The sequence below is a fragment of the Podarcis bocagei genome (genome assembly GCF_964188305.1).
Source record: "Podarcis bocagei genome assembly, chromosome: 1".
In the NCBI taxonomy this organism is placed as follows: Eukaryota; Metazoa; Chordata; class Lepidosauria; order Squamata; family Lacertidae; genus Podarcis; species Podarcis bocagei.
In genome coordinates this window covers 67043533-67114733 of record NC_138125.1, presented here as the reverse complement: position 1 = coordinate 67114733, position 71201 = coordinate 67043533, and the positions used below count along the sequence as shown (strand labels likewise).

Below are 71201 nucleotides of genomic sequence, written 5' to 3'. Positions count from 1 at the left end.
GTCTCAGCATATCTAAGCAGAACTTGATTTCATTTAAAAAAGAAAAATCCTCCATGATTTTCAGATATTAGCACTCAGCAATAAACTGCTTGCGGTTTGAACAGCAATCTGAGAAGGTTGCATGACTCACAGGAATGCCTTTGAATTAGTGCTTCTCTTGGGGCTATCCTCAAGGTGGGGCAGTTTAGCATTTAAGAAAGGTATTTGGATCATAGTGGTTTGTAATCGTATGATGGATGCCACAAAACAAACAAGGGGTGTTTGGGTTTTTCCACCAAGCCCCATTTTATATTCTGCTCTGATCTTCATTTAAATAAGCTTATCTTTCCGGGTCACTAACTATTTTGGATTTCAGACACTTCAAAATGTGTTTTCTTATCAACCTCCTTATCGTCACATGAAGCTTTACACATCTTTCACAAGCCTGTTAAGCCAAGTACTTGAATCCAAGGCATTGGAAACCCCTTAAGTCTTGGATGCAAAGCTTCAACTTAAACCCAGTTATGATGACTTGAAGTATTTGTGGGTTTCCATTTTCAGTTTTAACCTGCCACACTTACTGTATGGAAAGTTCAATAAAACAATAGTTGAGTCCAGATCAACATCTGGAGGCCTCCAAGCCAAATCTACCTCAGCACCTCTCAACTGCAAACTTAAGGTGAATCTGCGGCATAAGGACAGTAGGAACAAGGGGATAGTCCTAAGGTGGTAAAATGGGCTGTACCATTTCAAACAATAATTGAGGAAGTGTATGCTTAATGTTCCTGCCAACCTAGCAGTTCAAAAGCACGTCAAAGTGCAAGTAGATAAATAGGTACCATTCCGGCGGGAAGGTAAATGGTGTTTCCGTACGCTGCTCTGGTTCGCCAGAAGCGACTTAGTCATGCTGGCCACATGACCCAGAAGCTGTACGCCGGCTCCCTCAGCCAATAAAGTGAGATGAGTGCCGCAAGCCCAGAGTCGGTCACGACTGGACCTAATGGTCAGGGTCCCTTTACCTTTACCTTATGCTTAATGTACACACTTGGTTTTTTAAGCTGGAAACTTCCTCCCTGAGCTAATTTGCCATTTGCAGAGAATATTATACCTGGGAAGAATCATTCCAAAATGTTGCCTTCTACTCAAAATATGAAGTGGTATGGTCCACTCTTCCCCTTTATTCAGCTGAGTTACATGCCTATGATTGGGTTAGGGATCCTGATTAACTTTTAGTGATTATTAACATGGAACTATGGGACGTTAGTTATTCCAGATGAATTTATATACAGCATGAGTGTGTGTACTTAAGAATTTTGTGGTATTGTGTTCTTGGCCACTTGAAGGCAAGAAGTGAATGCTCTGTGCTTAGGTCCTCAGCTCCCCAAGAGAAAAATAGGAATATTCTGTTGTAAAGCACTTTGCACACTAAAAAATGCAATGTGAATTGCATTTGAAGGTGACATTATCTCAAATTTGCCCCACAGGAAAAATGTAGAACAAATTTCAGCTTCATTTCTGAAGTCTCACATACAAGGAACAAACGGAGATATTTAAATGCATCAGAACTCTCAGTGGTTATGATTGCCAGGTATTGCCACATATTCTGTGTCTTCATTTAAGAACATTATACAATCACAGCACAATTCTGGACAGGTACTTTTTGCTCAAATATACTGCAAAATCAAGATGAAAAAAATCTGCAAAAAATCAGTACTGCAAAATCAGTGAATCATTTGACTGGATGTTGTCAATTAATTCTACTTTCAAAGCAGCAAAAACAACAACACCTTAATGCTCTGTTGTAGATGTAGCAATGTCATTAAAGAATTATATATATCAAAAGAAGTTTATACTTTCTGTCATTCGGCTATGCTGAATTTCTCTCTGCACACCAGAATTTCTAGTGAACCCTAACAGTGGGAAGCCTGAACTACCTATTGAGGAGAGAGAAACAACTTGATTGGGCTGGCCCTGGGTCAATGTGTGGCCTGTGGAAAGGGGGCTGCCAGTCAGAGACCACTTCTCTTTCACATCCCCCCTGGACCAGAGATGGGCTGGCTTTGCCTACAAAACAAATAGAAGATACTTCAAAATTGTACATGGCTCTCAGTTTCAATGCTAGGAGAGGGATGACAGGAAAAAAGGGAAAGTAGCTAGGGCTCCTTGATGCCCACAATGCACTTTAGAAAAGTTATGCCTGTTGTTGTTTGTATTTTACTTTATTTGTTTTACTGTACACACCATATTCATCTCTTGACCAGCTCAGAGGGGCTTTTGAATGGTTCACAAGTTGGTCAGACTTCTTCAGAGGCAGAATTGCATTATGAGTCTTTTTGTGGGTCTGAGAAATGGGAGGGCAGACTAACAGCTCAGAGTCTCCTTGCTTTGCAATGATTCATTAGATGAAGGTGACATCTTCTCTTGTAAAATGGCCATACACCTGTTGAAAAAAATGCCTGAAAACTTGTGCCAGCATAAATTTGATCGAGACTTTCAGTTGGCTCAGAACCCATGGGTAGTTTTCCTGCAACTGACTAACAGAGGTAGCATCCTAGAATGTTGCACTTGTTGCTATTAATTAGTCCTTCCATTCAAACAAGACTATATTTTTTCATAACATATTTCATAACATAATACTTTGGGCCAGAGATGAAACCTTTGTCTTTCAGATGTTGTTGGTCTACAACTCCCATCATCCCTGACCATTGACCATGCTAGCTGGGGCTGGTTGGAGTTAAGAGTGTTGGGATCTGATGCTGATGGGGAACCTACCTGGAAGAGGGGGGACTCAGACAAGAGAAAAGTTTTGTCCCCTGTCCTTTTCAACCCCTTTTGCTTTTTCAATCCCTCTGCAATTCCTCAAATACAATCCAATGACAAAACCAATAGAACACAGAGGAGAGCAGCAGATAAACCAACAATAAAAAGAGAGCCATTACAGTATATAATTCTGCAGGAACTGGTCAAGTCATGAGTATGCTGGAACAATGAAGTTTTCAATTTCAAAATGCCATTGCAGAAGGGGGTTGGGCAATTTTTCAAGGTTAGGGCTTCTATTCTGTTGCCTGGGCACCATGCCCCCTGAAGGCTGTTCCCCATTTCCCTGCCAACCAGACCTCAGACAGTGGCAGGATATGAAGGAAGGACTCCTCTGATGGCCTGCATTGGGTGGCCAAGATCCTATGAGATCATAACAGTCCTTTAAATATCCTGGCAACTCGGGCTGTGCACACACCATACCTCAGTTTCCCACTAAATTCCTAGCACCATTAAACTACAATTCCCATTATTCTTTGGGGAAGGGCACAGGTTTTAAATGTATGGTTTGTATGCAGCCCAGGTCCCAAGCTGTTCAGGGCTTTGCACCTTCCAACCTTGCTGTATTCATGACAGGGGCAGGCCTCCATCTGAAGAAATGTATCTGCACCAATTGCATTAATTGGCCCATAATGTAATGTGAGAAGTTTCTCTTAGGCTAACTGCCTGATCTGTAGTCCTTTATTGGCTCCAGACAGGATGCTGAAAAAAGGAAAAGCAGATGTATGAATGTCAGTTTGAGTGTGAGAATATTCCAGTTTGCTCTTAACAGGCTCGTAACATATTTCATGACCTATAACACTTCTGTCTCTCACAGGCTAAGTTGGGCTAGCGGTGGTACATCTGTCTGGCCCTGCTTACTTTTTCAGTTGCAGAATAAATGTCACAGTTCATTGGGATATTCGCCATGGAAGAAATCTGGATTGTGCTCAAGTAAATAGAAAAAAACTTTCACAGATTTCAGTGAGGTCAGGATCACCCTCTGAATTGGTTTGCAATGCTGGCACAACAACACTAGTTGTCGTGGTAATTAATTGCATCCCATTCCAACTGCTTCTTTGCTGGTTCAAGTGACCCTTCAGTTAACCAGCACTGGATTTCCCTCTTCAGACTGCAACTTTTATCCAGAAAGGCACTTTCAGAAGAAAATGAGCTAATGTTTTTAAGACCACACTCCAAAATAGCTGGCTGGCAAGTTTTGCATTTCTTTTTTTCACCTCCGCACTTTTAAAGCGCCATCTACACTTGAAACAACCAAAGTTGGAAAATACACCCTTGATTCCATTTTGGGGCAAAAATGGAAAGAAGTCCCAGCAAAGGAAGAATGGATATAAAAACTTATGGAATATGCAGAAATAGTGAAACTTACTGGAATAATAAGAAATCAAGATAACAAACTTTTTAATAAAAAGAATGGAAATGGTTTATTGAATATTCACAGATAAATTGTAAACAGATAAAAACATTGGCAAGATTATTGTAATAGCCTGCAGTTTCATAGGAGTATATATTTAAAGAAGATGAATAAATGAGCAAATTAAGTTAATTTGGATATACAGAATATATTAAAAATAAATCTAAGGAACTGCTGAAAGAGGGGAAAGTTTCGAAATGTCAAAATGATTGTAAAATCTGAAAAGTATAAATACAAATTTTAAAAATAAATAAATAAAAAAAACACACCCTTGAATTACGGTACTCTTGATTTTGACAGGACTAGCTGAGGGTGATTAATCTGCATTAAACTTATCTTGAATAGGTGCCCCAGAACAGGTTTTGTTTTCAGGTTCACAGAACCACACCGGATTTATGACTTCCTACCTTTTGTGTATATGCATAGTTTGCCCAAAGAAAGAATAAGCAGTAATAACTACCAAAAGAGTTTTTAGGAAGACTTGTAAATCTCCATTTATTAAAAACACACAAACACATGCTTATGGCACTTGATATGTAGCTATTCCACATCTGAAATATATAATCACTGTGATCACTTTCACATAACAAAATAGGCTGTCCTGGATAGATAAATGATAGATAGATAGATGATAGATAGATAGATAGAGAGAGAGAGAGAGAGAGAGAGAGAGAGAGAGATGATAGATAGATGATAGATAGATAGATAGATGAGAGAGAGAGAGAGAGAGAGAGAGAGAGAGAGAGAGAGAGAGATAGCTCTGGAAGTTCAGATTGCTTGAGTTGATCAAGAAACCTATTCCCTAGGAAGGACGTTCTACTGATTTCAGTACAATTTATTTGAGGAGAATACTGGAGCTTTATGCAAAATTAAACATACTTATGTAAGAACTTGTCATTATAATAAATCACAGTGGATGCAATCCTATCACTCTTAAGTGATCCAGCACTTAAAAAAAACTCGGTCGTATACATGCTTACTCAGATGTAAATCCCATAGAGTTCAGTGGGGCTTATTCCCTGATACGTGGGTATAGGATTGTAGCATAGGTCCCATTGACTTCAATGGGTGGCGTAAACATAACTCTTTTTCTCTCTCTCTCTTTCTCTGTCATTAAAATATGCAGGACCCATATGTAGCTGCATTGTGATCTGTATTATATTTGATAATTCTGTATTATTCTGTGAACTGCCCTGAGACCTGCAAGTATAGGGCGGTATATAAATTCAGTAAATAAAATCATCATCATCATGCTGGTTAACAGCCACCTGCAGCAGCTGACACCAAACAATCTAGGCCTTAATGTACACCAGAGCTCAGCCCAAGAACCTGTTTCTATAGTCTGTGCTTGGCCCTGGAATTTGTGAATACTTAATAGAGAATGCATCTGAACATGGACAGAATGCATCCCCCTCTCTCTCTGCTGAATATCTAAGTCCACATATATGGAGGAATGAAGCAGGGCTTCCGGATTTGAAAGTGTGGTTTCTTCCAGGCAGGGCTGAATAGCTGTGCTGCCTTACTTTGGACATGAAGCACTCCCGCCCTGGAGTCTCTTCCTTTTTTTCTTTGTCACCCAGAAACCAGAGAAAAGTTGGAAGGTTGCAATAAAAATCATATTCGCTGAAGATCCTGTCACGGAATGGCTGCATGTGGCAGAATGCAGGAGAGGCCAGCGGTTCTGAATCCACATCCTTGACAATAAGTTCCATTGAGCCCAGTGGGGCATACTTCCAAGTGAATGTGTTTGGAAGTGGAAGAAGAGACAAGGAGAGAGCTGTGTCTCTGGGTAAGTGAGCAGATATGTTTGCATTATCCTCCTGGCACATTAGTTAACACATACAATCGCTTGTCACTCCTGTTTATTACCTTCTCTTTTGTGGCTCCGTGAGGATTGCACACAAGGCAAGGGCAGTCTTGTAGTTTCAGCTAAACTGCCTTCAGTGTAGATTTCACCTCTGAGGGGGGTGGGGAGCTATTGTGGAGTGGGGGGGAGAGAGAGAGGTTTGGAATGAAAAGAAGATTTCCCACTTAGTTCCATAACAAGGTTAGGCCAAGGTCTTTGGGGTTTAAGGCAAACTTGAATGAGATTCGTAGTGATGTAGCCTGGTTTAGCTGACGAGGGTATTTGCAAGTGGAGGAAAGAATGTCCAACTGACAGAGATCTTTTATTTTCCCTCTGTCTGTGAGAGAGTCATGGATACAATACAAGCTCAACTTCTTCGTTAGACCAGTTAGGGTATATCTGGGGCCCCAAGGTTTCTCTGGTTCATCTCCCCATCTTTGCAACTGGGATATTTGTAACCCACTTCAAGGGGTCGTTTTGAGGGCGGCAGCATAAAGCACATCTGAATGATATAAATCAGAGATGGGGAAGCTCCAGCTCTCCAGATGTTGGACTCCATCTCCCAGCAGCCCCAGCCAGCATGGCCAAGGGTTAAGGCTGATGGGAGTTGTACTCTAGGTGTGTGGGGCATGTTTTAACACTGTTGTGGTCAAAGGAGGTCTGGAAGAGAACCTCTTCTGAATGCACTCAGAGCCCTCAGGCCCAGAGGAAATTTCCCCCCTGAGATAGTGACAATATACAAAAGGTGTCATCTAAACATGTGTAGAGTGCTGTTCTCTCAGCCCAGGCCAACCCTAGCTGCAAGGAATAAAGCCTTGAAAGTGAGATGGGCAGCACCGCTTAGTGGTTACAGCGCTGGAGGAAAGCAAAGGGAGACCAGGCTTCAAATCTGCACGGGGCCATAAAGCCCCCTGGAAGGCCTTAGGCCAGGCACAGTCTCTCAGCCTAACCTAGCTTACAGGGTTGTTGTGAGGATACCATGGGACAAGAGGAGGAAGAGGAAGAGGAGCGCCACAGAGGCCACCTTTAGCTTCTTGAAGGGAAGGCGGGGGAGAAATGTAATAATAAATAAATAACTTTCGGGCATCCTCAAGCCGGTTCCCCCCGCAGGGCACCTGCAGAGGGCATGGCCCCGAGTGCAGCGCCTCTCCCCTCCACCTGGAGACGCCCAGAGTTCAGTCAACTGGACGGAGATGCCACTGCTTGGGGCTGCAGAAGGAGAGGGTGGTGGTGGGGATGGTGAAGAACAGGTGACTCCCTTAAACCGGACTCCCCGCCGCCCCCGCCCTGCTCTGGTTCCTCGCGTGTCTCTGATTCAGGGATTCTTTCCGCCCCTCCCTCCCCAGATTAAGCACAATGACTGCTTTTAATCACCAGCCATAATTCTGATCTCTTGCCCAAACCTGCTCGAAATACTTCCATCTACATACAAGGCAATGTGGAAATTTTGGAAGGAACAGAGGCGCGGGGGGGGGAGCGGGGGGGGGAGCAAAAGACTTTGAACTGATGAAAGAAGGGGGAGATAATAAAGGGGGGTTAACGACCTCTGCGTATTTATTTATTTTGTTCAATGTCTTTGTCCGTTGAACCAGAAGTAGATTTTATAAACCTCTTGGTACACCCAAACTTTTTTTTTAAAAAAATCTCCTGATTCCCCCTCATCCGCACCCAAGCAAAGAGCGAACCAGGCTGGTTTGAAGTGTGAATTGATCATTAACAGCCCGGACTATCACCCTTTGGGCTGGAACGGGATCCGACACCTCAGTCCTCTGCAGCCGGAAATGTGTAGCTATCCGTATCAATGGACCCGATTCTCCAGCTACTCCATATTACAACATAATACCCCCTTTCCCCTTTGTTTTAGCAAGATTAAACGTTATCTTACAACAGTAAAGGATTCAGTAAAGGAATATGATGTTTAATGGATTTATAGTGTGTGCTGTCTCAATACACAAAACTCCAATAGGATCGGTGGCTCAAAAACAACCAATTCCAGCCGCGCTTCCCAAACCCCGACCCACGACGCTGTTCAGCCGAGGGGCGTCCAAATTAAGAGCCCTCCTGATCGCAGATTCAGAACGAAGCGGGAGTTGGTTCCATAGAATCATTGAAACAGGGCTGACTCCCTTTTGCCCAGCCCCGCGGCAGGGAATAATCCCCCGCACCCCAGTTTGATTCCACTAAAAGTAACCCGTGGGGGGAGTCATTCTGACTTTAGGATCGGAAGTATTCTTTCTTTCCCAAGCAGATGAGGCTGGTGGAAATGGGAGCGCGCGCACAGAGAGAGAGGCAGACACACACACACACACGAAACTCTGCGGCATTCGCTTCGCATCTGATGCAGAAAAGGAATTTCGAAATACAAATTAATACAGAAAATCCCGGGGAAGGCGCCTGGGAGAGCTTCTGTCTCGGATTCTCTAGTGTTGGGAAATTAACAAGAGTGTTGCCGCCGTCGCCATGGTCTCTCTCTCTCTCGCCCCCACCCCCTTTATTTAAAAAAAGATTATTATTAAAAATTAATTTCTTGATTTTGTCGGAGGGCCCCAGCCTTGGGTCACGTGCCCCGCTGCCGCGCTCCCTCCCGCTCCTCCTGGTCTTTGAGTTATGCCGTCAAGCTAATATATTGTGACTGCTCTTCTCTCTTGTGACAAACCCTCGCAGCTGCCTCCGAATCAATAGATGTCAAAGAAATATGAAAACAATCATGACAGAGAACTTAAATCCTGGCGAGAGTCTGCATAATAAAAATAATTTCTAAAATGTGCTTCTGTTCTCAGGGCAGAAGATTAAAAAAGGGGGTGGCGATCCCAAAGTTTAGTCCGTTTTATATTCCGGTATCTTCTCCCCATACACACATATATACACATACACACAATCCCAGCAGATACATCTACATCTGTTGAATTTGTAATGTAATTTGTAATTACTGCCCTTCATGTGGTCCAATGCCTTGAACCATCTTTAATTAAAAGCATAATTAAGGGAAGATCTAAAGAAAGACAATTATCAGATGGTCTTTCTTTTTTTTTTTAAAGTCTGTTGAAGGATGTATAGTGGTCCTTCTCTAATTTGGATTAAGAGACACGTTGCCCGCAACATGCAATGGGGGTGTGTGAGGGTGTGGGTGTTTTGCATTCACGCCATGAGAAAATAAACCTCATTCCTCTTTCCCCGCCCTTAATGCAAAGATTTGTGTATGATCGATAGTCTAATGAGGAAGGACTAGGTGGACTTTTTTATATGGAACAGATTAAATTAAATAAGATGGGGACGACGTTTTAATTTCTTAGACACCCTCCCCCCCAATAAAAAATATAGCCTCAGAGTTCAAGACCTTTTGAACTTTGCGCTGAACTAAATGTTGACTAAGTCTTCCCAAAAGAGCGATCAAAACAAAACGTGCGTCTCCGGAACTGCGATTCCAAACAAATTTACTTGAAATGAAAGAGTCCTTTCTATCTTTCTCTGTATATGTAGACTTTCTTTTTTTAAATCAAAATAAAGAGCGCAGGTCTTTCCATTAGAAAGGGAATCGAGCTGCAGGTGTGCCAGATAAATTCAGTGTGAAAGTACTTATTCTAGAGGCAGTTGATATGGATTTCTAGACCCGGCTCAAATTTATTATGGAATTTATGGAAGGGAAACCCTTAAATAAGCCTTTTCAGGTGGGGAATGCGGTCTTCTCGCCGCTTATTCGGCTCACAATCAGTTCTGCTAGAATATTCTGCTTTTGAAGCTATTCGGTGGTAAGGCGCTGCCCTGACTATTTCAAGCAAGTTATTGTTCTATTAACTGTTAAGAACAGTTTTTTATGTATAAAAGAAGATCCCTTTACTTCAACCAAGATCAAAACGAAGCTGTTTTTTAAAAAATAATATTTTGGGTGGGGATGCAAGAAGTTTGGGGGGAGAGGTTAAACATTTGTTTTCTTTTTCATATAAATATATGTGTGTGTCTCTGATCAGAAGCTGATTTGCTCCAGTCGCTGTGCATCCCCCCCCCCCTTGAAGTTTCCGAGGAGGCCATTTACTGGGAAAGGAAAGGCAGAGAAAATATTACCCCCAAAATATGAATAATGCAACGAAGTACAGAATTATGTATTATCACAAAATTTTCTAGGGGAAGCTGGGCATAAAAGGAGAGCCTGAACAATGCTGTAATGCAAATTAAATTTTGGCTGTATTACTAAGATTTCATTATTTGACTGCTGATATTCAAAGTAATGCTGCAGCAATGAATTGTAATCATTTCAATTATCTTCAAGATAGTTTCTTTAGGACACAAGTTGTCAAAGAATTTTTGTTTAATGGGAAAAATAAAATAAAAAGTACATTCTTGCTGCTCCGTAGGTCCATTTTCCAGACGGTTTGTCCTTCTTGCTGCATGATTTAGTTCGAGGCTCTCCCCCCCCCCCTTGTTCTTTTCTCTGCATATATGGCTTCTTTTACATTTACTCCAACGAAAGCCTTTCGCCTGCGTCTTCTTCTAATGCAGATCGACAAAATTGGTGTCGAGTTCATCAGTGGCCATTGCGCTCTGACGCCTTAGTCGAGACTTTTTTCTGTTGGGGGGGTTGGGGGGACGGAGGAGTATTTTGTTTTTGTTTTTTTGTTTTTTGTTTGTTTCTGCTGTTTGCTGAACTTAGACAGCGTGTCTTATTTTTAATTTATGCTTTACTTTTTTATTATCCCCGCTTCCTTTGGGCACGATTCAGAGAGCGTCAGGAACTTTTCAGCCGCATTAATCCCAATAGGAAATATTTCAGGATGTTCTTAAAACTCTTCTCATGATGAGGGGAGAGCGCTTGTTAATCAGTTTTCAAAAGTAGGGAACCCAATGGAAGAAGAGATGATGAATATTCCAAAGTTACCTTTTAAATTAAAAAAAATAAAGAAATCCCTGTACACAAACTACATAAATTTATCCGCAGAAGGAGCTTCTGCTTTACTCTGAAGTCTCCCCAACATGCCTTCTTGCTAGGAGCTGATTTGTAAATTATATCTCTGTTCCTCTGCAACAATACTACTCTTTGCATAGTCCCACTTCATTTCCTTGGGGCTTGCGCAAGAGAACTTCCCAGACTCCTAATACCTTTCCTAATAACTGCAAGAACTACCAAAAGCATCACGTTCCTCTCTAGCGTGATTTCCTGAAGTACCTTTACTTCGAATGCAGGTACTGTTGCTCATTATTAGTTCCTTTCAGCAATTATTTATTTCTATCTTTTTAAAAAAATTAATAAGCCCTATTTTATTGTGTCGATTTTCTCTTTTCATTCAGAGAGCCCATTCTTGAGGTTTAAAAGGCTCCCTGTTTAAAACTCGTGCTGTTTTGACGGACTTTCAGATCTTTTCCCCACCCCTCACTTCTCCTTTTTTCCCAAACCACCCGAAAGACTCAAATTCACCATCCAAAGATATTATATTTGTGAAATGTCCCCCTTTGTTGGAGCTTTTAACACCTTCTTATAACGAATCATTTGTTCTTTTCTCTTTAATTTTGATAGACAATTAGCCATCAAATATACACCAGTTGACTGTAGCCGAGCATTAAACTCGCCTTTATTTAACGCTAATTTAGCATAGCTGCTTTGTTTAACTTTGCCTCATAAGAACCAGGTTTTGTAGCAAAAGGGGGGGAAATAGGTGTAATTTTATGTGGGGCTCCGTTTCTTTTGGCCCTCTCCACAGCAAGCGCTTCCCCCCTTTGTAAGCCGTTGCGCTGGGCAGGCGCACCATCCCCTTCTTTCCCGGCACCTGGAGTCTAGGGGGGAGAAATTAGCATTGATATAGATTTAGTTGCAATGTAATCTCTTAAATCTGTCCAAGATTCGGGGAGATAATTACACTTTCACTGAATTGCCAGGGGTCAGCGTCTCTGTGGACCTGAGGAGTTGATTTACTAACAATAGTGTTACATAAAAAATGGTGTTTGAGATTATAATGCTAATAGATGCAGTCACTGGGGAGAGCAGGCGGACTAAAACTAATTCGATGGAACTTCGGTTTTGTCCCTCTCTTGTTTTGCTTTTTTATTTTTTATTTTTTCGCCTCCTTCCCCTCCACCCCCTTCCCTTACTTTACCAGAATTCAAATCACTTTCAGCACTTTAATTTCTAGGAATGAGCTTGGTAGCAATTACAGAGAACTGGAAAGGTCAATTTATGCTGTTTGGGGATAGGGTGAATCTCATAGCTTGTCTTTTTCCATGATAGGTAAGCAGCCAGAAATATGCACCAAATATATTTCTTTTATGCTTTATAAACTAAAATTAGATTGATTTGAGTGAGAGGGTGATAAGACAGTATTTTTAAAGAGAGGGGCATGATTTTCCCCAGCTGAACCATTCTGGCTCTTGACAAAGGACAGATCCTAACTAGGCCTACAGAAGGACTGCTTCCTATGTTGTCGGATACCTGGAGTCCTTTGGCTGGATTTGACCTTTTTGTGATCATTGACCAATGTCATTTCCCACTGAGGGGTGCGGTGGCTAGAGAATCCCTCCATTTAGCTGCATTCCTTATCCCCATCCCACCCGCTCCTGACAAGAAAGTTCACTTCCAAGTAGCTGCTTTCAAGCAAACTGGGCTGCAGATTTATCTCCTTAGTCTTTGCTGGAAAGAATACAAAATCAAGAAATCCAGCCAAGTGGATCTATAGTGAATAAAATAAGAAACAGACTTCCAAAACCCAAATATTTAGTGATCCCAGTAGTCCAACCTGCCTCCATCTGCAGCCCATCAGATCATCCAGCCCGGCCAGTGACCAAGGATGATGGATGGGTTGTGATCCAACATATCTGGAGGGCACCAGGAAGGATGCAATCAAATGACATGCCTCGAGACCATAAAGTGAGCTAGGTGTCATTAGCACTGGCTCCTTCACACATGTATGTCCATTAGATGGAGGCATCCAGTAATTTTGACTAGGTAAATGCACCACCACATATCTAACCCCGAGAGCAGGACTTTCTCCTATCACCCAGTGTTGGGGCCTGGCTATTTTGCAAGGTTAATTACTTACACACACACTAAAAAAATCGTTAACCTTAATTTTCAAAAGCAGAGGTCATGTAGAAATGATAATATTCGTCAAAATATAAAATAAACTGCAATGCGCTCTACGTGGGGCTACCTTTGAAGGTGACCCAGAAACTACAACTAATCCAGAACGCGGCAGCTAGACTGGTGACTGGGAGCGGCCGCAGAGACCACATAACACCGGTCTTGAAAGACCTATATTGGCTCCCACTACGTTTCCGAGCACAATTCAAAGTGTTGGTGCTGACCTTTAAAGCCCTAAACGGCCTTGGTCCAGTATATCTGAAGGAGCGTCTCCCCCATCGTTCTACCTGAGGTCCAGCACCGAGGGCCTTCTGGCGGTTCCCTCACTGCGAGAAGCCAAGTTACAGGGAACCAGGCAGAGGGCCTTCTCGGTAGTGGCGCCTTCCCTGTGGAACACCCTCCCACCAGATGTCAAAGAGAACAACAACTACCAGGCTTTTAGAAGACATCTGAAGGCAGCCCTGTTTCGGGAAGCTTTTAATGTTTGATGTATTATAGTATTTTAATATTCTTTTGGAAGCCGCCCAGAGTGGCTGGGGAAGCCCAGCCAGATGGGCGGGGTACAAATAATTATTATTATTATTATTATTATTATTATTATTAAAGCAAAATATTTCCAAAAATGTATAAGGTCTAACAAAATCTAATCTGCATAAAACTGTGTCTCTCAAAGGCCTGTATTGCACCCCTCTGAGGCCTATGCCCTAGGCAGCTGCCAATATGGCCTAATGATGGCAGCGGCCTTGATATCCAGTCCAGTGCCGATCAAGGTTGAGCCAAATATAGAGAAGTCAACTTATTTACATGCATGTTTGAAATTGTCCCAGTGTTGTGGGCAGGCTTCCAAACAGCACAGCAGAAAGCAGTGGGTGTCATTAGCTGGCCAAGGGGTCATATATTTGTCCACTCTGTGTATATGCTTATAGAATCATGGACTGATGGAACCGTAGAGCTGCAAGGGCCCAAGGGTCATGTAGCCCAACCCCTGCAATGTAGGAATCTCAACTAGATCATACATGACGGATGGCCATCCAGCCTCTGCTTAAAAACCTCCAAGGAAGGAGAGTCCACCAACTCTTATGGGAGTCTGTTCCACTGTCGAACAGCTCTTGCTGTCAGAAAGTTCTTCCTGATGTTGAGTCAGAATCTCCTTCCTTGTAATCTGAAGCCATTGGTCCATTATTTTCCCCTCGGACATCAAACCAATAGGCCTCAGAGCGATTTACTGCCCAGGACACCACAAAAATGAGTCCCATGAATTTCAGCTGAACCTACTTCCTAATGGAAATCAGCATCAGTTTCATCCCCTTCACAGTAACTGCAGCCACTAAAACGCTTCTCCACCACATAGCTCAAACTAATTCTTCCTTCTACCATAGGCCACAAAAGCACCCAGTTTACCCTGCTGCTGGTCTCTTTTTGCTGCCCTCTTCCACCGACAACCTCTGCAGGACTCCCCATTTCACTCGACTGTGATGTGGGCTGCTCTGTTTAGCATTGAATTGTAACCTCGTAGCCCACACCATAGAAGAGCAGGAGGTGAAGTCTGGCATTACCTTTCTAGGATCCGTAAAGTCCATTCCTGTTTCATTCAGGGAAGAAAGGGCATTTTGTACTTAAAATAAAGGGGGAGAGCTCCTGCCTAGTTATTGGCTAGAGGTGCAATGTCATGCACGTTGCTATTTAATTGGACCATTAATGTCTCCCTTTTCCATACCAGTGTCACTTGGCTCAAGTGTGTGTGTGTGTGTGTGTGTGTGTGTGTGTGTGTGTGTAACACAAAACAAACAGAACTTTGTAGGCTGAGGGAAAGGCCATGAAGATTTAGAACCACAAAGATCCATTTACATATTAATGCACTCATTTGGAGTTACTCATCAGAAGCTATCAAATCTCGAGCCTCCAGCGCAGAAGGACTACAGGAAGCACCAATCACCACTTTGGGAATGGAAAGGTGCCTGAACACTGCAGAACAATAAGCCAAATACATTAAGGCGTAGGAGACTCAGCATTGCTCCAAAAACAAAGCCCCTCCCCCAAAAAAAGTAAATTATCATTTCCTTTTTCAATGGCACTTGCATAGAAGGATGCAAGCCTTAACCCATTACATTACTTGGGTTTAACTGGCTTGTGGATTGGGTTATTGGAGACCCTTTGCTGTATGCAGTTACACCAGAGAGAGGAAGAGTGTTGTGTTTTGATGAAAATATGTTCTCTTCCAGACAGAACAGAAGATTTGGCGGAGAGATCGTATAAACTGAAGAAACAACTCAAAGCCTTCAGGCAGTGATAAAACTGTGATTTAAACTGATGTAGGCTCTCTAAATGGGGTGGCCAACTTCACTCGGCCAAGTGTGCCCAGTGATAAGTTTTAATATGGAACAGTAACTTATACTAAGCTTAATCAAGATCATAGGAACCTATAACAGACAGTGGCTCATCTAGCTCAGCACTGCTTACACGGGCTGGCAGCGGCTCCGCAGGCTTTTCCAGACAAGGCGCCATTCCCAACCTTATCTGGAGATGCATCCCGGGCCTTATGCATGCAACGCAGATGCTCTGCCACCGGAGCCACGACCCTTCGCTGCCACTGTGCGTTAGCAGGCCGCAGGGAAAAAAGCATCAGTGAGCTGGCGAGGGGAGTTTAAAAGTATCCGTCTCAGACGACCGATTAAAAGCTTTGCACCGTTTCTAATCGCACGCCGCTGCCAAGGTGCAAAGCAAGAGACTCTGGCTCAGGGGACTAGAGGTTGCAGTTCCAAGAGACAAGGGGAGATCTGGGCGCAGTCAGATGCGTCTCCTATGCTCTTGTAAACAAAAGAGCCACTTTATGGGCCCGGCTAAAAACCGCACCTTCGGTTTCCCGCACTGCAGGCGAGTAAAGCAAGATCAGGGTGATGTTAAGAATCGCGAATAGCTTGCAGGAAGAGGGCTTATGGCCGGAGAAGCCGACGTGGCACCCTTCGGACGCTGGCGAACTACAATTCCCACCAGCCCAGCCAGCAAGGCCAATGCTCAGGTATCATGGGAGTTGTAGTCCCTTGGTATGGCGTCGTTTGAAATAAGGACCACTTGTTGGACTGGTGAAGGGCGAGAGTAGGATTCCCTCTGGCGTTTGGGAGGCAGAAATTAGGAGACACCCAGGAAGGAGGAAGTGACCCCCCGGGTGGCTGTAAGAGGCCGCCTAACTGAGCAGGAAGGCGAATGGCTTTGTGCCTGACCCCGAAATTCACCGCGCGATAGCGGGGCTTCAACTCGGTTCTGGATGCTGCTTTCAGGACCAGGCCTCAGCCCTGGGCTGCCGCTTTAGCCACGAGGAGCTCTTCGGCGCCTCCATTTCCCAATCGGTTCCCCGCCGCGAAATCGGCGCCACTTCGCTTCTGCCGGCGAGCAGGAACCCCGATCTTTCTCACGAACTTGCGGCCCGCGAGCGGCTCGCTGTGGGCGCGGCGGGCCTGAGCCCGGAGAGGAGAAGCAGCAGCGCCCTTTCCTTCCCGCCTCCAGGACTCGGCGGGGCCTTTCGCTTGAACTCGGCCTGGTCCTGCGGAGAGAGGGGACCTTGGGGGCTCCTCCAGGCGCCTCCCTTCCCCGTGGCTGGCCTGCGCCTTCTCCCCACCCCAGCAGCGCCAGGGCCCCGTTGCTGCCTCGGGGAAATGCCCCGCCGCCGCCCAGCCCACGGAAGCGAAGGAGGAGCGACTTTTCGGCCGCCTCTGCTTCCTCCGACGCGCGCAGGAAGGAGCCATGTTGGAGACCAGGCTCTCCGCGCTCCGAGACTTTCCTCGGCGGCTTGCTCCGCGCGTGGTAACTTTTGGAAGCCCTCCTCTCTCTTGCCCGAGCAATCTATATGTTAATGGGCAAACTTTGGGGAGGGGGGTCGATTTAAGGAGGTTGTGACAAGGGATCATTTGCCCTGTCAGCGGCTGGCCTCGCTGGCCTGAGCTCTCCTGCACAACGTGCCCGCTCCGCTCTGGGCTGTCAGCGAACAGCTTGCCAGCCACGCTGCCTCTTCTCCTCTTATGGCACGGAAATGACAAACGCGCCGTTTTTATCCATACAATTTGTTTCATTATTGTTGCCAGCACGAAGCATCACAATCAATCATAAGGAAGCCCAGTTGGCAGGTGTCAATCTTGGTCTGTTTTTGTACGTCTCAGTCTATATTTAATCCAATTACAAGGGTCAGGGAGTAAGTGCAAATCCCCTTGTTACAACTCACATCTTATTCAAGATTTAAAGTAAAAAAGTCAACTGGATCACATGGGCGCTTTGGGGAAGCTCGGATACGCTTGTGGAGGGCGGGGATCCTGGACACCCCCACTTTTTCTTTCAATGTGTTTCCTTTATGCAGCAAGAGCTATTATTATTATTATTATTATTATTATTATTATTATTATTATCGAGGGTCGAGGTGTCGTCTTCTGTCTTTATTTTTATTTTTTTTAAAGGGAGTGTTTGTGTGCAAATGAAGTATCTTGTTATTTCGCTAAAGGAGAGGAGAAGCTTTAATGATGGGAGATCTTTCCGCTCGTTGCCCTTTCAAATACAATTGTAGATCGAACTCAGCCTTGTCACGTCGAGGAAAAGTGAATTTCTAACATCCAGGACGTGCCTGTCGACTTTCAGCGAGCTGCATCCAATCACCCCCAGGGAATTCAGCTAATGTCTCAGTCGGGGGAGAAAAAAGGAAAGGGGGGGGGGAGCTCGGGGATGAGGGGCAGAAAAACAAATCATACAACATTGGCCAGCATCACGCTTATTATGAGAATGTTTTAAAGGAGGGGGGAAGGGGGGGGCAAATAATATAAGACAAGCCGGGATCATGTTGGAGCCAAATTAATACCATTAAGAATCCTGAAGGGGGCAGGGGAGAGGGAAGGAAAACCCAGCTTAGGGGAGTCGGATTCATCTCCCCCTCCCCCATATTATTTTCCTTACCTTCCCCTCCTCAGACTATCTTAAATTAAGGCTGTACTTTTACTCCTGAACTCCGTAGGCTCGCACTATGCCTCTTAGGAACTTTTTTCCCTTTCTTATTTTCAAACCTTACACGGAATTTCCCAGGATCTATCTAGCTACCTTCCTTCCTTTCCTAGGAGCGCCTGACAAACTAGAGAGGGAAAATCAGGGCGCTGCAAACCTTCCGTCCTTGTCAGAATGACAGCGTTGCGTGTAACTTTTGGATCTTTCTGTTCTGCAAAACTTGGGCGCAATGGCACAAGCCTCCTGGCAATGCTTGAGATTCTGCCTGTGGCTCGCAACAGTCGAAGCCCCCTGAAAAATCTCGCCTCCCGACTGGAAAGTCTGGTCATCCAATTCCAAGGGGGTTGCTTTCATTTGCAGAGGGAACCAACCTGGGCATGTTTACTCAGAAGCAAGTCCCAATGAGTTCAACGGGACATGCTCCCCAGGAAAGGTGCCTGTTAGACCTTGCAGCCCTTTTACCGCCTGATCTGCAAAACATTATTTGAGAGCCGGTCCGGCAGATATCAAAGGGGCTGGACTTGCCTTCCCATCATGCGTTGAGGACAGGGGTGTCGGGCAATACTGTGATTTGCAAGTACTGAAAAATGCTAGGCGATGTTTTCGGAGGGTATGAGGAGAGAGAGCTGGTTAACAAGGTATCATGAGACCCAGGAAGAGAATTATTTCTCAACTTGCCTAGCCAGGCTTGCCGCCGGATTCTTGATGTCACCTAGACCTACCCTGACCAGGTGCAGTCAAGGAGGGCTTTTGTTATCGATTTGAATCCGAGCTGGATCCCACGTCAACACGGGCAAGCCCACCTAGGCATGATCTATCCGATGACAACTCATTTCTCTTGTTGCAGACACAGCTTTGCTTTACATCGGTTTAAATCATCCTAAAAGTTAGCCTGAAAGGCAGGTAGGCAGGTAGGTAAGGGACAGATAAAAAACAACAAGACATCCATATCTGAAATGGAAATGTGTGCGAGAAAAACTAAAGACCAGGAGACAGCAGGGAGGGGGTTTGAGGTGTCCCCCCCCTTTCTGAAATCAAAGTCCAAGGAGACCCAAGGAAAAGCATTTACTAAGTAATCGACTTATTTTAAAAAACACATACCTTGAGCAAGGGCACCAGATCCCTTCTACCGAAGCATTTCCCCCTTTTGCCTTCGATTCAAGCCACTTTTCTGCTCGCAATATTTTCCCCTCCTCTGTGGAATTTAGGTTCGTCCCTGGCTTGTTTTATTTAATTTTTTTCCTCCCCCTCTTTTTTTAAAAAATAAAAAAACAAACAATAAACACCCTTTTCTAGCAGCTAGTCCTCCTCGGACCTTATTTTGCCGTCTGTGCGATGCCACAGTAAACAAATTGTTCTGATGTGCTTATTATTATTGCTCAAGTTCTGCTTGGGTAGAGAATTAAACCTCATTATTACAGCGCGTGTGTGTGTGTGCCCGTGTGTGTGTGTCTGTGTGTGTGGGTTGCGAATTGCTCCATCTAAGCGAACACACGGGGGTTTGGGGCATCCTTGTAGAGAGAGAGAGAGAGAGGCTTCCTATCGCTGTGTAAATCAAATATGTATAATGCTTATAAATTTGTAACACATTATTGTTGCCTCTTGCCTGCATCCCATTCAAAGCGGCTTCACAGCTTTCGAGCCTCCTGCCCATCAGAAAGGCTGAGCGACAAAACGCCTCCATTGAAGGCAGGTCTCCGCTCCTTGCCAGCTCAGCGCCCTCATTAGCGCCTTATCTACCTCGACGGCATGTTAATTTCCCCTTAATGTTACTCTGAGAGAGAAAAGGGAAGTTCCCGTCCGCGTTTACACGGCGCCAGCTTTTTAGATCCTTGGAGGACGATTCCAGCACGGTGAAAGACCTGCGAAGCGGGGAGAGAGGGGCGATCTCTCTCTCTCTACACAAACACACACACGTATTCCAGACCCAAACATTACCAGTTCAGGTGATGTTTATGCTCACTTTGAAGTTTGTGGGATTTCTTCCTCTTTCTCTTTCCCGAATAAGTTAGGAAATGATGACGGGGATTTCAGATCTCTCTCCCTCTCTCAAAAACACACACCTCTTAGTCACAGATGCACCTCTTTGTTTACTCCTGTTTTAATTTAGAAGGGGCTTAAGGGGCTACCCAACAGGAGCCTGGAGGGAACGGAGGGGAGGGGGTGGCAGAGGGTCTCCTCCCAAAGCCATGTCACTCCACGCCGCAGAGATGCGGAGTGACTGAGATTATGCTCGCCTGAAAATTTGTTCGAGGGGGGAAAGAGCGAGGAAAAGGCAAGCGTGTAATTAAACTGCCATCTGATCCGATGGAGGTGGCTGCGCTGTCCGAAAGATGGGGGGGTGGCTTTCGCGCGCGCGCCCCAGCCCACCGACTGGTTTCCCTTTTCAAATCCGGATCGGATCCGGATCATCAAGCTACGCCGCAGCATTTATCACCCGGTGTGTGTGCGCGCGCTTGTGTGTCCTGACTGCCTTTTTCTGTTTAATTCTCCCTCTCTCATACACACACACACACACACACACACACACACACACACACACTCGCCGCCCCCCGGAGCTCGGAAGGCAACCCGGGCAGCACTCGGGCGTTGGCCGGGGGACTGTTTGTCTGCTCGCTCCGAAGGCCTGGCCAAGCAGACTTGGCTTCACGCCTGATCAGTTTCTGAAGAGCCGCGCCGGTTGGAGAGAAGGCAAGGCAGCACCTGGCCCTGCTTTTCGGAGCCATCTCCTTTTATTGACAGCCAGATAAGCAGGCGGGAGCCGTGGCGTTTCCAGCGCTTCCTTGGAGAACCCTGCTGGGTTGCAGGGAGCCCGGCTCCCTTAATGGCAGCAACTCCAAACAATCAGGCAAACACACTTTCTCGCCTGACAAGCCCTTGGCCACGGCTCCCTCCCTCCCTCTCTCCCTCCCTCCCTCCCTCTCTCCCTCCCTCCCTGCCTGCCTGCCTGCCCGCGTCGGCTCAAGAGACAGGGCGGCGGCGGCGACGCTGCTGCTCCTCCTAGGCCAACCTGACCTGCCGCAGGGCCGTCGGGGAGAGCCTTGGCTTTCTGGGGGGGGGGGGAGGAGAAGAGGAGGCCGGAATAAGAGGCAGGGAGCGGGTCATGGGGGGTGAGAAGGGAAGAAGATGCAGGACCTTCCTCCTAACCGCCTCCCCGCCCCAGAGTAGCCCGCCCAGAGGACGCTCTGTCTCCACTCTTACTCGGGAACATCTCTCTCTTCGGCGAATTGAACTCCACTGAGACCCGCAGGCGTTTCCACGTGCGCGCCTTTTGAAGACTGGGGAGAGAGGAGAGGTTCAGGCAGTTCCCCTTAGTCCCCAGAAGGGCTTCGTGGGCCTTTGTCCTAACTATAGGATCGCCCTCTTAGCCTGATCCCGAAACAGAAGCGCCACTACCAGGCTGGCCTTCCGTGCGCCTGACGGGTTGGCTTTCTATTCGGCCGCATTTGCCTTGAAGCTGCAGCCTGGTTTGGACTAGATGACCCGTGGGGTCATTTCCAACTGAGCGTGCACCTACACCGGTCCTAAATCGAAGCGCATTCATCAAATGAACTTTCGCCCAACCCACACGCGAACTTCCTTCCGGTCCCAACATGATCTATACAGTATGTCCAAGGGTCCCAGCAATATGTGATCAACCCGGGATGCGAGGGATTGATCCTGGCGGCCCATGGGCTGCCTGTACCACTGAGCCCAGCTTCCACGCCGGCCTTTATACTAGGACAGAAACCCCCACCAGCTCGGCAGGATTGGCCCCCAAACAAAGATTCTTAGGATGGCACCTTCCACCACTCCCCGCAGCCCAAAAAGCACAAGGGAAAAGGTGCATTGGACATCACAGGGCGCTGGCAGGAAGGCCTAAGGGTTCGCCGCTGGCCAATTCGAAGTCCCCTGCAGCTGCGATCCGATTCTGAAGCGCATTGCATTCGGAACAGATTGCTGGTGCTTTGGCTGGATCGGCTGCGTGTCCTTTCTTCATTCCTTTTTCTGGTCTGGAAATCTTTATGTAACACTGGGGGATAGACTTCCTTACAAGGAGCCCGACTAATCCCTAACAGAAAACCCCAAAGGAGTGTCACAAAGCTCTGAAGCAGTTTAGAGCGTCAGGCATAAGTTCTAGGTCAGGGGTGGGTGCGCGCGTGCACGCGCATATACATGCACACACACACACACGTATGCATATATGTATACGCACCAGGGAGCACAACGAAGCTGTGGGATGCGGGTGGTAGACAGCCCTCCCTCGCCTCGCCTGTTAGATCAAGATCTGGTTTGCATCCCGATCCTCCATTTATTCATTCAGAAGTTAAATGGGTTTTAGCGGGACCTGTTCCTGGGTAAGAGTGCTGGGGATCGCAGCCGTAAGTGAACCAACGGGGAGACGGTCCCTAAGAAGGAGAAGTGGGGAGCAAGGCAGCTACTGAAAACCACGTAGAAAGAGAAGCTACCCTTTCTCGGCAGTGGGCGGTCTCCCCGACGGGTATTTCTAGATGTGTGGGTGCATCAAGGACGACTTCTTCCCCACGCCCCCCTTTTCAGAGATCCGCCGCAAACAAAGCCCAGAGAAACCTTTGCCAGCTCCCGAGAGACGGACGCGCGGTTCAATCAAAGCTACAGCGACTTTCCGGCGTGCGCGCTTCTTTCCTGACAAACAAAAGTATTCACTCCGAAAAGTGTGTTCCCCCACCCCACCCGCCCTGGTGTTTTTGCCTTTAAGGGAACAGGATGAAGGTGCCGAGGGGAGACCCACAAGTGTGTGTGGGGGGGGGGGTGTTACTATGCGACTAAAACTATTCTGATCCTCCCCCCGCAATCCCAGACCACGTTACCTGCTTGACGTTGCCTGCAGAGAGAATTCTGCCCCGGTTTCAAAGGAAAGAAGATCTCCACCGTTTTCCCCATCACTTAAATCTCGTGGGTTTCTTCGGAACATAACTCACCTTCCCAACCCCCACTGTTTACTCAGGAGAACTATCCAGTGGATTGTGTCCTCAAAAGTGTGAGCAGGGGGTAGCTTCCTTGCCCTTCAGAAAACATTGCTGGACGAGGGAACACTATTAGGTGCGTAGAGAAAACTTCGTTTTCTCCAGAACTTTGAGGAAAAGGGGACATGTTCGGTGTCGTTGTAAGAAAGGGGCCTTAAAGCAAGATGTTGATGATTATTCTAACACCACCCTCTGGGCCAAAAAGTGCGATGCGGCCTGGTCTCTGTGTAAAGGTTGTGTCAGCCCTCTGAAATGAAAAGCAGCGCTATGGTCTTCTAGGTCCAATTCATTTCTGTGGGAAGGAGAGATGAGCGAGGGCGCCATTCTTCCATTGAAATAAGCGGCACTTAACTTGGGGCTTAACTTTAAAACGAACGCCCTTCGTTTTAAAAATTGATTAGAGAAAGGTGGGGAGGGGAGAAGAGAGATATAGAAAGGATCCGCTGGTCCTCTTTTGAATCGCGGTTGGAAGAAAACCTCCACAAAATATCAACTCACCTCTTACACCTCGGTGTTTGAGGTGTTCAGTGATTCGAAGTGAAAGTCCACGCGCAGTTTGAATTTCTCTTCCAATTTGTTTTAATGATCGACTTTTAATAACTGGACAGCTTTACACACTTATAAAATAAAATAAAATTTAGATCCAGACCCCTCTGAAGGCAGCATCGGTTGCTTGGGTGCGAATATACAGTATAAGCCTCCTCTTCGCCAGTGCTACAAACCAGGTAGCCATCCAAAAGTACAAATTGGATTTTCCCCCTGACTGGAGCCCTTCCATAAACAGAAACCTAGGAACCAAGTGATAAAGGTTGATTTTTATTGATAACTGAGCCGTGGGCAGAGTGGGGGTTTTGTGCGTGTGATCTGGAGCCTCAGGTAGAAAGACCCAGGCTTCGACTTTGGACGGTCACTGAGAGTCGGCGGCTCTGCTACACCTGGTAGCTCTTCTCCAGAACTTCACACACACACACACACACACACACACACACACACACACACACAAGTCCAGGGACATCTCTGCGTCCGCCGTGCCGAAGATGCTGCGTCATAATTAAACCTGCGGATTTTCCTGTATACACAGAAGGAAAGAAAAAGGAGAAAAGATCTTCCTTTTGTGCGGGTGAAAGACCGGGGGGAAGGGAAGGGCAGTCGTAGTATGAGGATCCAAGAGGAAGACAGAGGCAAAAGAACACTCAGAATCACAAATCATCGCTGTGATGTTTTTTTTAAGCATTGTTGTTGTTGTTGTTGTTGTTGTTGTTGTTGTTGTTGTTGTTGTTGTTGTTGCAAGGGCCGTCCTCTGGACAACACTCCACAGACCACATATTATGGTAGAGTCGCTTCTATGGATCAGCCAGGAGGACCTTGTTTGGTAGTGGGATCTGACTATAATGAAACATATTTCTTTTTCTTTTTTGGATGGATGGATAGAGGTAGGCAGGCAGGCAGGAGCGAACAAGCCAGCATGGCTGGCCCACGTCCACGTGCGCCTCGCCTCTCAGCCCCTCCAGTGGTCACGGGAAGGTGAATTATCTCCCGGCCCCGGTGAGCTTCTTGTTGTCTAAAATTTCTTATGAGCTCAGCTCTAACTACTGTCCGCCGTGACGTCACCGGGGCAGCCCAGCCAATAGGAGAGGCGCTGGCGCTGATATTAAGGGAAAGTTAGTGCAAAGCCAGGCACCCTCTTTTTTATTGTCGTTGACATTTAAACTGTGTGGCAGATTCTTATGTAGAAATTGGCGATCAAACCTGCCACTTAGCGACTCTCAGAGGCGCAATTGGGAACCCGCGGATCATGAGCCTCTGCCTGCCCTCTCTCTAACAGGTAAACATTTGATGCTCTTTATCCAGGCGTCGGGGGGAGTTGCCGGATTCCTCCTGAAACAATTGCGGCTGCGTTTGTTTCTCCCCTTCTCTGCCTCGTCTAGATTTCTTCCTTCCTTCCTTTCCCGTTCTTTCTCTCTCTCTAACCTCCTCGTTTCCATTACCAAGCCCATGATTTATTTATTTATTTTTTTAAACTCTTATTTCCGCCCCCCTCCCATCTCTCCCAGCCTTGTGCGGAGTGTTAATTACAAGCGGCATAAAAGGGGGTCACGCTGGCTCGTGACCAAGTGCCAGGTTCGACGGGGCGCGCACAGAAAGCGCAGTGCCAACAGGTGGGAGGAAGGAAGCGGGCGCGGGGCAGAGAGTTGGGCTTTGGCGTGGCTAGGCAGACGTGAGGCTTGGAGCAGCCCTGACCTCTCCCCGCTTGGGCAACCGAGGCGCCTTGTATGGAAACACCGGCTCATGTGCTCGCTGCCACCGGTTTGGGGATGTGTGGGGAGAGGCATGGGGTGGGTGCGCGGGGGGGGGGGTTGAGAGAGGAGGAAGAAGTTGTTCCTTGACCTCGCCCACGGCCTCCAGCCCTCGCTAGGGCGCTCCCGAAGTTCAGGCAAGGGAACGAAAGAATGCGGCTCGCATACTTGGGTAGCATTTTCAATCCCCAGACCGTGTGATTTGAGCTTTCCTTGGGAAGACCTAATAATTAACGATTTCCACTGAGGTAGAACGAAAAGGGGCTTCGGATTACGCACGCCCGGCTCGCCTTGAGCTTCTGGGCACTTCAGAAGGGACTCTGCAACGCAGAGACGTCGGGGGCGTTTGGCGCAGACAGATCCTCGGGTCCGGTGGATCTTTCGGGGTTTTGCGAAGTTTGGGGCTGGTTTTTTGTTTTCTCCTTCCCCCAGTCTGACCTGGAGTCCTGCTCCACTCCACTCTCCGGTCAGTTCACTCACGTGCCTGGTAACCACTTGCCAACTGGGGTCTGTTTGTGAACCGGCGCATATCCACACCCCTCTCTCCCCATCCTGGATGGCTCTGCTCGCGGCGACTTCTGCGCTTAGGCGAGCCGGGAGGGGCTGTCCGTTGGGGCACCCAACAACTCTGGGGCGTCCCCACGTTTCCAGCAAGGTAATGTCTCGGCTAGATCATTGTTCCCAGACTGAAGCTGTACCAAGGAAAGAGTGAGCGGGAGGGGGTAAACAATCCTTTACTAAGGCAACCTGCGAAGCGCGCTTTTTCGCGCCCGATCCACAAACCACTTCAGCCGAAATCGACACGTCTTCCGTTGGAGTTAAAACTGACGTTCCTTTCTAAGCACAGGTAAATCGGCCCAGTAAGACTTACTCCGGAGTAAAGGAGCTTTGGGGCCTTAGCCGGAAACGTCGGTGTTTTCAAGGCAGTCCCTTAGAAATCCATAGGATTTGTTTCCAGGTGATGTGTTTAATGCTAGGCTGTATGTAAAAGTATACTGCTAAGTATTCATGGTCTGCATAAAATGCAGTCGGTGTATTATAAGAGGTGGAGAGAGAGAGAGAGAGAAGAGATTGCTGTTTTTCTGTTGCGCCTGTCATCTGTTGCCGTCAGGTTAACTGTCTCTAAAACTTTCTGCTTTGGGAACTGCTTCCTGGATCCGCGCGTTTAACTTCCTTTGAGGTTGCGGCGTGGTGATGGTTTTCTTTTCCATTAGGTTGCTCGAACGTCTGAAAAGGTGTGCAGAAATACCCTGGTTGGTGCCTGGTGGAGCCTCTCGTTGTGCTTTTGTTTTTGCTTAACTCTGGATGGTTGGTTTGTTAGTGGAAGAGAAAGCAAGGGGAATTGTACGGTGCATTTAAGTTCAGAAACGCAACTTCAGCCGCACAATCGAGACTCCAATCTTAGGCACCCATTATTTGTAAGGAAAAGTTCTGTTTCAACAGATTGGACTTACTCGTGAGTAAACAGAGCTTGAGCTGCGCCGGGAGAAGTCCGCACCGCACTTCCTGAGAAGTAAAACTCGGTATCCTACGCGCACGGTTGCTTGGGAGTAAATTCAAGCAGCTGGAAATAGAAGGGCGCTTAGGATTGCAGCCCAAGGCAGGTAAATTGTGTTTTAGATTCTTCCTTCTCCTTCTTCTTCTTTGTACTTAATTAGAAAAAAGGGATTAGTAGGATAATGGCTCTCCCCTCCCTCCCTCTCTCTTTCTCTCTTTTCCATTCACTCTCCTGGATCAAGCTGTAAGATTTCGCCTTCCCAGCCCCTCAGCTCCTACACCAAATCCCTTAAGGTGCTTTGGCACCAAAAAAAAAAAGGGGGGGAGTCCACTTTAATCTCCACCGGTAAATGGACATTCTGGGTGAGTAATAAATCAGACACCCAGCCTCGCAGGTCCTCCTCCCTAATTAGAGATGTTTATTGGAGATTGTGTTTATCCAGCTGTCACGACGAGAAAAAGCTGTGACATAATTACCTCTGACCACATAGTCTTTTATACGCATATCTCGTTGACATCCAGCACCATCGGTTCGCATTAAAAATGACAAGATCCAAATGTTGATTTTCGCAGACGGGATAATATTTCTCCACCTTTACCTTAATTGAAACTCAGCTCGAGGGGAGGGACGGGCTTGAGCGTCGGGCCAGTCCATTAAAAAAAAAGAACCCCCCCCCCATTCAACTTTTCCCCTTCAGGATAATTTTAAAAAATAAAATAAAATATTTTTTAATTAAAAAAAATCTGAGTGAGGTGGTGTTGAGGAACATACCAAATTCTTTCCGCCCGTTTTGATTGCAAACCCACTCCAAAGTTCTTCGTTCGCAAACAGGCACAGGAGGGGGGGGGGAGAGAAAAGTGAGGAAGGAAAGGATGGTCTAAATTGGCATAGGCTTTTCAGGTGCTGCCTTCCACTCTCTCTCGAATTCCGGTGGTAAATAGAAAGGCAGCGGGGGAGACAGAGAGAAATAACTACACTGGTTTCGCTTTGAGGTGAGCCAGTGCTCCTTTCTAGGCGCGCAGTGCCGGGCTGGGTCCGGCGTGGGGTTCTCGGAGGCTGCAGTTCTGAGGGTCTCGCTGCCTTTGCTGCAGTTGTTTCTCTGGCAGCGTTTGTGAAACCATCTGCGTGTTTCTGTTAGGCGGCGATGATAAGCTAAGAATTGCTCTGTAATTGAAAATATATTTTTTGGGGGGGAGTCTGGCTTGACAAATATCAAGGGGGCGAGTCTTTTGATCCTTTCTGCCGCTGTGTTCTCTAGTCGCTAATAAAACTCGCATTGAGCTCCTTAGCGCCTTGATTAACAGGCAGATTAACTGTTACTGGGGTTTGGAACAGCTTGTCCCAATCAATAGTGTTTAAAAAGCCCGTCAGGATGCGCTTTGCTGGCGAGTCCCCGCTCCCCTTCCGCTTTTCTTTTGAAGGGGGGAGACTTTTCCAGCAAGTCCCTTCGAAAAATCTACCAGACCAAGATAAATATCAAACCTTTCCTGGATGAAGGAGGGGGGGAAACATGGATGTTGCCTTTTCTTTCAGAGTCCATAAATTGAGTCCTTTTCTTGTCCCCTCCCCTTCGCCTTTATTTTTTTTTTAATCCTTCGACACAAAAGGTTGCGCCTTCTTGCAAAACGCCCGACGTAAAAGAGGTTAAATCGATTCCAAACTTTTTGCAGATTGCTCCTAAACTCGCCAAAGCTCCATTTAACTCAATGTCCGGCGCATTAGAGGTTTCAAGCGCTCTTTCTCCATATCCGACTCGGCATTCGGTGTCCGGGAGGCAAACGCATTGTAGTCTAACACGTCAGGGTTTGTGTATCTCTTCAGTGGGAGACTGAAGTGGACAAGAGGACTTTAAGCATTTTTCTGGGTATTAAAAAAAGGAGGTTCGCGAGCCAGATATTAATACAACAAGACGATCCAGGAGCACTGAACTGAGCGACTCCTGTTCCTAAGGAAGCGGAGAAGGGTAGAATTTTTTTATTATTATTTGTCCCTGACAAATAAATACCTACTTCTGCAATCAATGGCAGTATCGGGAGAATGAATCTAATTTAGTCACATTTCCTTGATATGTTTGCTTTCTGCGAGAAAGTAGTAGAGATGTTAGCTGTTTCTTTTAAGGGGGTGTAAGGGTTTTTTTGGGGGGGTTAAATTGCAAAGGATTATAATTTTTCAGTTGTAATTCTCTCATCTTAATATTAACTTTCCGAGTGATTTTGAATCCACTTACTGAACACCTGTGCCCTTCACACACACACACACACACACACACACACACACACACAATTCAAGGCAAAGATAAGTTTAATCCAAAGGCAGAGTGACTAATGCACCTGACACTGGTACATAAGGCGAAGGAGAATTAATCATATTCTCCCCATTCCATCCGTCCCCCCCAAAAAAGAAAAAGGAAAGATATAAACCAGAATCCCTAGAGTTATTTCCCACCGCAGGAGTATTCGTAACTGCTCAAGACATTTCTGATCAATCCACTCTGAATCCACCAGACGCTCAGAAGAATGAGCCAGACTCTGTTGTAGTAAAAACAGGAAGTGGCACCTTCGAAATAAAGCCTAACAGACGGACCGCGGCATAAGCTTTGGTGGTGCAGATCCCTCTTCCTCAGAGGCAGGAAGTGTTATCCTCAGTTAGCACTCAGTTTACAGACAAACACGTCGTGCATCAGACTCCGTTGGCTCCCCTCCACACAGAGCTTATGCCACAATAAATCTGTTTGGCTTTCAGGTGCCACAAGACTCTTCGTTGCTGTTGCTGCCCGTCTGGTGTTCGTTCTTGCCAAATTAGAAAAGGCGCAAGCTGCCATCCTAGGTGCGCGTCTTTGGGGAGTAAATAAGCTTCCCCCCGCCCCATCCATCCACGATGACATTTCCGAATCTACGTGGAGTGCACGTGTCTACTTAGAAATCCACTTGGGATCCGGACCCTTGCTTCTCAAGTCCTCTGGTTGCGGCGGTCCCTCCAGGTCTGGTGGGCAAGGTGCTAAGGTGCCAACCTGGTGAGCATCAAATGTATTTGATTCTCCGTTCAGCGCTTATTTTCCCTCTTGTGGTCAAGAGAAATCCCTGGAGAAAAGGGCCATTTCTTTCCCCCGCAGCCAATCTACCCTGGCGCGCTCATTCCTCATTTCCACTTCACATGCAAAACTGGTGGGGGTAATCATCCCTTACCCCGCAAGAAGGACGCTTGAGTTTGCCACCCCACTCGCGACCATTTCCACGGCCTCATCCCTCCTTGCTCCATCGTGTGCCTGCCACTTTAAGCAAGTTAATTCTCAAGTTCAAAGCTGCTGACAAAAGACTAAAAAAAAAAGGAACAGGGCAAAGGAGTTTGGGGTTTCTCGTGTTTTATTCTGTTTTTGTTTTGTTTTGTTTACACCTGTATATACCTGGGGGAATCCAGAACGTGCCTTTTTAAAAAAAAAACTTGTGTTGTTGTTTAAAAACAAAACAAAACAGAGCAACCCAGAGTTAAAATGGCGCCCTTCGAGTTGTGGCTCAACTTGGCAAGGACTTTTCCCCCCTCTGGTCGTTGGAGAGCAGGTACTATTTCAAAGGCTCCCGGGGTTGTCGCTGGCAGCGCTCGCCCCCAGACGCTGCTTGCGAGAGCAAGTTGAGCGAAGGCGAAGGGCGTCGCTCCCTGGCCGACGTGCGCTCTCGCTGCACGTGAGAACCTGCTCCCCTCGCCCGGATCTCCCACGCGCGCGTCTTCTTCCATCTCGATTCTCCCAGCCGGATCCGAAGCGGGCTTCTTCTTTCCACGGCTCTTACTCCTAAGCAAGCGCGCCTGGCCCCATTCCCTCCCCCTCTGCCCCGCCTCCTTTACGCTACTCCAGGACTCATCCCAAGTTGTGTTTTTTTCCTCTCAAGATTTTTACACTTTTCTCCCTCGCTCTTTAAAACACACGCACACTCACACACTCTCACTTCGCCCTGCTCTGTCCCTCCTCCCCTTTTCTCGCCTCTCCGCGTCTTCGCAGAAATCCCACTTTCCTTTCTCACACCCCCATTCTACACGCCTTGTCCTCTTCCTCTCCTCTTTCTCTTTCACACATGCACATTGTCATGCAGGCCCTCCGCTCCGCTCCTGTCTTCCTCCTCCTCCCTCCCTCCCTCCCTCCCTCCCTCTCCTCGGCCCCTCCTTCCCTTTCAACTTTTGCTTTCCTTGCTTCGGAGGCTCCCTCGCCTGCCCTCGGCCTCCCGTCTCCAACGTCCTGATAAATCAGCAGCAAAGCGAGGCACCCAATCTTTTTCTTCTTCACCTTTTGTGGCACTTTTTTCTCTCTCCTCCCCCCTTCTTCCTTTCTTCCCAGACTTGCTTCCTCTCTCCTTCCATTCCCATCTCTGCAATGACGTCAGATTATTCACCGTTTCCCTCCCCTTATTATTTCCTCCCCCCCCCCGCAGTTAAAAAACAAACAAAACAAAACTAGCGGGAGGGGGTGGAGAGGGAAGGGGCGCAAGGCCCACTGTGCCCTGGGGGAAATAGCAACAAGATTACGGCTTCTTTATTCTGAAGGAGCAGCATATAAGGAGGTGCTAATCCAAACGAAGGCTAATTGAATGGTTGTAAAAATGAAATTTGCCTGAAGATCTGGACGTGTCCGTCCCCCCTAAAAACAAGCGTCGTGAGTTCTTCATTTTATTCTATTTTCCCCACCTTTCTACCCTGTTGTTTTGCCTTTTTTGCGTTTCCACTTGAGGAAAGTATTAAAAAAAGTTTGTTGGACAAAAAAGAGAAAAGATTCGTCTGATTTCCAGAAGACTAGAAGTCACATTAAACAAAACAAAAAACCCCAGGATCTCGGGGATTATTTTTGTTATTATTCTTATTCTCTTTGCGATCTTTTTTTTAAGAGGGAGAGTTTTTTTCAGACAACAGGAAGAAAAGAAAAGAAAAAGATTTGCAGAGGACTAGCTTGAAGGAGCGGGGTCTTTTCAAGACACTTTGCTAAACTATCCCGCAGCGGCAACTCTATGCGGTGAAACCCGCGAGGCAAGCGAGACATTGGCTTGGTAATCTATGTTTTCTTCCCGTTTTGATCTCTCTGCAAAGATCTCCTTTGGCGCACTTTGAAAAAGCTTGCGCCCGCTGAAGTCAACAGCAAAGTTCCCATGGAGTTGAATGGAGCAGGACTGCCGTGTAAGATTTAGCCATTGATAGCGGGGGCTTTGCAGAAATTAGCAGGGTTCCAATGTATGGGAGACACTTCAAAAATAACAGTAGGGCAAAACAAAAGGATAATAAATTTAAACACAGAACTAAAATCGTCCAAACACTACACACACACACACAGTCCTACACCTCTATTAGTAGCAGCATCTCAGCTATGAGAATTCTCAAGTTTCCTACCTACCTTTCAAGGGGAATCCTATTAGAATGTCCCCGTGTGGTTGGTTTTTTCACCCCAGCTTTCCATCATAGTTATTCGGCTCCGATTACATTGAAATAAAAAGGATATTTCCAGCAAGTGTGGAGGGGGGTGCAGCTCGCCTTAGGCCTGAACTGGAGGTAAAAGAGTTGTCCAACCCACCGGATCTCTTTCCTTCAGCAAACTGAAGTGGCCTGGGTTATCGATGCGGGCTGCAATGTGGGATAGAGAAACAAATAAAAAATGGGGGGGGGGCAATGCCCGGGTGGGGAAAAATCTGGATCAGCAAAGGAAAGAAGAAAGGGAGGGGGGGAGAGAGAGAGTGGTCTTCCTGAGTGGCGTTTGCAGAAGAATGTCTCAACCCTCCCAGCTAGGCTGGGCAATTCTCTCTGACTCTTTCCCATTTGCTGCAAAAAAAGACACCAAAAACTTTGGAACCGGAGGCCTGGGAAAAAAGAGGGGACCGAGGAGAAAGTCCTGATTTTAAATCCCAGCCTTTCTTTGCTGCAGCCTCCTCTCTTTCCCCTAAAAAAATAAAATAAATAGAAAGCAAGGCCCATAAAAGCGCAGCCCCACACATTAGTGGTAATCAGCATCAAGGCAAATTGGCACAAGAAGGAAGGAAAGAAGGAGGGAGAGAGGGAGGGGGACACAGAGAGAGAGAGAGAGATCCACACACATCCCAGAGAGGAATCGCCCGGTAGTCTCTTAAGAGCCCATTTTGTGCTATTAGGGGCCGCGGTAGCTTCTCTGCAGGGCTGGAGATGACAGTGCATGACGGCCTGGCAGCCCATTATCCAGCTCCTATTGAGGCGTCCTTTCACTCCCATGCAAACTCCTTGGCAGAGTCGTTTGTCTCCTCATTGTACTTTATTGAAGAATGCAATGGTTGTCAGGGCCCTCATTCAATCGCCAGCCACTTTATTGATGAGCTCTGACTTTTAGCACTTTTCACATGTCAAGAGAAGTCAAGTGTATGCGGGGCTACGACTTCATTTTATGCTTGGCGCGTTCGTGTCCCACCCACCCCCACCCGAAACCCTTCCCCACTTTTTTTGCCTCTTGGAATTTCTGGGGCTTTTTGCCTTCTTTCCTCCTCTCCCCCCCCCCCCGTCGCCTCCCTGCCCCCTCCCTCTCTCCTCCTTTCCCCTTCCCTCTTTGTGCAGAAGTTCATCTCCCCCACCCCTCCCCACTCCCCGCCTCCCAGACCACTCGCCATAAACGATCGGAACACCCTGAGCTCAAACTGGTGCTGCCAGTGTCACCTTAAATGCAGGCGCGGAGGGGTTGCTTTGGAGTGTACTGAGGTGTGTCTTAATACTCCGCCATTCAACAAATGAACTTGTGGTGGTGTGTGGTCAGAGAAGCAAAGTCATTTGCTTTCCTTCGGCCCCTGATTTCCCTGGCAGGAGAGAAAGAGAGGGAAGGAGGGAGGGAAAGAGAGAGAATCGCCCTGCGCACATGAGTGAGCTAAATCTGGTGAGAGCAACACGCAAAACCCCCTCTCCAACACACACACACACACACACACGCCGACCCTTGCGGTGGAGATATTTTAGCACTCCTCCTCTCTTCCTCCCCCTCCTTGGAGTGTCTGCTAGAGAGAGGTGGGGGGGGGAGAGAAACACAACAGCACTTGGTCAACAAACGGCACGTGGAAGAAGTTTGGGTGTTTGGGAAAGGACTCTTCAGGCCCCTTCACGAAAGTCCTCAATACACAAAGTAAAGTGTGTATTTGCTCTGCACTTTCCAGGCGGCGGGGAGAGAGAGTTTCCTTTCTCCATCACATTTCGAGGAGAGAGAGGGAAGGGGGGAGGGGGAAAATACCCACACACCCAACTGTGGACTTGGCTACCTCCAGGCGATTCCCAGTTGACAAAGCGCCTGTCTCCCAAATATTTATGTCGTTACCATTTGAATGTTATTTTTTCCTTATCTCCATTGTCTGCTGGGAGCGAACTGTTTAAATGCAAATAGTTCGCCCCCTCCCTTTCTGTCTCTCCCATCCCACCCCTCAAACACACACACACACGCCCGCACAAACCTAGATCGCCTTGGAAAGAAAAGGGCAGTCCTCGTTTTTATTTTTCCGAGCGACGTTATTTATTTACTCCAGGCCCTATCTCGGAGGAAATGGGGCGAACAGAGGGGATCTCTGAGGTGGGGAAGGAGGCAAAGAGGCAAAAAATAAAAAAGTTCAGCCGGGAGACATGACTAAACCCTAACCAGGAAAACAGTGTGTCGTCCCCCCCCCCCAAAAAAAAACACCCCGAAACCTTAGCGGAGGGTGCCTGTCCGCTCACCGCGCGTCCCGGAGCCTCGCATTTGAGCCCAGGGATGGTGGAAGAGGAACTCAGGGCAAAGAGGGCTGGAGATGGGGGGGTGTAGGGGGAGAGAGAGGTCGGTGGAATCTAAGCGAGGAGGAGCGGGGAGCTGGGGGGGGGGAAGCAGGGGAGAGAGAGAGAAGCCAGTGTATTCATATTCAAACAAATGGGCCAATTGAACCAGGCAGTGCGAGTGAGCGTCCAATCGGCAGCTAGGAGGCAATGGCGTTGCTTTGCATAAAGCAATATTTTGTGTGGGAGCGAGCGGAGCATTTGCATGCGTGGAGTGATTAGTGGGTTTGAAAAGCGAGCCCTGGCTCAGCCTCATTTCCCGCTCTGGTTCAGGCGCAGGGAGGAAGTGTTTTGCTGGAAGATGATGACAGAGGTCAGGCTTTGCTAATGGGCCAGTGGGGAGCAGGGGAGGCGAGGCAGAGACCAGGCGCACACATACATTAATACACTTGAACCATCACCAATCAGCATAGGTGTGCTCTGTCTCTCCCTCTCTCCCTCCCTCTCTCCCCCCTACTTCGCTCACATCCTCTTTCTTTCTCCCTCTCCAGTCAGTGACAGCCCATTTTATTGTCAATCTCTGTCTCCTTCCCAGGAACTCAAGATCACACAACCAGCAGCTTCAGTGGAGAAAAACTCTTTTACTGGCAACCCTTTTTAAGGCACCATCATTTCAAATCAGGGGCGCTTTTTAAAACTATTGACAGGAGCTTTGACAACAAGACAGGATGCCTCAGAAAGGTGAGTCTGCTCGTTTCTTCTCCTCGCTTCAGTTCATTTTAATATTTAGACAGGTCTCTCCCCCCCTTTCTCTCTCCCCCCCCCCCCTGTTTCGCTCACATACACACCATTTCTTACATTCCGGGAAAGGATCTTAAACGAGATGCCAGTCTCAAACTTTGTCCTTTTCGCTCCAGCCTTCTTTCTCCTCTTCTTCTCTTTCCTCCTCTTCCTCCTTCATGGACCGACCCCCGCCCCTGTTTTCTGAGAAAGCATCTCTCTCTTTCTCTGGATAGCAACAGCAGCAGACTCGCCCGGCCTTTCTGCTAGACAGAGCCCCACGAAAGGCTTGCTCCGTTTGGCACAGTGCGGTAGGGACGGCCAAAGCTGTAGGGATCATCTGAGCGCGCGCACACACACGAGAATGCATCACACCTGGTTCCTATGAGGGGCATTTGTTGTTGCGGTTGTTGTGAAGGAGGCGTTATGGACCACACTGCGTTGCTCGGCCGCTTGCTTTCTTGGGAAGCTGGGTCCATCCAAGCTCAGCGTCTTTCTCCCCCGCTTCTTTTCCCTGGTTGCTTTGTATCTCCGTCAAGCTGAAGCTGTGTGTGCGTATGCGTGTGTGTTGATGAGGGACTTTCGTTTAGGCAACTCTCGCTTCTCCCTTTATTTATGTCTAGATATCTCTTTTCCCCCTCAAACTAACCGACCTTAAGGAAATGGGGAAGAGAGAGACACGCGAGCCGGCGGGAGGGGGGGACGACGACACAGAGTCACATTCTAGGCCAAGTCAGGTCTCAGTAGTTGTATCCGGGAAGGTCTGAGCGGAGCTGAAGGACTGTCACTCTCAATCAAGCAGCCGCGAGATCTCCCCAAACTTGTCCACGACGAGACTAGGAATGAGCAGAACTTTCTAACTTGATCACTACCTGGCTCGAAGTACAAACTGTTTAAACAAAAACAGCCACAAAAAAATAACATTTCTCTCTCTGCGCTCTTTGCCACCCCCCCAGCACTTCACTCAAATCTCCGAGATCGTTTAAGTCTCCTGAGTTTTGCGCTCCAAAGAATCTGCGATCAATAGCTCCCACCACCCCATTCTCCACAAGTTTCTAGGCTAGAGAATGTTGTCTGCTTCCTTTTCAAGTAGCAAATGGGTTTTTTGTTGCTGTTGTTTTGGTTTGATTTTGGATTTTCGAAATCTCATTTCCTTGTTGGGTGGATGTTTTGAAGTTTCGCCCAGACTCACGTAAAATGCAGGGCGACCCCAAAGAAAGTTCATTCCCCACCTCCTCGCTTCTTCAGTGTTTCCACCTCTACCGCCATACATTGAGGCTGAGATTTTACGCACACTTTCATGTGAGAATAAACGTCACTGAAACAAAAAGCATTTCTGAGTGAACTTGCATAGGCAAGGGCTGCACAAGTGATCGCTTCAGGAGTGCAAGAATAAACTTCTGTATGTTTTCTTTAACTCTATTTAAACTAATCTAACTAGGGGGAGGGAACAATAAACCACTGGCTTCTTCAAATCAGGGGTTTAAAATACGAGGGGAGAAACTCCTGACGCGACCAGGCTTACAAATAAACTTTTCTGGCCCAGTCGAGAGCACCGAGCAGTTCCTTCCAGAAAGTGAAGCCATTCATTATGGCTGGAGGCTGAGCGTCTTTATAGGCCTAAAATAATAATTGTGGTCTTTGGCAATAAATTTTTATAGCCGGTGACCTTTAGCAAACGTCTCCACGCCAATGGATTAGCGTTTATCTTTTGCTTATTCGGCCTGGGATTGTAAACGTTTGTCATCTTAATAGCTAATTATGTTTGCAGCGGAGGGGAGGATCAAATCTCAAAGACGATCAGATTAGATCCAGATTTGGAGATTTAAATAGGAATTTGCAGATTAGGCCTAGCCGGGACCAGGGAGACGTTGCGTTTCGCGTAGGGTTTGTAATCTCACCGGGGTATTCGATCGAGGCTGCTCTCTGCCTACCTGAATCTCTTTGTGAATAATTTCATTTTAAAAATTCAGTAAAAAGGAGCTACTTTCTGGCAAAGAGAGAAACTCCACCATTATTGCGCTTCCGGGTGGGGGAAGGGAAGAAGGGTCGGTTTTGCTGGTGGTTGTAGAGCTCAGTCCACCTTCTAATTAAAATAGCCCAAAAGCCCAAATCTTTCTCTCTCTCTCTTTTATCTCTTCACTCCCCCCCTACCCCAATTTTGCTGTCACGGATTCATCAGAATAACGCCTCGGTTTGTTTGTTGGTGCCTGAAACCAGCTAGCCGTCTTTGTTTGTTAACACCCCAAATAAGTGCCAAAGTGAGTTCCTTAAAATGCGTTTCGCCAGTTGGTATAGCAGAGACTGGGAAGTGTTCACAATAACAGTCCCCCGCGCCTGGGCGAAAAAGGCTCTCTCTCTCGTTGCTTCTCACGCTTCGGCGTCTTTCTGTCTTGGAGCGGTTGTCCGGCGTGCAAGCGTGTGTCCCGGCAGACGTGTTTGGTGTGTTAAAGGGGCGCCTTCTGGAAACTCTGGGCGACTGGAGGCACCGGCTTTTTCCGGAGAAGGGTCCAGGGCGCTCGGCTCGGCTGCTAATCAGGTGCCTCTCCAAAGCGGAGTAAATATTTACCACCGAGCGCCTCATTCACGCTGCGAGAGGAGTCCTTGTTCCGTGTTGATTTTCTTTCCCCCCTTTTAATGGGACGTAGATGGCTTTGGGGGAAAAAGCACTTTAAAAAATCATACCGGAGTCGTTTGGGACCCGGAAGAAGATGCCTCTTTTTCTATGTAGAAAGAATAAAATTAATATTCATTAAAGCCTGGAAAGAGAAGAGATTTTTTAAAGCTTCCAAAAAAATAAAAAAAATAAAGGGGGGAGGTTTTGGGGACGAATAAAATGAAGGCTGCCACTATTTCATTATTTTACCTCCTCTCTCTCTCTCTCTGTCTTCTCTCCCCTCTTTTTTTTTAAAAGCAAAACCTCTTGAATAGGTTCTTTATTGTAATTGTCTCACCCCAATTGAGCACCCCACTGCGCTGTTGTATCTTTTTACAACCCCTAACAACTCACACCAGTAACATAATTACCTCCAGATATTTATAACGAGAAATTACTTTTCTATTTTCCCCCTGCTAGGCTGGGAACCTAAAAAGAAAGCGCTGGGACCCAATAAATAAATACATGCAACACAGAACATCAAGAACTGCAGAACTTCTTTTGTTGTTGCATTATTCCTCGTCTTATTCCTCAAAAGGCCGGTTTAAAAACAAAAACAACCCAAGGCAGGGCTTGGGGCTGGCCAGGCTGCGTGGGTCAAGGCGGGCCCTACAGAAGGGAGGAGGAAGGCCGCTGTGTGCCCCCCCTCCCACCCGCTCCTTTGTAAGTTGGAGGGTTGTTGGGAACGCGGAGTTGGGAGGCTGCGCCGCGGCCCGTTCCGGAGGAGGCTGCCTGGCTGGGGTCTTGCGCTCGGCGTTTGGGTAGGGGAGTAAAATGGAGGCCATTGTTCGCCTTCTGGAGGCTTTGTATTCCCAGCCCTCACCCCCTCCTGGCCTTACTTTTTAAAGCACTGAGGCGAGGTAGACAGCGTGTGTCACAGTACAGTGAAAAAGGGGAAGATCTAAAGACCAAAAAAGAAGTTAATCACAATAAGTGGATTTCTCTCTCCCCCCCCCCCCACCTCCCCACTTCTCTCTCCCTCTTCGGGTTTTGTTTTTTCAGGATGGTTAGTAGTGCCCCGAAAAGAATCACCAGAGTGAAGTAGCTCCCAAACATGTGTGGTTTAAAAAGAGAAAGAAGTGTCCCAGCACACCCACCCACGCCCCATGCAAGAGAGCAGGATTTGCCCCTAAGCAACCTGGAGAGGTTGCAGCTGGGGTAGGGGGACCCAGGGAGAGAAAGTGCCAACAAACTCTGCTGGCCACCTCTTTTCAGAGAAAGGGTCCTTTGGCCCCAAAGTGCAGCGCGAGGACGTCGCGCCGGCTCCCTTCAGCCAAACCAAGCCCAACCAAAGTCGAGGTCCTGTTTGTAAATACGGACACAAAAGGTGTCACAGATCAGAACTCTTTCCTATGGGCAGGAGGCGCTCCAGTAAGGCGTGCTGGGAAAAACTTGGGCATCTTTTCTCTCTCTCTCTCTCTCTCTCTCTCTCTCTCTCTCTCTCTCTCTCTCTCTCTCTCTCTCTGTGTGTGTTTCTGAATCTTTTGAACTGCCTTTCTCTTCCCACCCCCACCTCCAAATGCGAGGCGGCTATGACTGGGGTGGGTGGCGGGGAGGAGGTTAGGGAACGCAAATTTAAAAGTGCTTAATATACTTTTAATATACTTTTCCCCTCATCCTAGCGGGAAGACTTTAACAAGCGCTACGCAGATGTGTGAGTCGTTAAATTGCCAGAGAGGAGAGTCCGCTCATAAATCAGGCAAGTTGGAAGCACCTTCTACTTTCCCCGTCCCCGTCCCCCATCACTAGAAGACTTCTCACGCTGCGACCCATTTTCCTTGGTGTTTCACGAACCCTCACTGCCACAGCCAGTTTGCCGAGGAGAAGGCCACGGCTGGTTTATGTTTATTTATTTTTTAAAGAACTAGACTTGCTAGGTTGAAACGTTTCCAGGTTTTTTGTTATATAGGCTCTGGGGCTGGGAGGGTTTTCCATGATATATATAAATATATATATAATATTTGACATCATTTGGGAGGCCAGCAGAAAGCAACGAGGCCTTGGAGACCTGGGCACTCAGCGCAGCGCAACTACCTGCCCGCGAGCTTCCCTCCCCTGATTAAAGCCTGTTTTATTACTCATAGAATCTTATCCGCGAGCCACGTGGGATCTTGCTCCATCAATCCACCATGCAGAACAGTAAGTGACTCTCCCTCTTATTTCACGACTCTGCCGGCTTGAGGATGTCGGTGTATTATTGGGGTGGGTAGTGTTTGTGTGTGCTGGGCGGGGGTAGAGAGGCGGGGGAAGGTATAGAATTTCACATTTTCAAAATACTAATCATAGCAGAAGTGGCTCCTTCTGGAAAAGGGGGGCTGTGAAGCTTAGGAGAGTTACAACACCCGGCGCTTGGTGGCTGCCATTTGAGTCCTTCGCCTAGGAGAGATGCAGCTGGTAGTTCTTGCAACAGGAGACGGTGCAGCGACGCGCTCCTTTTCCCGAATGGAGATTTCCGAGGCCGTGATCCGAAGCACCCTTACTTGGGGAGGGGATGTAAGTGCCCTTCTCGTTTCCATGGGACTTACTTCCAAGTAACTGTGCTTGGGAAGATGGAGGCGTGAGCGAGCTGCTTTGTGGATGGCGCGCCTGGAGTGATTGGCCACCCATTGAGTGTGGAATTGACCACTCCAGAATCCCATTGCTCATGGATCGGATCTGCAGCCACTGGAGTAAATCAGCTCTTTGTGAGTGTTTGGGGATTTTTTTTGGGGGGGGGAGGGTGTCGATGTAAGGAAAGTCCTCTGAATGGGAAGGGAAGACATGATCGGATCATTTTCTTTGGTCTTCTTTTGGTTGGACTCTCCTCACAAAATCTCGCGGTGATGGAGTCTCGATGACCTAAATGTCTGGCGCAAAGTCCTGGCGCAGGGAAGCTTGTGCAGATTTGAAAATTCTTGGGGCGAAAAAGGTAGATGGATTAAATAGATTTGTAACCCAGGACGAGAGATCTACTGAGTTGCGCGAGATGTGACAATAAGGGGGCAGTTTGTTGTGGTGCAGTTGAAATAAATCTGAGTGGCCGCGGGAAAGTCCGTCGAGAATGCAACTCGATTTAATGCTCCCGTGAGAAAGCGCAACATTTCTGGAAGCCAGTCTCATTAAAAATCGATCTGGTTTGCGCAAGTGTGTTTAGGATTGCGGCGATGGGTGCTTATAGATCCATCCTGTTAGATTTGTAGAGGCTGGCAAAGCGGAAAGGTTGGGAGAGCCACCCAATAGCTTCACAGTTTGGATGTGTTGACATAATAAACTCCAGCGCCGTCCAGGAGGCAGGGCAAGCGAGGGTCACCGAACCCGGATTCAGAGGACAGTCGCATCTGTCTGTGGTTGTTTCATTGCAATCAGCTCCAACATGTTTCGAAGCCAAGGCGACCTCGAACTGGAATTAACTGCCTCGATCGGATTTTTTTAAAAAAATAAACCAGAACCTCCCTTGATTGCACACAATCAATCGTCCGCCAAGCAAGTTGCAAACGCGCAAGAAGTTCCCATGTCACTAACTGTGTTCTGTGTTCTTCTGGCTGGAGGAATGTGGGGATTTGCAAAAAAGGGGCGAATGTCAAAGCGATCGAGACTGAAGGCCTTGGCTGAGAAAATGTTGGTCACTTGTGGTGGTCTGGGGCCGGGGGCTTGGGCTGGGAAGCGAAACCTGGAGCTGAACCCACCAGACTTAATGAAAACTCAGGAAGATGAAAGATTTTGTCCCTTTCAATCGTCTTCCAGACCAGCTTGGCAGCAGCTGCTTAACGGCTTCCTGATAAAGCTGTGCGCTTGGATGTCAAATTAATAGAAGGGAGACCCTTTGCTTCCTGTAGGATTGCCTTCCGAGAGGACTTGGTTTGGCCAGGCTTCGTGTGAGGGACGCCCTGCATAGGCCTGTCTTGCTATCCTCTCCCCACTCCCGAGAGGGAATCCCCAATGACAGCGGCTTCTCACAAAGCGCCCTTATTTGGACGTAGATTCCTCTAGAAGCCGAGGGACCGGGCGCAATCCCGCCACACCCCCAGCCCTCTTTGTGTTTGGGGGAGCCCGATGGTACCCACAGTGGAACAGCCCACTGGGATAAAGGTGTCAGTTGCGCAGAACTCGCAAACAAAGCAATCCTTCTCAGAGGGCCTTGTCTGGATTTCCAAGCGAAGTCTCGCAAGGTTGCGGCAGTTTGACCCGCATTCTGGACCATCAACTCCGCTGATTTTCAGCGTGTTGGTGGAAAGGAAATCTGTGACACTTCCTAATAAATATACTTAGGGCGCTGGCGGAGCAGATCAGCCGCCTTCCCGCGGACTTTGATTGGGAAATTAAGTCCCGTCGACTTTCCTGGGTGTAGGGAGGTCGGATGGGCTAAGGGACAATCCAGCAGTCACAAGGGATGCACTTTTAAGTTCTCAGGAGTCCACCAGAGAGTTGCAGCACCTACTTTAATCTCTCCTGCTGGGGCCAAGGGAGACTTAAAAGTGCATAGCTTTGGATGGCTGGAACGGGGCCTGGTTGCCCAGAAAATGCCCCTTCCGTGAGATAATGTTGAGCTCGTTAGCGAGTTGCTGTCATGTTTAAAGATGCTGCCTTTGAAGTCAAAAGCCGGCCAAGTATTTCTTCCTCAAGCGAAGGTACTTCAGAGTTTAGTTGACTCGGCCTGGGCATTTATTTTGGCCTTTCGCGCAGGATCCGGGATTATCAGGGTTTCTTTAGCTGCCACTCTCTTTACTTGGGAGTTGGCCCCATTGAACTCTGGCAGGACTTTCTTCCGAGTAAACGGGGCCGGGTCTTCATGACGGCGGCCCTTCTTCGTCTCCCTCTGGCCGCCAGTCGAGTTGAAATCCTTGGCGGGGATTCCCTAGCCAAAGGCGGTTCGCTGTAGAGCTGCTGGCGCCGGCTTTCCGAGGCCCCACTCGATTTCCTCCTAGGAAGGGCTTGGGGGTCCTTGCAGGAAGGTTGGAGCCCTGCGCTCAGCTCTTGGACTGTGGGAGAAGGGTGGACGCATTTCTAAGCATACAAACCGGATTGTGGGGACCGAGAGCGCCTTTAAATTGCCCCGTGTGCTGGGATTCTTTTGGGCGATTCCGCGTGGCGGACCGTGGCAGCGTGATGATAAACTTTTCCGGCCGGGAAGGCCTGTATTTATTCTGTTGCTTCCTTCTCCTGGGATCCCTCTTAAACCGACGGTTTGCTAAGCCTTAGCGCTGATCAGAAAGAGACGCGGTCAGGGTGGAGCAGGGAGACAGGCATGGAGGCCGAGCCCTCCTCTCTCCTAGCCGGGGCCCTTGGCCTTGAGGCACAGCTCATCCCAAAGTGTTAATCGGAGGGCCAGAAGATGCCTCGATGCCGGCCCTTGGCGCTCGCTTTCTTCTCCCCCTCCCCTTCAGCCCGTGCAGGAGTGGAGCGAGGAGATCCCGTCCGGGTGAAGCCCGGGTTTTGCGCAAAGGTCGCCGCCGGCTCTGCAGGCTTTGTGCGAACAACTCCTGGGTGTATGTGGTGCCGGGGCTCCAAATTGACACCATATGCTTTCCTATTAGAAGCCTAGCCCCAGAAAGGCGAGGCGCTTAATCGTTGCCACTGGGCTCGAACTGCCTCCCCTCTCCAGGGAAATTAAGGCATTGATTAAGGCTTAACCTTTTTACGCGCAACTTGGGAGTTTGGCATTCCTCGTTGGGCCGCGCGCGGAGATACATTTCTGGCGGGGCTGCGGGCAAAGGGCCTCCTGTCCACAGCCCCATGCGTGTGTGGGAGTGAAAGAGCGAGAGGGAGATCTTGCTCCGTGGATCCCCAGGCCCCAAGGAAACATCACAGCCACGGGATTGGGAGTCCCATTGGTTTCCGTGAGAGAGAATGAAGCACGTGCTCATCTCTCTGAAACACCCCCCCCCCCGCCGCCCCACCACCCCTCTGAAAAACAATGGGTCTCTGATAAGGGCTTGCCGAGGCTGGATCGGGTCCCTGAGAGACTGGAGAGGAGAGCAACCCAGATTCCACGACAATCCAGGGCAATGGAGAGGGAGGGTGAAGGTAAGGGGGAGAAACAGGGAGTTGGGTGGGGTGGGGAAGGGGAATGTGTCCAGAACCACCTAACCTAGGAGTGGTGATTGGGAGGATTAAAAGGGGGGCATTTGACGCCCCACCTCCCCGACCCGGGGATGGAAGCTCCCTCCCCTTCTTCACATACTTGGGGGGGGGGAGATGAGCAGGTCCATCCGAGAGGCAGAGAGAGAAAAAGAGGATCTGTGCCTTGTGCCCCCCCCCTATATTTCTTAAACCGCACACGTTGGTCGGTTCTCTAGTGGCTTTTACGCTCATGCCTCTCTCTCTTTCCCCCCGCACCCCTCCCCTCCTCCTTCACCCTCCCTTCCCTCCATCGCTCTCCAAACCGCATGTCACTTCGGATCTATCGAGGAGGCAGCGCGCCCCCTCGGTTGTGTCCGCACTGGCCCCGTGGCTACCTTAAAAAGTCGCTTCCCCTCGAAGGGGAAACGAGTAGAGTTCAATCTCGTCGGAGTGATACCCAAATCCGGACAGAAAGGGTCGTTTTTATCATGCTCCTGTTTGTCGTGACGATGCAATTTTCAAAAGCGGAGCACTGTCATAAAGTGACACGTCTGCCACAAGTGCTCCAACTGATCTTTTCAATTAGCCTTCCATGCATGATCCGGGGCGACTTCCGCCTATTTCCAGAAATTAAGCTCAAACTTGACGTGCAGCTAGTTTTATTTTAAAGACAAATGTCAGAGAGACTCATCATATTTTCCCCCTCTTCTATATTTGGAGCTTATTTATTGCTAAGAAGCCGAAGCTCCTGGAGTCAATTTAGCAGGAGGCTCCAAAGAGAGGAGGAGAGCAGAACACAGAGAGACACACAGAGAGGGAGAGAGAGAGAGAGCCCAGACCTTCTCCAGGGAGCCTTTTGCCTCCAAAGCCTCAAGCTGCAGGTTGGGGAATTATTTTCGAACCATTTTTTTTTAAAGAAATTCATTCGCGTTGCTTTTGGCCAAGTGAGCTGTAGCTAGGAGGATGATTAGGGACTGTCGCAAAGCTCAGAATAGACCACTCCGATTTATTTTCCTTTTAAAATAATAGCAACAATTCCCTTTTCCCTCGCCTTCTTTTCCATACCAGGAATTTGGGGTGTGGGGATCTTGGTGGCATTTAGGGGGCTAAGAGAGACGGAGGGCAGGAGGCGCCTGTTTTTGGCTTAGCCAGTTTCTGATCCAGGCAGGTTTTGTGCTTTCTGTGGTGGGGCGGGCGGGCGGGCGAGGTGGACTTTCTGTGGATGGGCTCCAGGCTGCGTTGGGTCCACGCGCTGCTGGGTCTCGAAAGGCATCTTCCACCTCCCGCCGCCCCATGGAAGAGAGAGGGGACGGTTCTTCCTTCTCCCCACCCCCAGCCACCCCCTTTCCCCCACAGTCGGCTGTGTGCCCTTCACTCGCCGGCTGGTGCCAAGGCTGCTGAAAGGATGTCTCTGAGTGAAAGTGTGTAACCAAATGTTGCTCTTCTGGGCTTGAGAGGCAGAGCTGGGACCGTGAATGGAGCCTTAGAGAGGAGTCAGCGTCGAGCTTAGAAGGGGGGATGGCGGAGGATTGGGGGGGGGGAGAGGAAGGGAAGGAGACCAGTTCAAAGGGGAGAAAGTCTTTGTGGTGGTGGAATTTTCCTTTGATGATCATATGTATATCTATCTATCTATATCTATCTATCTATGAATGAATGACTTTCCTGTATAGAACGTGCTTTGCAACTGGTAAAATAGATGGTTGTTGGAGTAACGGTGGCTACTTGGCTGCAGTGATTTTGCCTAGGGAGGTGTGTGCATCGTGTGTGTGTGTGTGTGTGTGTGTGTGTGTGTACAGTCTTCATACCTGAGATCCACAGCCATAGGTCTGGCTCGCCTGTGCCCGCGCTAAGTGGGGCTTTTCTCTTTGCCAACTCCAAAGCAGAAACCAGAAAAGCGCCTGATTTGGGTTGTTTGATTGTTGATTTCGCTGTTCCCCACCGACCCCCCATCCCGACCCCTTTCCCCTCCCCCCCCCCACTCTCTGTCTCAGCAGCAGCAGCAACCTGACCGGGGAGGAGGGAGCTGGGGCGCCCCAGGTCGTCCTTCTCCAGCTCAGGTAGCCGAGGCTTCCATTGTCCTTGTTTTCCTCCCCCCACCACGCAGGTCACAGCGGCGTCAACCAGCTCGGCGGCGTGTTTGTCAACGGTCGGCCGCTGCCAGATTCAACCCGACAGAAAATCGTGGAACTCGCCCACAGCGGGGCTCGGCCGTGTGACATCTCCCGAATCCTGCAGGTGAAAATGCGCCTCGCCTTCCCAGCTCCAGCAACCCTACGCCAGCCTGGCTTGGGGAAGGAAGGAACAAACCAAAGCAAAACAAAACAAAAACAAAAAACCGGACACAGCCTATCCTGGGGGTGGGTGGGTGAGGGAAGGGTATTATTCTGTAGCTGCAACCTTCCGTCTCCAGCCTATTTGGGGCGGGGGGAGGGGCAGAGAGAAGGATTCTTAAAAAAATTAAATCACCATCAATCTGCTTCTCAAAACCACGGGGATAGAGCTATCTATTTTTTCCTTAAGTCAATGGCTGCTTGACAACCTGATATGCCTTATTTCCATATGTACGCCTGTATTCTGTTGGCGAATATTAGTTGGCTGGAGTGACCTGACCGATGCAATGCGCCCGATCCTAAGGACGCTTCTTTGGAAGGCAGAGCCCCACGATTGGTTAAGGGACTTCTTTCCAAGCAAGCGTGTGCAGGTCAGGGGGGTGTTAAACTGTCCGCTTCCCCCTCCATGTAACTGAAAGTTTCTGCATGCAAATTTATGTATGTATGTATATATATATATGTATATGTGAATAAGCAATAAGCAACGCTGGTTTCTTTTGAAATTGCTGCCTGTTTATCCCTCGAAGCTCATGAGAAAACGATTTGGCCGGGGATTTGGCTTAGGGATACAGTATCATTCCCGTTTTATAATCCACCCACACCTTCCCAATCCTTCCCTCTTCCCGAAATCTGAGTATTTTGGAAACTGAGCTGATGATGTCTATATTAACATTTCTTCCAATATCTGACATTTTTCTCCAGTTTTTATCCCCCTCCCCCCTTCAAAGTGGGTTTTAAATAAAAAAAATCAAAAAAATCTCACCTTTGTAGCGTGTAGGGCCACAAATGTAATATTTTTTAAAAGAAAAAGAAAGAAAAAGAAAAGAAAAACCTCTCTAAGTAAGTTCTCATACCATTTAAGGTATATTTTTGTGTTATAGACCCATGCAGATGCAAAAGTCCAAGTGCTGGACAATCAAAACGTAAGCTTGTCATTGTTTAATGCATACTTAAACAATTTTATTTTTGTCTTGAAATTATTAATAATGTGATTTTCTGTCCGCTTCCCTGATGCAGGTGTCGAATGGCTGTGTGAGTAAAATTCTGGGGAGGTATTACGAAACTGGCTCCATCCGACCGCGGGCAATCGGAGGTAGCAAACCGAGAGTAGCGACTCCAGAAGTTGTAAGCAAAATAGCACAGTATAAACGGGAGTGCCCCTCCATCTTTGCTTGGGAGATCCGAGACAGATTACTATCGGAGGGGGTCTGTACCAACGATAATATACCCAGCGTAAGTTCATCAATAAATCCTTTCTCTCTCTCTCTGACCTAGAACAATAGCAGGAGACCTGTCGCTAACTCCCCCTTCTCTTTGATCTTCTAGCACGAAGGAGCCCCTCCCCCTGCAATTTCTCCCTCCCCCGCCCTTGGGTAAGGGCAACATTTGGCACAAATAACTTATGGGTGCCCTTAAAAAATGCTCAGGACTCATCCTTGGCTTTTGAGCTAACAGGGCTCCGAAAACCAAGGTGGCTTTGGGAGGCTAAATACCCCGCCCCAGGGTGGTGGGACCAACTGGGAACTCTCCTCGAGCGAATTATGAATGTGCAAAGCAATGCGGGGGGGGGATTTATTTCTAGGTTGAAAAACACAGGGCATTTCTGCCCGGGTTGTGCGTTTTCCATAAGGTGCAGTTCTCCCGACGAAGGAACTCTGCTGAGCACAACCTGCTTAAGTCCCTAAATAGTTTTCAGACGACTGCTGCTCTAAACGCGTTGGCTGGCGAGAGAACCCCGCGTATTGCAGGGGACACGTCCTGGCTTTCAAGGGCGACCGCAGCCCTCTCATCTCCCGCCTCGCTTGCCCTGCTGAACAGGCGAGCCGGCTGCCATTCTCACAGCCCATTTGCTACAGAGTAGTCCTGCTGCAGTCAGCAGTCGCGCAAAAGGGTCGCGATGGTTTCGATCGGTGGCCTGTTTGGAAGAGACTCCCATTGAAATCGGTGGGAATGGTTTCTTTGTAAATAAATTTGGGGGCTGGGTTTTCTTTTTTTAAGTCCTCTTACGCACACACAATCCACACACACACACACACACATCCTCTGGGACTGACAGCAACGTCCCAGTGGTTCTAGAGATCTGTGGCCAGCGGGTGGGGGAGGGGGGTTGCTCCTGCTGTTGTCGCCGCTTTGTTTCCAAAGCGGCTCCTCTCCTTGCTACCATCGCGTTGAATGTCGCTTCCTTTTCAGGTATCTTCGATCAACAGAGTCCTCCGCAACCTGGCTAGCGAAAAGCAACAGATGGGGGCAGATGGAATGTATGACAAGCTAAGGATGCTGAACGGGCAGACCGGGACGTGGGGCACGAGGCCGGGGTGGTACCCGGGGACCTCCGTGCCAGGACAGCCAACGCAAGGTAAGCAGGAGAGAGAGAAAGAGCAAGCCTCCTCCTCCTCCTCCTCTTCTCCCTCCTCTCCCTCCCCCCACCCCACCCTGATCAATCCGATTTTTCTAATGACCCATCAAAGTCCAAAGTGGTAAAGCTCGACACGCTGGTCTGCCTCGTGGTTCCACCTCCGCGGCAATCTGCTCCTCCTCCTACTTTATCTCGAGATGGTCAGCGGTGGGGTGGGGGTGGGTGGCTGGGTGTCGTGTGAATACTGTACTCAGGAGGGCAACAGTCGGAGAGGCGTTTGAAAGGCAGCAGCTTTATTTTAAACCGGATCTTTTTGGCAGCCCTCAACCCTACCCTTTCCTTTGGACACACATTGGATCGAAAAACTCCCTATAAGCACACGCGCACATGATTAAAAATGGGCTTTAAGTAGTTTACAAACCAGACCAACGACCACGCCACCCTCTCCTTAGAGTCTGAGACGCTCAAGCGCTGACGGAATGCGAGGAAAACACCCTTGTATCCGACTGCGCTTTCAGGGTAATTGACAAATTTTGTGACTCTGTGGAGGAAGCACCTAGAAAGATGGACGAGGAAGCAAGAGAAGCTTCTGGCTTCTGATTAGCTGGTTGGCTTCCATCTCGGCGTGTCTTTTCTTTGCTTGCAAGGGTAGGAGAGGGAATTAGGAAGGTAGGACAAACGTAATAGCCTTTGCGGGAAAAGCAGAGGAGAAGTGGGTCGGCTGGATTTTCCTCCAGGTTGCGTGCGTGCGTGCGTGCGTGCGTGCGTGCAGTCACTGAAAAGGTCACGCTCCAGGTTGGAGCTGGTTCTGCATAGGTTTTCTGTGGCGCGCCTTCGCTCCTCAGCTAGACGTGCTCCCACTTGGCCAATGTGGGTCCCTGTTTACGAGGAAGATTAATAGGTGTTTGTTGTAGGGAATGGCGAGAGGTTAATGCGGAGGCTCCGGGGCGGGTTGCGCTCCTTCGCTCCTGGAGATGCTGTAATAATCGCGACGGGTTTGTTTTTGTTTGCCAAGGCGGCCTCTCGGTGGGCCACGAGACCTTTCTCTGGCTCTGGTCAGTCTCTCGGGAGAGGTGTCTCCCCAACAACCTGATTTTTTTCTTTCCATCCCGAAAAGGAGGTTAAGATACGAGAGAAAGAGAGAGAGAGAAAAGAAAGAAATCAGTAACAATATGCGGAATATCTGGTACAAAGGATGTTTCTGTCACACGCAAGAATTTGTTATGGGAACAATTCTGTCGCTATGTAATTGCTCATTAGAGATCGTTTTGTTTCTCATTAAGGCGACATGAATAAGCGTCTAGTTGAAGGAGACAGCTGTAGAAATGTTCCACAGGAGACCTCTGGACACGATATGGCTCCGCTTGCCAATTAGACATGTCAGTTTTAAGAGAAGGGAGCAGTCTAGGAGGGACCCTGGAAAGACAAGAGCTTCGGGGCATCCTATTACCGTCCCAACTCTCAGATCTCCCATTGGGGAGGAAGAATGCCGTGGGGCTGGAGGATGACGGGGAGCCAGCCTGCTCACTGAGACCCCCCACCCCACCCCCACCCGCCGGTTAGCACCTTTGACACTTCAGTCCTAACTAACCACACTTAGTTGGAACTGAGTTCCACTGACTTCAATGAACCATCCTTTTTCAGAATGGTGCTCTGAGTGGCTGAGTAGGTGCGCCCCTGGGAGGGATGGAAGGGTTAGGGAGACCTGATCCGGCACCCAGGTCTTTAAGACCACATATTGCCGACCTCTTCCAAAGGGAGAGTGGCGTCCATGTGGTGTAAGGAGCGAAAAACAAGCCCAATCAAGAAGAGCCTTGTGGTACCTTCAAGCCTGTTTGTGGTGGCATCAGTTGCCCTGGGTCTTGTTCTGAGTCCATGAAACATATTAGTCTTTCAAAGTGCCACCAGACTTTTAGTGGCTTATTCCAGAACTGGACATCGGGCTGTGGGACTCTAAAGCAGCACCCAGGTCTTTCCAATTCATTAGAGCTGCCAAGTTCTGGAGTAAGGAGAGGGACACGCGAAGCAAAGCGAGGAAGGACCCTTCCGTTGAGGATGGTGGCGTGAGGAACCTGCGCCTGAGCTTCGCTTCGGGATGCGGACAGAGGGTAGGCGGGGGTGGTTGTTGAACGGCGCCTAAAGCCAGCTGTTCAGCTGATCTGAGTAACAGCGATATGAAGGAATCGCCTTCCCCTTACCTGAACTGTAAGCTGCATGGCTCTATAGGCCGCGTTATATATAACTTAGATGGTCCCCAGCGCAAATATTCACTCACAGTTCCTGCAGAGCAATGGAAGAATTCGGATTCCAACCGATTTAAATCAGTCCTGAATATCAGAAAGGCTAAATCGGCCTTTCTTTTTTCTTTGTGTGTATAACTCGGACTTTTAAAGCTAGGAGATTCTCAACACTGGCATCCAGGCTCGTTTTCTTGCTATGGCCCACGGCCTCGGGCACGATCCACCCTGGACTGAAATTAATAAGGAAGAGAGCTAGGGCAGCCCCAGGCTCGTCGAGGGTCTTGCACGGGGAATTTTCCTGGTTGTGTGTTAACTCTGCAGTTAAACCCCACGACGTCTAATCTCAGGCTGACAGTGCCACAATCCTGGGCGCATTTGCCCGGAAGAAGATCAAAATTATTTACAAAGTCCCAAGTCAGGGTCTAGTTAGCTGCAAAACTCCGCATTCTAGCTGGGAAACACGTTGAACTGCAATTCACAGGATTTCTGCGGATTCGGTTTTAAGATTGCTGATGTAAGGATCCGGCCCTCAGGCTAGGGCCCTAAACAGCCCGAGGCTAAGAATGGCTCCAATGGAACTTGCATCCCAACCTTTAGTCAACCCCGCTAAAGCCACCTAACACTGGCTTCTCTGACTTCCTATGTTCTAGAATAGCAACCTTAGCCCTTCTAAGATGGATGGGACTTGCTGTCAGGATCAGGGGGAGCACACAGGCGCAGATTAGCTCGCCCTGACTCGCAACCTACAAGTCACAACCCCAAATAAGAGGATTATTTAAATAGATCATACGTATAGCCTACAGATCGTGGAAGTGTGTGAGAGAGAGTGAGAGAGATCGCTGGCAATTAATAGGGTTCCAGATACTTTAGATCTCATCAGAAGCTGGGAAACTTGGCTTTATTTGAATGTTATATAGGATATTATACCAAAGCGGATCATTGTCATAAACCAGGGCGTAGGAACATATGCAGCCCCACCAAGGGTAAACGGGGGCGGGGGGGGAGTCAAGAAACTCTCTCTGGGTGTCGGAAGGTCCAATTTTGATATCTCACCCTCAGTTTGTTGGGCTCAATATTTCTTCCTCCACACCCACCCACCCCGCTTGGTGCGGGCGTGTTTGCAGCAGTGAGATAACAGGTTGCTTGAAGTCCGTCGCTGTAATATCTGAACCGAGGGCACATCTCATCGCCAGGCGCGTATTTAGATATTTTAAAATCGGGATTCTCTCCCTTCCCAGATGTTGTTGTTGTTTTGAAAGGAAGTAAGATCTGTCGCAGAAGTCATTGGGGCTCGGGCGTGAAGCCCTTTCGGAAAAGACACGGTGTCTTATTCCTCTATAGTTTCCTGAAACAGCAGCGCCCACCCTCATCCTTTAAAATTTAAATTTTAAACCGAAGCACACACCTTCCCCCGCAGAAAAACTGAGGAGATCCTTGGGGTTAAAGATTAACCGGTGCGGGAAAGGGCGCGAGTTTGCTCTCTAAATTCCCCAGCCAGGAGCGCTGGGTCCACAGAATTTTGTTTTCGGTTTTTGTGCTGGATTTCAGGCAGTATTTGGCTAGGGCCCGTGGAGGGAGACGAGAGGCAGGATTCAGCCACTGTAGTTAAGCCCTTGTAAATCCCACCGGTTTTAATGGGAGCGCGCGGATCAATCCATCCCATTTACACCAGTGAGATCTGCTGGTAAGAGGTTTACTCAGAAGAAAAGCTCCGTTTTAGACAATGAGTCCAGCCTCCCATTAAACGCCCATGGGACTCCAGTTTCAAAAGTCCTTAACTGTGGCTAGATCGTTTTCCCCAGAGCGTATTCAGCTGCTCTCCCTAAAGCACATTTACATGGAAGTAAGGCCCACTGGCCGCCGCCGCCGCCTTCTTCTTCTTCTTCTTCTTCTTCTTCTTCTTCTTCTTCTTCTTCTTCTTCTTCCAGTCAACGTGTATAGGATCTGGGTGCCAGGGGTTCAGAGACCCCCATTAATCACCAGTTGCCATATAGTTAAAACAAATGAATGGGAATAAAGCTTGCGGATGGGGGCCTGCTACTATATTCTTGGCCCTGAGTCAACCTCAAAAAAATGTGGACGAGGAAAGCGGGGGAGGGGGCGTAGAGGCCTTGGCTGAGGCGCTGGGGGGGGGGGGAGAGAAGAGGAGAGAGAGACGCGCACTTAAAGCCTTTGCACCACTAAATTAAAATTAATAAAATGCCTCTGCCCTGGAATATTCATGCGGGGGACTCGGGTGCCCCCCCTCGCCGGGCTGCCTCTGTGTTCCTGGATTTTAAGAGTCCATTACTCCAAAAGCATAAGGCAAGGTTAGGTCTCAGAGGGGGACAAATATGGTCTCAATCTGATAAACGCCATGCAGCAGTGAATAAAATAATGGATACATGAGGGCTGACAGAACAAAAAGAGACATCTCTATCCGGGAGAAATTCTCCAGTGATTTAGCGGTTTTAGGGATCACTGAGACACTGTTTCTTATCTCCCCCCCCTCCGCCTCCTCTCGCCCCTCCTTATAAGACTAAAGCCTTCTATAGGATTTAGACACTTTCTCTTTCAACAGATGCTACAATGTTTTGATCCCAGCTCCACAGCTGAAAGGTGCCGCAATCGGTTTGCTATCTTTCTTTCTTTCCCTCCTCTCTGCTAGTTTTCCGCCTCACTGATTAAGACACTAAGAAACTAAGGAATGATTTTATTTCCCAGCGTCTTTTATCCCCCCCCCCCGTTTTTTCCCCTTTCCTGGAAAACAAATCCTATACCCAGCGTCAGATGGTCTAGCTATAGGATAATAGCGACAGCATATTCACTCGCTTTTTCTTACGGATTAGGTCTAGAAGGTGGAACGGGCTATTGAGTTCATTCCTTTATAAGCTTCTTTTTTTTCAAGTCTCATTTTAAAAGAAAGAAAGATATCTTAATTGTCTGGCATTTCTTTTCCCTTAAAAACAAGCACACACGCACACATATCTCTGTCTTTCCAAAGCGAAACTTAAAATAGTTTAAACTGACACTGTTTTGAGGGGCGGGGGGGGGCGGGGGGAGAAAAGAGACTTAAAAAACCAGAATGAAGACAAGCGAAAAAGTTGCCATAAGTGCTCCTTAAAGAAAACGAAGAGCTCTTGATTTCGGGCGCGACCGTCATTCTGTTGAAGTCAATGGGGACCCTCCCATTGATATCCATGGGGCTTTGCGGGTCATTAGAAGCGGAGGTTGACTGGGGAATGGATGAGGAGCGGGTTGAGGTTGCTTCCTTTTTTGTTTTTAAATCCCCCTTAACCTGGAAAAAAAGAAAAAAGAAAACACATCCTGCTTTGGGGGCCATTTTCGCCTTGTAGGAGAGAATGATCCCTGCTTTTCGTGGGTTGAATCTGGTTCCTTTAGTTTTAACGGCTCCTGCCCTTTCTCCCAAACTGCCTTGGCTAAGCGGTGAAAGAGGAGCTGAAAAATGACTCCGCGCGGGCCCTTAGGATCCCAAACAGCAAGCAGCTGAGCTGGGGGATCAAGCCGCAAGTCGCAGCAGACGAAAATTTCCTGCACACCCGCACAAACCCATCCGCACGCACCCTCCAAAGGCGCGCGCCGAAAACGGGCAGATTTGGGCTTTTGCCCAGCGCAGGCACCATCTTCGAGGGAGGGCGCAGCAATAAGGAACGGAGTTGGAAAGATCCGAAAGTGTTGCGTGTTTTTGGAGCACTCCCTTTAACCACAACTACAAAGTAGCCAATTCCCACCCACCCAAAATGTCCCAATTATACCGAAGGTTGTTCCTTCTGGGTCACTGGGACTTCGTTGCCGCTTGCAGGTTTGGTTTGGTTATATACACGCGCTAAGCACAAACCGTTGGAGTTTATTTCCTTTTAACTTTCGTTCATATAAGATATCAATGGGACAAAAAGGTTGAAACCCAGTCATCTTTTCAGCCAGGTGGCCAGAAATGCGATTTGACCGGGGAACTGGTGCGCCGCGATCCTGCGAGCGGCTGCTCCGAACTAAGTGCCGCTGAGCTGTCTGTTAAAATGAGCTCAGCGCTTCTCTTGCCTGATTCCAAAATTGGTTATAAGCTGCAGCGTTTGGATTTCGGGCCATTTTATCCCATGAGTTCAGATTGCATCGCCCGGAAGGAATGATCCCCGACCACGCAGGCATTTTTGACCCTCGGCTAAAGTCTGCGCAGCAAATGCGCCTCTTGATTGGATCTCGCCTGCGTAATGCGCAGTCATTTCAAAGCAGGGAATTCATCTTGGGCTGAAGTACCCGATGCAAATCCCGGTGAACCCAAGCACTCTCCTCCGAAGTGCTTTTAATTACAAATAAGCACATTGGCTTCAGTTTTGAACGGCACACCGTGCCCCTTCCTTTAAATCCAGGAAAGGATTGGGGCCCCAGTCAATTTCACACGTGCATCATTGACTAAGGCGACCAGTGTTTGCCTGGGTTGCGCTCAAGTATCTCCTCAACTACCTCAGCCTGCGTGCAAGGTGTAATGTAGGGCTCAGAGTCCATCAGTCTTGCTGAGAAAAAGCAGAAGGGCTGAAGATCTGAGTGGGCTGCCTTTCTCGGAGGACTCCTGGAAGAGGCTCCTAGCAGTACCCTTAACTTAAAAAGCCAGCCACCAACTCTAGCTAGTAAATAAAAACAGGGCCCTTGTCCTGGACTCTCCTCTGCTAGTTGAAGCTTCTCTAATCTTAGCTAAGTAGTTCTCTCCTCTAACCCCCACCTCTTTCCCCCCTTCCTGGTGTTGAGTAAACAGGCTCAGTGTATGGAACTGGCCTATTCACCAGTTTAGGGGTGTTCTTTCTTTCTTCCTCAGCTCCTATAGAAGGTTTTAAAAAAATCCTAAATAGCATTGAGTAGCCCAGCCCAGGGGACAGTGATTAATGATAGTAGTGCCTAAAGGTTAACATACTTCACTGAAAAGTCTGTTGACTGGGATCCTTGTGATACAATGTGGGCCGCTGCACGCCTCAAGAGAATCCTTTTGTTGGGCCTGCCTGATTGTGTCCTCAAAATTCTGCCCACGAAAGTTTGCCAACCCTCCTCCTTGCCCCAAGAGTTTAATAGTTTCCCTTACTCTGCGGGCATTGTGTCCTGGTGAAAAGCAGCCCCCTCGCTATTCAAGTGTTGGTGGTCATCTCAATAGATCTCCAAACGCCCATATGGTGACCACTGGAGATGAATCCAACTGTTTAAATGGGGGAGAAAGTTGGGGTTTTAAAACATTTCAAAGTGTTTGAAAAGATCCCTACCAGATCCTGTCACAATTCTCTTGAGGCTTTGAAGGCTGGGCCCCATTGTGAGCCGATTATAAACGATATTACTTTAAAGTTGATTTCCCACAAATATATATATTTTTTCCAGGCTTAGGAGAGAGAGAGAACTGCTGGTGGATTTTTTTTGGTAGCATAACTTTTCTCCCTCTCTTCCTTCCTAGTCCAGAGTGTTAGAATCAAAAGAATCCCTTCTTCTATTTTTCATTTAGCAACATCAAAACGCTTCAAATTATTCTCTGAAAGGAAAGGGAGAGTTAATTTACTGACAACTTCTCCTTTGCCTCTACAGAAATGTCCATTCCTTTTGTAAAACACCCTTCTCCCCCCTCCTTTCCCTTTTCCCTCAGTGTCTGCAGACACTTTGAAAGACAGCTAGACCACGAGCATATCTTTACCTCCAGCAGCAATGTGAAAACAATAAAACTTTCTCTTGTTTAATGATAGAAATTACATTAAAAGTGTTGGAAATGCCCTAATTAAAAATGTACCACTTAAATGATATGCCAGGCGCTCAGCTGCAGAATAGCATATTTAGCTACTTAGCGAACTCGCTACTATTTCTTTTTAAAATTACATGTTAAAATTTTTAAAGAAATCTTACTTTTCTCTGGTGCAACACATTACAAAGAATGGACAGTCCTTTTATCTAAATATAAAATTCCATTTTCAGCAATTATAGCCTGTTCTTGGTGATGATATAATTACAGCTGTGCTCTGTAATAGGTGTCAAGGCAATGCACACTCATACAATAGTTGAATAAAACTGCAGAACAATGCAGGCACTTCTAAATTCACAACCTTTAAAATGAAATTGACTGTGCAGAATTCAAATCAAAACTAGATAAATATTTTTTAAAAAAGATTACAAGCTTGGTTTGGTTTCTTAATAGCATTTTCTGCAAACCTATCAACATCTAATTGATTAGATAGGAATTACTGATTATAGATAATCTGAAATACTGAACATCACTATTTTAAGTGCAGCAATAGGTAAATAAATTCCATACAGAGAGGATCTTTTGCAGGGCATTTTCAAAAAGTTACAACCATCTCCACTTGAAATAATTTACTGGATTGTTGTATTTGTATGGGAGGGAGAAGTGATGTCTTTTACTAATAGAATTAAAATGTATTCTTGATCTTTAGTTCATACAGTGGGAATATGTTGTTATTTAGATAAACTGAATATTCTTTATTTGAACATGATATATGTCCCCCATTGTTACATACTAATTTGTGTTTTGTTCCATATTCCTTTGAACTCCCCTGTATTGCAAGTGGGAGGGGCGTGACCTTTTTCTTCAGTCACTATCCCACCCAAGATTTCAAGACTGATAAACCTTTTAAATAAGGCATTGTTTGTCCTTATATCACCCGTCCCACAGTAGTCCATGTATTTCAGTATAGACCAAGGGCTTAAGCCTCACACTCTAGTCCACAAACCATTTAGAATACAGTACCCGGGCTTCTGATCCCCAATTCCTATTACACCAATCTCAGTCTGCAACTCCACAAGTGTTGCCATGCACACTCAGAGCCTGGAAGTGCAGATTCCCCTCTGCCTTTTGTTTAGATGCCCACTTTGCACACCTCCTTTGGGTATAACAGCTACATGTCCCACAGCAGAAGTTGGATCAAGCTGATTATATGCAAGGAAGTTTCATGTAACTTCAGTGAGATACATGTACTGCAGAACTATCAGGTGGCAGCATGTTTTGGGTCTGGGCATACGCTGACCTCAAATATGTTTGGTTTAACTGAGAAACAACTTGACCAATAAGAGGCTTCTCATACAATTTATCACGAGGCCTCATCTCACCCTCAAGTAAGCTGATGAGTGGTTGTAACTGGGGCAAGGTTAAGAAGATATGTCCTTGGTCATGGCTGACTTTTTGTGCTAGAACATAGCGGTCCAGCTTGGTCTTTCTCAGGACGGCCTCCTCATTCTGTTGCAGATGGTTGTCCGCAACAAGAAGGAGGGGGAGAAAACACCAACTCCATCAGTTCCAATGGAGAAGATTCAGACGAGGCCCAGATGAGGCTTCAGCTGAAAAGGAAGCTGCAAAGAAATCGGACCTCCTTCACCCAAGAACAAATCGAAGCGCTTGAGAAAGGTATGTTGCGTGTGCCTGAGTCAAAACTAGGGAAGGGCTTCACATTCTCTGCTCTCTTCTGGGCCATCCTGACAAGTTCCAAAGAAATTCTTTAATGGACATTGACAAGGATCTCACATGGCTTTCCTACCAAAGGAATCTTTTAAATGCTTGGAGGTGACATGATAAGGACAGCATTCTAAACTGACAACCCACCTGCTCCACAGTGCCGCAGTTTGGGCAGCGCATATTGGCTGAGTCATGGTGATGAGACTTCTGACTGCAGCCAACCTCGCCCTTCTCTCAGGTTACATTATATGCTTGAAGGGCTGCTTTCAGGATACTGAGACTGCAGTTCCTGTCCTGGCATCACCAGTTGCCCCAGAGGACAGTTGTCCTTCTGCTTCTTTTGATGCATCTCTTATTCCGGGCCCAGATTTCAAACGCTTTGCTTGAAATCCGATTAGATGATCACGTATTAACTTACTCATGTTCAAATGTTAGCACAGGAAAAGGAGGCCCTCATTTCTTATGCATTGGCTGCTCTAAATACATCCAAACACAGAGGAACTCTGGTCAATTCCTTCTTAACAATCTACTCCTATAATTGCATAGTCTGGTATTAATCACATATTTATCTAGCAGGGTGAGAGAATGTATATGTGTGTGTGTGAACACTGAACAATGACATCTCCCTCTTCTTAAAGGAAAGGAATAAAAATCATAGGAGCACTTTGGTGGAAAGATTCCTCATAAAAGATTGAAAGCATAAAGTGCACTCAAACATAGACAGCTGAAAGCAGGAAGCGGCCGTCCTTTCTGGGATCTGTTTTTAAAACTAACTCTGCCACGTTTCCTTTCTACCAGAATTCGAGAGAACTCACTATCCTGATGTGTTTGCCAGAGAGAGACTAGCTGCCAAAATAGACTTGCCTGAAGCAAGAATACAGGTACTCAAGTGACTATGTAATGTTTTCTTTCCTCCCCTCCCCCACTCACCCTGTAAAGGGGACACTGATGTTTTCAGGGGGAAATACGTAGTCTCCAACAAAGCTGTCCATCTGCATCCTGATAGGAACATATGAAGCTGTCTTATCCTGAGTCAGCCCACTGGTCCATCTGGCTCAGTGTTGTGCGCATTGCAGCCCTCTGTCAGGCAGGGGCCTCTCCAATCCCTCCCTGGAGATGCCAGAGATTGAACCTGAGACCTTCTGCATTCCAAGCTAGATGCTCTCCTACTGGGCTACAGCCCTTCCCATGCATGAGGACAGGAAAGCCCCAAGCAGTGCTTGTTGTTCCATCTGGATCTTGCCTAGTTAGCTATATATGTGCAGGCATGGGCATAAAGGAGGAGCAGCTGCCCCCCAATCAATAAAAATACATAGCAAACTGAGGTTCTGCCCCCCTAACAAAAACCCATGGGTGCAGGTGTGTAGTAGATGCGCATCCAATCTGCCCTGTGGGAAGCCAGTCACACATGCAGATGACTTTGTAGATCAGTGGTTCCATGTTTATTCCCCAGTCATTTTGTTAAACAGATAATAGATACATATGAAAAAAGGTTGCAGTGAGGCTCTGTCTTTATATAGGCTTCCTATGAGTAGCTCTAGAGAGGTAGCTGGGTCTTCTGCTCTGAATGATGCGTGATAGGACACGGCCCTCTGTTCACAGTGCTAACAGTAAGGCTCTTGCGTTTTGCAGGTGTGGTTTTCCAACAGGAGGGCAAAATGGAGACGGGAAGAGAAGCTAAGGAATCAGAGAAGACAAGCCAGCAACACCCCCAGCCACATTCCCATCAGCAGTAGTTTTAGCACAAGTGTCTACCAACCAATCCCGCAACCCACAACACCTGGTAATGTGCTTTCAGAAATGTATTGATCAGTCAGTCACCCATTTGGGGCAATAGAACAGAACACTCTGTACAGTAATACAGTCATCTGATTGAAGCGTAAACTAATACGTCCATCCTGTCTATCTATCTATTCTATTATAGTTTCCTCTTTCACATCAGGTTCAATGCTGGGCAGAACAGACACCGCGCTAACAAACACATACAGTGCTTTGCCACCCATGCCTAGCTTCACAATGGCTAACAACCTGCCTATGCAAGTAAGTATAATCCACTAATATGCTCTCTTTCTTTCTTTCTTTCTTTCTCCCCCACCTTCTCGTTCTCTCTCTGAGCAGGGCAGAGCCTTGCCCATTCGATGGCTGGGGTGGAGAATGCCAATTCCAGGCCAAAAGAGGAGGTTGTCAAAGGTCAAGGGGATTTCTGTTTTCACACCATTATGAAATCTTCAAATTTGTGAAGTTAACGTGGAACCTCCTTGAGACTGATTAGCCTAATGGGAGGTGCTTGAGCCACTCATCAAGATTTCTTCCTTGGGCTAATTAACGTGGAGTAGCTCTCAGGGCCTGGCTCTATGCTAGCGGTCTACAATGCCGGCCAGAAGTTCCACTTTATTCACAAACAGGCCTCGGGACATCATTTTTGCCAAGGTTTAACCACCTTGATTCTGACAGAGAGCTAAAGGTGTAAAGTGCTCTTGGGTGTGAAACCCTGGAAGGAGCAAGGCAGCAGCGTCCAATGTGGCTACGCCAAAGCAGGGGTACCAACTTGAATAAAAAATTGGGGGGGGGAGTAAGCCCTGCCCTGCATAATCAACCACAAGACTTGGTGGACAGACACCGTTTGAATGGCAATGCCCATCAACTTCCAGGGGGCCCGGCCCCCTCAAATATTTTATTGGAGGGAGGGTGAAGGGACCTCGGCCCCTAGGAGTTTGCTTCCATGCTGCATAGTTTTCTCCTTTTTATTTCAATCAGGCCACTCCTGAGTAAAACATCAATAGTTTAATCTGGTCCTTCTGAGCTTTCACAGGGATGCTTAAATTCAGTGATTCCTTATGTTTGCCACTCTGTTCCTTTTGTATGGGCAAGACTATCCTGTAGAAGCCACTGAATTGTTGTTGTGGAAAGTAGTTGTGTGAGTTAGGTAGTTTTAGAAGAAATTATGGCTCTCTCTCTCTCTCTCCCTCCCCCACTGTCACCTCCATATGGTAATGTGCATTATTTCAATGTGTGGTACGTCAGCCCTATGGCATTTTTGGTGGGTCCTCCTGGTCGTTTTGATGACTGGGGCCCTGCACTTTCTCCCCAAAGCTATACCTTGACAGCACCACTGGTGGATAGTGTTTAGACGTGATTCAAAATCCTATTCAGCATGAAGCTCACAGGGTGGCCTTGGACAAATCACTATCCCAGGGACCTTTGTGAGACTAAACCAAGAGAAAACTGTAATGCTTGGGAGTGAAGGCCAGAATAAGTAAACAAAAAGAATGACTAATAATTTTTTAGCACTGTTCCTTTGGTACTGCCATATGCAATTAATTTTTTTTAAAAGTCCTGTATTAGTGTGACATGGGGATTTTCAAACCCAATTTACAATATCTAAACTGAATTGAACATTGGGCAAGATGGCAGGAAGTTGCTGGCTAAGTGGCATTGCTCTGAGTTTCTCCATAGTGATCTCCACACGGCTGAGCATCATAGTCTTGCCCCCATATGTGGCATTGGGAGTCTTAGCATTAACCCTATCCACAGCTAACTTTTTGCTGTGTGGAAGCAGGGCTGGAACCTGCTTCTAATTCACAACAGTAGTGTTCAAGGACAGTTTAGACACTCTCTAATGCCCATTAACCTCATTTATTAACTCACTATTGAGCCCCCCACATTTTTTTAAAGAAGACTTGCTTTTGACTACAGCATGATTCTAAATGGTGTCCACAATCATTGATATACATTGGCTACTGAGATAACAGCTTACTGAATCAGATGGGACATTGGTCTGATCCAGCACACTCTTCTTATGTTTTACTGTAAAAAAAATGTGACAGTGGTTAATCCAGAATAATTTAATTTGTAATTGATTAACATTAATTAAAAGAATGGGACCATACCTATGAAATAGGCTATGAGTAAAAGGCAAATTTGTCAATATTCTTGGGTATTCAACTCCTAGTAAATAGTTGCATAATACTCTGATTTCAAAGAGGCAAAGTTCCCAGAGCAAAAGGAAAATTATAGCCAAAGGGTGCATTAGGAACATCCAGGTAATTAATGGGAGTTTGCCCATTGGGTATACAACTGGCGCCCTGATCTTGTATACTTTACAAGGCAATCAATAGACCTAAATGCCACCTAAAGGATACAGTCTTGTGCAGAATGAAACATGCATTAAATCTATATTGAATCATGGTGGTTGGTCCTGATCCAGTTAGAGTTGATTGTGCTTAAGCCCCATGGCATTTCAGTCAGTTGTGATTAATTGTCTCACTGATTTCAATCTGTTTGAGAGTTCTTTACATGCGGCTGATGCATTGTGTATAAATGTTGTGGATATCTTTGAATAGGCATGCTATATCGTAAGAAAATGTTATACATTGCTTGATTGATTTCCATAGAACAAAAGTGCAGCGAACATTTTCTGAATGAAGGCTAATATGTTTAGATTTTGGGTCTATGACTAGTTTTTCTAGTAGGGCACGTGTGATTTCAACTGAATCAGGGCTTCTAAAGTGTCTGATTTGTTCAAGAAAGGCACTCTGATTCAGCAGATATTTTTGTGAATGGAAGGCGGGGCATTGTGATATCCCCCTTTTCTCTGATTTCCCCTAAAATGGTTGAGTACCCTCATGGAAGATAGTGCTGGGGACTGCGGGAGAAAAGGGGAATTTGCAAAAAACATCTTCCCCCTTCTTTCCATTCAAGGATGAAAAAGCCTTCCATGAATAGGAGGGCAGCATACAACCCATTGATCTAAAAGTTGTAGAATGAGCCAACATAAAAGGACTGTTGCAATGGAACATGATAGTTAGGTACACAATCACTGGGAAGAGCTTTCCAAACCTGGAATGTGATCATCTGGACTGGAAAAGAGAAATAAAGGACTTGATAAAATTGTGAAAAATATGTGTAGTGAGTTAATTGGCGCTCATGGATTTGAATTCATAAAGCAAAAGTTTCAGAATCTGTTTAAGAAAAAAAAATGTACCCAACCAGAGAAACTCATTAGTATAGCATTGGTGAGGAGAAAAGGCTTATTAAAATGCTAGCAGGATTACACCTTGGCTGATGAGACACTGTGGCTATTGGCACCCTAGAAATACCCAAGGGGGAGAGGAGGATGTGAACAGCACCTGCAGTTCTAAATAGCTGTGTTAAAGTGAACAGAGCTGCCAAACCTCATGCTTGTAAGCAGGTGGATAACTAGCTGGCTGAGCGGGGGTGGGGGGGTGGGATACAATGCTAGGGTCCCCAATCATTATTGTGCACATGCGATGGAGCTCATAGGAAGATACAGAAGCTATAGGTTTTCCATGGTTTTTCATGAAGCATTGACTGGTACAGCTATTTCAGGCTGGAGCTTGGAGAAATCAGATCATAGTAGAATTGGCCGTAATGGAATAGGTTGCTATGTTCTTTATGACCCCCACCCTCACAATCAATCAAATACAAATACATTTGCAGTAAATACAGTATGTCTGTATGGCATGCCTCTTGAATTTAGAACTGAAGCCGGTATATTCATACATAGTCATGAGTAAATGTTGGGAAGGGGTTTATGTTGGTTACTTAATTGGCATGTGCATCTGAATTGTATTTTGGACCAGAGTTGCATTTTGGGTTGGGAACTCTTTGTTAATTGAACCCAGGATTATTGGGAGTAGGAATCTGAGCATGCTTGATAAGAGTTCTAAAGTAATCCAAAGATAATATATGAAAGATAAATTCTGGATAAAAGATAAATACAGAATGTTTCAAAATACTGTCCTTTAAGAACCTGACAGTTGTTGTGCAAGCAAAACTATATTCCTAAAATAAGGGCAATTGTTATTTCTGTTGTATGTGGATTGCTGAGGAAGAAGCAGCACTTTTACACAGATTTTACACAGAGTGCAACTGTAACCTAATATCCACAAAAATGTAACAGCAGTACTTTCAAAGGAAAGACAGAGAGTTGAGATTAAAAAGTAAAATATCCAAATCACAGGGGATAGTAATGGGAATTAGGAACCTAATTACTTTTAGCAGCCCCTCCTCCCCAAAAAATAACTCAGTCCAAATGACAATCAGTTTGGGGATAAATACAGGTATAAATTAGTGGATTGTATATTATTAAGGTTACCAATGGGCCTGTTGTATTATATCTGCTGCTTCTACTGTATATCCATGCTGTTCTGAATAAATATAGGTAAACAACTAGAAAACCAGGCCAATCCATAACCCGACTAAGATAAAATATTTAGATTTAAGTTGGTATTTCTCATGGGTTCAAACTGGTTTGTCACCTTGAAGTCTAACATATTCACTGATTCAGAAATTGGACTGGGATGTAAGACCTAAACCATTACATTGCCCAAAACTGAGAGTGATATCAGTTCTTATAAGCAATATTTTTCTTCAGTGATGTGGCTTTCATGCACACCCTAATTTATATTCTGCATCAGTGACTCCCAAATGGTAGACCAACTTGTGGGAAGCTTGTGGACAAGACCCAGAGAGAAAATGTTTTTGTTTTTGTTTTCACTGTAAGGCTTATAGATTGGTAAGCTGATCCAATTTCCTGCTACAAACAAGAAGATAGATAATTCTTACTGAATTTGAGAAAATCATTAGGATTGGCACTTCTGAGAGATGCCTTTTTTTCTCAGTGCCTTTAACATGCATTCCAATATAAACAAAAACATAGCCCAATTCACTGTTAATGCTTCTGAGCAAGGATGCTCCACTCTCCACTTCCCAACCCAGTGACAGATCTGAAAGTGCTCAAATCTGGGGAAGTGAAGTGCTCAAAGAAAGTAGTCCCTAAATGAATATAATAAATAAGACTAATAGTGGAAGAACCTGCTCTCTGCATGCCGTGGAATATAGATGGGGAATCATTTGCCCTCTTTTGGGGGTGGGAACCGTGAAGACTGAGCACTCCGTGGAACAAGGCACTAAATATGAATGTTTAACTTCTTTGTGTGTAGAGTCTATCTACTGTCCCTACAAGGAAACAATGGCTATATGATGCTGCTGAAATTCACAAGCCTTGCTTTGTTCTTTCAGCCCCCGGTACCCAGCCAGACTTCCTCTTACTCTTGCATGCTGCCCACAAGTCCGTCAGTAAATGGGAGGAGTTATGATACATATACCCCTCCTCACATGCAGACACATATGAACAGCCAGCCAATGGGCGCCTCTGGCGCAACTTCAACAGGTAAGCACCCCCTTTGTTTCTTTGTCAAAAGGAATTTAAAGGAGTTGTTTCTCCTGCCAGTCTGATCTCAACAATTTATTCAGAAAGTTATTGCTAATTTTCTATCCAAATGTGATTGTTAGTTCCCTGTTAAAAACTCAGCAGTTGCTTAAACATAGTTGCTCAACTCTTTGTGTATAAAATAGGGAAGCCATTCCTGACTTGTTTTTTTTGGGGGGGCTGCACTTGAAGGAAGGAAGGAATGATGAACAGAACATTGTTTTGTTTCTTCCTTCCAGTTTATATCTTTCCTCCTCTCAGCACTTCTAGAAAAAGTTGGAACATAAAAATAAAATACTGCATCCCATTACAATTTGAAAATGTTAGAGCAGACTGACTGGACATTTAACTGTGGGGCCAAAAAGTATTTTCTAATATGCTTGCAGATGGCTAGGTCAACTGATTTCCTAAAATTAGGAAATGATCAAATGGGGAAAGATATTATTGACTTCTTTAACATAGCTCTGGAAGCTTTAGAAGAAAGCCCCCTTTTAATAGGGGCCACAGAGAAGCTGAATATTTTCTTCTTTTTCTTTTAAGGTCTTATTTCCCCTGGAGTGTCAGTTCCTGTTCAAGTTCCCGGCAGTGAACCTGATATGTCTCAATATTGGCCAAGATTACAGTAAACCATGTGTTGATTTTGTAAATGGCTCTATGGACAACAGTTGGAGGTTTGGCTGTGTTTTCTAAAAGAAGAACGGCTTTCAGAGTACGTCTGTACTGCAACTGTGCCCTACGACATAACACATGGAGAAAGACTTTAACATGGACCTTTGTATACATGAAGGCATTATATCAGTTGGAACAAATCTTCATTTTGGTATCCAAACTTTTATTCATTTTGATGTATTATTTGTAAATGGGCATTTGTATGTTATAATGAAAAAAGAACAATGTAGACTGAATGGATGTTTGCTTTTGTGTTGGTCATGAAGTTGTGTTTTTTATTTTATTTTTTAAAAAGGAAGCCATGATCAACAAGCTTTGCCACGAATTAAGAGTTTTATCAAGCTATATCGAATACTTCTACCAATCTGTTCATAGATTTCAGACTGATGCTCCAAGTTTGTATCATTCCATTGCATATAATTCAACCTGGAACAATACGGCATTAGATTTCTGTAAGAAAAATATCTGTTGGGATTTCCAAAGGTTATTAACAGATGATGCTTATGTGCAAACAAAGGATCAAGAGAGAACTTCAAAGAAGAAAAGTTTGATAGGAAAAGGATAGATTGTGTCTTCGATATAATCCAATTTGTTTTATGTCAAAATGTAAGTATTTGTCTTCCCTAGAAATCTCCCAGAATGATTTCTATAATAAAGTTAATTTCATTTATATTTGACAAGAATATTCTATAGATGTTTTATACACATTTTCATGCATCAAACGTTTCTTTTTTGGTCAGCAAAAGTTAATTGTTCTTAGCTGAAGTTGTACTACTGTTCACAGTCCAATCATTTTTGTGCATCTAAAATTCATTCCTAATCAATTAAAAGTGCTTGCAAGAGTTTTAAACTTAAGTGTTTTGAAGTTGTTCACAACGACATATCAAAATTAACCATTGTTGATTGTAAAAACCATGCCAAAGCCTTTGTATTTCCTTTATTATACTATTTTCTTTTTAACCTTATAGTGTGGTGTGGCCAATTTTTTTTCCTTGTTAGGTTTTAATATATATTTTTTTATACAGACAAATCTTATTTTGACATTATTTTCTGTTTTTAAATATTGGAGGTCCTCAAGAAATCACTTTTATATATTCTATAGCTTGGTTTGGAATCTTAGCTGAAAAGTTAACAGATTGCTGGAACACCAGAGCTGCATATGGAAGTCTCTCTATAATAGCTATAAAAAGAAAAAAAAAATTCCTGTTGCACAGAAGTGTATGCAAGGAAAGAGTTGTTTAATAGGGAGGAATCTAGCTAACTTTTAAGGAAGGTCTGCATTTTGAATTATGCTGCATAAATGTGGATTTATAGAAAGGGTTAACATTTTCTACTTACTTCAGTGCTGCAGCAGTCCTAAAGCAATCTATCTTCAAATAAATCCAGGTTAAATCAAATGGGATTAAACTGGAATATTTGGTTGCAAGATTGCAGCCTCAGACTTTTTCCTTTTAAATGATTAAACTGGTGCATTATAAGCTCTCTGAGGAAACGATCTCTCTATGTGCCTTCTCAAAGCACATTCTTAGTGTAATTTCCCAATGAACTTCTAACCTGGCTAATATTTCAATGCACTTTGCATGAGTGTGGGTGAGGGTGGAGAGGTGCATGTCAAGAAATAAAGAGAGAAGGAAAATAAACAGGCAACAACAATGCAAACTGTGACTGGCTAGTGAAAGCCGAAGGACTTTAGTCATTGGCAGCTAAATATAAACATTCCCACATCTATGGAGGAGGTTCATTGTGGTCCAGCTGTTACTTGCAATGTTGCAAGGAAAAACAGATCTGATGATGTATGAAAGCACAGGGAATTTGGAATCAAAGAGAAAGCACCACAAGCTGTACTCACAAAAGACAGAGAATAACATTTCTCTTCTGTTCAGTGTGCCATAACATAATCAAATACTACTTTTCTATAAGTTGGAGACACTGTGGCTGTTTTGCGACAATTTGCTGATGCCATAAAAGCATCCAGATGCATAATTTTCTTTTGTGACAAATGCAGAAAAGCATAACCTATAATAATATGGCTTTAATTAAAACACACAAACACCCCCCATGAGTTTCAAATGAGCATGGTGGCTTTTCTGAAATATAAATATCTATAATAATGTGGAAAACCCAACCTAGGAATCACAACTAATAGAGATGTTTTGCATAAAAGTCAGCTATTTATTTTTGCTGTTCATTTTAAATATTTTTTCAGAGAGAGAGTACACATTTTATGCATAAAATAATATGACATGCATGTAATTGCAGGAATCAGGAAAATCAGTCCTATACAAACAGCTCAATTAACTGCAGGAGGTTAGAGGAGAATTTTGCTTTACTTGATTCTTCATAACACAAGATAATCTCTCCTGGGGATCAGCCATCTTCCAAGGAATTCCCTTCCTTGTACATGACTGAGTGTGCGAATCTTAACATGAATATCCGTATTAGATAGGCATGAATTTGACCCCTCGCACACTTATCCAAATCAGACAGCTATACCCTTTTCAACCTAAGTAATATTTTGATCAATTTTTAAACTACTTTTTTACTCCCCCTCATTTGCAGCAACATGAGAGCCAAATTGTGTCCTACTGCACATCACAAGATCACACTCTTTATTCCAGGTTAATTAATCTAACTACCACCTCCTGGTTCTGTACTCAGAGCATCACTAAAACAGATTATAGTCATCAGCATGGAAGATCTGAATAGAAAGTGAAAGTGTGTGTGTGTAGGGGGGGGAAACCTATCCTAAGTTTTAAACCGTCTTGATTACAGGTTATTACAATGTGTTAATGGGTAGCATATGTTAAATGATCTTAAGAACGTGTCATCAGAAACCTTTAGTAGATAACTTCAGGGCTCAAGTTAGAGAAAACTTGAGTGGGGCAGCATCCTTGCCTATACTGTAGTTACAAAGAAACTCCTTCCTGGTGCTTTCATCCAAAGGAGCTAGTGAAAAGAGCCAAAGACAAAGGCTTTCTTCTTCTTCTTTCCTTTGTCCCCCAATAATTTTGCTTCTTTCTACTCTAGGCAGGCATTCAGCTTTCTCCTACAGGTTGGATCTGTACAGTAACAAGGCTTATCTGCATTACCCAATTTTTTATTTTCTTGATACTTTGTCCCTTGTCCAGGGGTATAATTTGAAGAACAATCTACAACCATCATGTACCAGAGCTCTGAGTTTATTAAGAGCAAGGGAGGCATTTATGGCTCACTGGCTGGTGATCCTTTTCCTTGTCAAAGGGAGAGAGGCTGGGAAGAGTCCTTGGCTCACTGCTCATTAGGCAGAAGAGAGGCCACTTGAGCCCCTGAGCGCTGCCTGCCTGGAAAAGCTGCGGTTCTCTCAGCCACAGGGCATCTTGGGTTAGAGAACACTAGCTGAACGCAGCGTTGTGCTGGAGGACTCTTGTCTAGAATCCTGACAGGGGTCTATCGCCTGGAGTGGGATGGCAGGGAGAGAGGCTGCAACATCTCAACATGCCTGAGCTCGCATGCCAGTTCCTGGCTCCTGGCTCAGGGGCATGTGAGATTCTGCAGCAACCCAAGCATCTAACTGGACACAGCACAATTTTCAGGGTTTAAAGCACGATGGGAGAAAGTCTGTGCGTTGGTACTACTTTTACATTTTGGCAAGCAGTTCGTAAACGGAAAGCTTTGAGTGTGTGTTCTAAATGGCAGCTCCTGATCACGCAGGCTTGATTTATATAAATGTTTACAGGCTGACATTTATTAACCGTCATTAAGTGTTTCTTGCATCTGTTTGTGACACTGAACCCATTTCCATTTAATTTTGGGGGATTTTTGCCATTGATTTTCTTGGAAAATGCCATTTTTTATATATATATTGGACACAGCAATGTGCATCTCCTGTTGTGTGTTTTCCATTTTATATCTGCTGTTATCCTACACAGCCTTGAGGCATAGTACATTCTAGGCACACAGATGAGAAACAGTGTGTAAGCTTTCGTTCACTGATGCTGTAGCTTTTATTTCAAATGTTCTGTTCTAGGCAATATTCTGCAAGGGAGAAGAAAACAATTGGCTTATGTATTTATAGCTTTGATGCCAATAATATTCACAGGCTTACAGCAGAATTCCTCCTGTTTAAGTTTTGAGTAGCCAAATTCATACCCACCACCATGTCAATGTAATTCTGTTAAAATAGTAGGAATGGTGGAATCAATTGACCTGTTTCTAAAACTTATTTTTCATGATTTTAAATAGGACTATTACTGGAAACATTTTCTGTGAAGGAGTTTATAGCTGATGGCACTGAAAATATTAAAAAACATTCTTGAAACAGGCCACATAGTTTACATTTTTCCAAGAAAAGTTGTCTAGGGGCTTTTAAAGGCAAGTGTACTAGTGCTACTGAAATAAATCAGAATGATGAAAGAATACAGCTTACAAAGATACATTAGTCAATAGGAAAACCCATTCTCATGGATTATGACTTTAATTAAGAAAAATGTTCTTCTGAAAAGAAAGTCACATGAAAACCTTAATCCAAACTTTCAATCATCCAGAATTTTTGCATTTTCTTCAGATCATTTGCTTAAATGGGCTTGCACAATATAAGCAGCGTGGCATTGCATTGCACCCAACTCAAATGCTAGTTTCTCTTGTTGTTGTTTAGGAGTTTAGGAGAATGTTGTTTAGGAGTTTAACTGCCTTAAAGAGTTATTTCTTTCAATGGAATTGGGAAAACTAGGTAATTGGCAAGAATGCCATCAATACTTTAAATCATAATTTTCTAATCTGTACTTGTAAGGTGAACAAAACCCTCATAAAACATCAGTGTAAATTATCAGTTTACATGAGAGTTTATTTCCCTTACAAAAGAGTAATAACATTTTAATAATAA

The 71201-nt window shown here is 46.4% G+C and overlaps 1 protein-coding gene across 14 annotated transcripts; it reads left to right on the top strand.

Annotated features, from left to right (window-relative positions):
- The first annotated feature begins 24727 nt into the window (after positions 1 to 24727).
- On the top strand, positions 24728 to 67279 carry PAX6 (paired box 6). 14 transcript variants are annotated; one of them, XM_081175801.1, is made up of 14 exons: positions 24728 to 24912; positions 35200 to 35345; positions 39663 to 39739; positions 40125 to 40179; positions 46184 to 46314; positions 47291 to 47332; positions 47427 to 47642; positions 48600 to 48765; positions 58231 to 58389; positions 59236 to 59318; positions 60070 to 60220; positions 60362 to 60477; positions 65482 to 65632; positions 66212 to 67276. In XM_081175801.1, exons 4-14 carry the CDS (start codon positions 40170 to 40172, stop codon positions 66295 to 66297), a joined length of 1311 nt encoding a protein of 436 aa, XP_081031927.1. In that variant the 5' UTR covers positions 24728 to 24912; positions 35200 to 35345; positions 39663 to 39739; positions 40125 to 40169; the 3' UTR covers positions 66298 to 67276. The 14 variants fall into 14 exon arrangements, with proteins under 14 accessions (XP_081031927.1, XP_081031933.1, XP_081031929.1 ...); XM_081175803.1 differs by lacking the exon at positions 24728 to 24912 and adding an exon at positions 25817 to 26039; XM_081175804.1 differs by lacking the exon at positions 24728 to 24912 and adding an exon at positions 26106 to 26231.
- The last annotated feature ends 3922 nt before the right edge of the window (positions 67280 to 71201 follow it).

Bases quoted from the DNA above. Each gene is read 5' to 3' on its own strand.
- PAX6 (XM_081175794.1), top strand. From the start codon at position 40,685: ATGGATCGGATCTGCAGCCACTGGAGTAAATCAGCTCTTT. The intron at 60,221-60,361 runs GTAATGTGCTTT...ATTCTATTATAG, and splicing joins CCCGCAACCCACAACACCTG to TTTCCTCTTTCACATCAGGT. The intron at 65,633-66,211 runs GTAAGCACCCCC...TTTTCTTTTAAG, and splicing joins CTCTGGCGCAACTTCAACAG to GTCTTATTTCCCCTGGAGTG.